The sequence below is a fragment of the Salvia hispanica genome, chromosome 1 (assembly GCF_023119035.1).
Source record: "Salvia hispanica cultivar TCC Black 2014 chromosome 1, UniMelb_Shisp_WGS_1.0, whole genome shotgun sequence".
In the NCBI taxonomy this organism is placed as follows: domain Eukaryota; kingdom Viridiplantae; phylum Streptophyta; class Magnoliopsida; order Lamiales; family Lamiaceae; genus Salvia; species Salvia hispanica.
Window position 1 is genome coordinate 3459007 of NC_062965.1, and position 72089 is coordinate 3531095.

Here is a 72089-nt window from a genome sequence, read left to right on the forward strand (position 1 = left end):
CAAAAAAGATACGAATATAATAGTAAAACTGAACATGGTAACTTAAAGTTGGTAACTCGCGTTAAATATCAAGGTAGATAAAAGTAAAGAGCCACGAGATCTAGTTGGCAACTTATTTAAAAATGATTATGTAGTGCATTTGATAAAAATTAAAATTTCTAGTGCTCATTTATGAAAGAGAGATTATGGTCATTATTTGGGTTTTATAAACGTAATTAAAATGATACGGCCCGGGGTACTCCATAATCATTAATTTCACAAAAAAAATCTACGGAAATAAATTATGGTCTGCATAATCTAATTTTTTTTCTCTTAATAGTAATTTAAAATTTTAATAATCCTTCCACCCTCAAACATAGTCTTTTTTTGCATTTTAATTCATCCCATAAAACTAATCCACTTCCAGTTCTCGCAAGTTTTTCTCTATTAGGAAGTCTCATTCTTTATTAATTAAACTCTAATCATTTATGTTTTATAACAAAATAAGTATTGAACGTGTGGGGGTTATATATTGGGAGAGTAACGGATTTTTTCTTAGCAAAGTTAATTAATGATTCGGACTTCGAGGGGATTGATATGTTTTCGACTAAGTCTTGCTAAATTTGAGAACCTTAAAATGGATTTATTTAAAAAAGAGCAAAGAAAGGAGAAATTAACAAGAGAAACGAATATAAATTTAATAAAAAGCAACATATATAACTAGGTTTGTGTTAAAATGACAACACCACTGTGACATTGTAACACCACGTATTCAGCAATATTATAAACGCTACACAGCAATCTATAGATTGTTATATAGCGTGTTGGATATTGCTGACTGAGAAAAATTTGCTGTATACAGTGTTGTATATTGCTGACTTGAGATTTTTTTTATTGCCACATGGCAGCTTATTAATCGTCCATGTGTACAAATGATTGGCTAAGAATGACGTTATGATGTTATTTTAAGAAGTGTTGTCATTTTAACGCACCCCTATATAAGTAACTTAAAGTATAAAAGTAAAGACCAAAGAGATCTTACTAGTCATCAATTTCCATTAATCTTGTCTTTATAATCATCAGGCTAGCTTTACACGTTTGTTGGTGATGATGTGATACAAAACAGTCTAGAGCTCCTTCAGCCTTTGCATGTTTGTTGGACTCCAACCACTTTGCTAAAGACTCGAAAGCATCCTCCATCCTCTTCTTATCCACTTCTGTGAGATTTGCATCAATTCCAACTCTGTATCTCAAGTTGTAGGCATAGTTCTGGCCTCAGCCTTCTTCTTGTGCTCCTCATCCTCCAACTTGTACTTCTTCGCATCCCCAATCATCCTCTCGATTTCTTCCTTAGTAAGCCTGTCTTTGTCGTTAGTGATGGTGATCTTGTTCTTCAACCCAGTTTCCATGTGCTCCGCTGACACATTCAAGATACCATTCTCATCTATGTCGAAGCACATACACACACTGCATAATTTCTTTGAATTCAACATTATATCAAAGTACTTATGACTATGTATTAGGGTTATTACTCCCTCTTGTACTCTCATATTTGAAGCGAAAGAAAATAGTAGAAAGAATAAAGTAGAAAGTGGATAAAGCAGGAAGAATAAAATAATAAAAAAGAAAGAGTTACTATATATGAAAATGACTTAACCTATGAAGGAACTTCCTGAAATGGAAAAAATGACTCAACTATGAGGGAACGAAGGGAGTAATATTTTAGATTCTTTTATCTCCCCTTAAATTGGTATTATTTTGATTAAACATGCAGGATAAAGGAAAGAAGAAACAACCAAAAGAGACAAAATAAAGTAAAGTAACAAAAATCAAAATAGTAACTTAAAGGCAATTCCCGGGAATATCATGAGAAAAAATCTAGATAGATAAAAGTAAAGACCAATCATCAATCCATTTCCATCTTAAGTCATATTGGTGATGATGGGAGTGAAAACAGTCTGGAGCTCCTTCATCTTGTTGTTAAAATCAGCAACCTCTGCATGTTTGTTGAACACTAACCAATGTGTGAAACACTGGAAAGTATACTCCATCTTCATCTTGTCTGATACTGTGATCTCGTTCGAACTTCTAATGGCATCCCTTGTGTTGTAGGCATAGTTCTCCAAAGCGTACCTCGCATCAGCCTTCTCCCTAAACCTCTCATCCTCCAACTTGTACTTCTTCGCATCCTCAATCATCCTCTCGATTTCTTCCTTAGACAGTCTGCTCTTGTCGTTGGTGATGGTGATGCTGTTCTTCGCTCCAGTCTCTGTGTGCTCTGCTGACACCCTTATGATACCATTTGCATCAATGTCGAAGCACACTATCACTTTAACAACACCTCTTGGCGCTGCTGGAATGCCATAGAGTACGAATTCACCTAGCAGATTATTGTCTGTCCCCTTGCTTCTTTCACCCTCATACACCAGAATACTCATACGGGTCTGATTGTCTTCCGCCGTGCGTATGTTATTATCATACTTGATTGTTGGGATAGTTGTATTCCTCGGAATAATTACGCGCATCTGATCTTCATTAACTCCAATGCCAAGGGACAATGGAGTAACATCGACAAGAACAAGCTTTTGCACCACGTCGTTGCCTTGACTTCTCAACTTGGCAGCCAACACTGCAGCACCATGAGCCACAGCTTCGTCGGGATTAATGGTCTTGCATACTTGTTTCCCACTGAAAGCGTCCTGCAACATACGCTGAACCTTGGGAATCCTACTCGACCCGCCAACAAGCACCACCTCATCCACGCTGCTCTTATTCATCATTGCATCACTCAGGCAATTCTCAACTAATCCCATACACTTCGTGAATAAATCCATGTTAATTTCTTCGAATTTAGCACGAGTGATAGACGAAAACAAATCAATCCCCTCAAACAACGATTCAATCTCAATTGGGGTTTCGAAAGCAGAGGAAAGGACCCTTTTGGCTCTTTCACAAGCACTCTTCAATCTTCTTATCGCTCTTTGATTCCCACTTATATCCTTACCCTGTTTTCTTTTGAACTCTTCCATGAAGTGATCCACCATCCTGTTGTCAAAATCCTGTCCTCCAAGATGAGTATCGCCATAGATAGCCTTCACTTCAATGCCATTTGCTTGAATCGTGGCCACAGACACGTCGAACGTGCCACCACCAAGGTCAAAAATCAGCACATTCTTTGCCACAGAGCTAGTAACAACATTATCAAGACCGTAAGCAATGGCTGCAGCAGTAGGCTCATTGATGATCCTTATAACGTTCAAGCCCGCAATGGTTCCTGCCTCCTTTGTGGCCTGACGTTGGGAGTCATTGAAATAAGCCGGCACAGTAACGACAGCATCTGTGACACATGATCCAAGATATGCCTCAGCAATATCCTTCATCTTGGTAAGAACCATTGAGGAGATTTCCTCAGCTGTAAACTGTTTCTCCACCCCTTTGAATGTTACCGCAAACATAGGCTTGTCGTCAGCGTCAGGAATGACATTGAATGGCCAAAACTTAATGTCCATCTGCACTGTTGGGTCACTGAACTTGCAACCGATCAACCTCTTTGCATCTGTGCAAAAAATAACTCGCTTAGTTAGAGGCTGGAGTAGATGAAACTGACACATAAAATCATAAGATTAACATTCTTATTGAATTGGCATCAACTTCAACCACACCTCTCTTTATCAACTGTCGTTAATTTTATCTTTGATAAGAAATACTATCTTCGTTGTTGGACTGTTACATACGTACCACTAGTGAATATAAATAAAACAAAACATGATAAGAATACATATTTTAAGTCATTCTAATTCAGATAACTCGAAACATAGAGGTGTTAAAAAAATCAAAATAAAACAAAACATGATAAGAATACATATTTTATGTCATTCAAATTCATATAACTCGAAGATAGAAATGTCATAGGACCTATATGCATAAAAAGCCAATTCTTGAAGGAAATAGATGAGAACAAACCGAAAACAGTGTTGATAGGATTATTTGTGACTTGGTTCTTAGCGGCATCGCCGATAAGACGATGGGAGTCGGTGAAAGCGACAGCAGACGGTGTGGTGCGGTTGCCCTGATCGTTAGGTATGATCTCAATGCGGCCGTGCTTCCATGCTGCAACACACGAATACGTCGTCCCCAAATCGATCCCTACCGCCAGCCCAGCGCCAGTTCCAGTCTTGTTTTCTTATAATATGAATGTGATACGAGAAAATCATGCAGTGGATTAGGTTGAATATTTCTAGTGCTCATTTATTTCATTGTTTGGGTTTTATAAACGTAAATGAAAATGATATGGGGTACTCCAGTATCTTTAAATTTTCACAAAAAAAATCTACGCAAATAAATTATGGTCAAAATCTAAATTTTCGCTTTTGAATAATTTAAATTTTAATATTCCTTCCATCCTCAAACATAGTGTTTTATTGCATTTCAATTCATCCCATAAAACTAATCCACTTCCCGTTTTCGCAAGTTTTTCTCTCTTAAGAGGCTAGTCACTTTCTTTGTTAATAAAACTCTAATCATTTATTTTATATAAAAATGAGTATTAAATGTGTGAGGGATATATATTGGATAGTAACGAATTTTTAAATGATTATGAAGTGTATTTGAGAAATATACTTGCTTGTTCGACATGGATTTTAATGAAAATTTGTCAAAGGAAGAGAGAGATAGAGAGATATTGTGTTAGTTGGAAATGAGGAATATTCTTGTGGGAGGAGGGAGTATTAAATTAAATAAAAAATTAACATTCCTTCTTTGCTGATAATATGAATGTTAAATACTGATAAAAAATTAAAGCATACAGTGGCTTAGCGATTTTAGGTTGAATAATTTTAGTGCTCGTTTATTTCATTATTTAGGTTTTATAAACGTAATTAAAATGATACTATCTTTAGTTTCTTTAAAAATCTACATAAGAAACAAAGTATGGTCAAAATTTAAATTTTCTGTTTTTAATAATTTTACTTTTTAATGGAGTACTTCTTTGTCCTTAAGCAATAGTCTTTTTTTCATATAATGCACCCATTACTTATTGCAGTATAAAGAGTTCCGATATCTCCATATTGCTATTTGGCACGAGCATAAAGAAAAATTAGAGCACAAATTAGTATTTGAGTAGTTTCCACATTTTAGTAATTTGATATATAGCCATAATAAAGCAACAGTCTTTTTCTGCAACAAGTTTGCAGTGTTTCATGTCGTTATTGAGTTGGTGTCGTTATCGTATTGTTATTGTGCCTTGCAGAACTAATCGTAGAGCTAACGGATTCGTGATAAATGCTGGTTTTATTCGGATTAATTAAATGTAGGAAGTCAGATTCATCTTCAGGTTGATGGTTTCCTTATCATGTTGTATCTAATTAGTTTGGCCTCAACAGTTGGTCAATTATCAAGTCCAATCTGATAAAAAAACCAAAATGTACAATGACGTCCCTAAATTAAATTAGGTTAAAGTGTTTTCAAATTGTGAAATTTCAATTTTTGGTAAACCTCTTCATCACTTTGAATTTAGCAACACCTCTGGGCGCTGCTGGAATGTCTTGGAGACTGAATATTCCTAGCAGATTGTTGTTTGTTGCCTTGCTTCTTTCGCCCTCATACACCGCAAACCTCACAATGGTTCGATTGTCACGTGACGTCCGGAGAATTATCTCCTTACTTGTTGGGACAAGTGTATTTCTCGGAATACAGACGGCCATCTCATCTATACCGATTTCAATTCCAAGCGACAGAGGAGTAACAGCTGAAAGAACCACATTCTGCACCTTATCATTGCCTTCACCACTCAACTTGGTAGCCAACACAGCAGCACCATATGCCACAGCTTTGTCTGGATTAATAGTCTTGCACACCTCCTTTCAACCGAACAACTCCTGCAACATCTGCTGGACCTTGGGTATCCTACTCGACCTGCCCACAAGTACCACCTCATCCACGCTGCTCTTCTCCACCTTTGCATCGCTCACGCTTTTCTCTACCAGTTCCATACACTTGTTGAACAAATCCATGTTGAGCTCATTAAATTTAGCACGAGTGATAGTCGAAAACAGATCAATCCCCTCAAATAAATATTCAATATCAATAGGGGTCTCGACAGCTGAGGATAAGATCCTCTTGGCTCTTTCGCAAGCACTCTTCAATCTCCTAATAGCTCTTGCATTCCCACTCATATCCTTTCCCTTCTTGCTTTTGAACTCTTTCATGAAATAATCCACCATCCTGTTATCCATATCCCGTCCTCCAAGATGAGTATTACCGGTGATAGCCTTCACTTCAATGACACCTGACTTAATTGTGGCCACAGACACATCAAACGTTCCCCCACCAAGTTCAAAAATCAGCACATTCTTTGCCACATAGCTAGTAACACCATTATCAAGACTGTATGCAATGGCTGCAACAGTAGGCTTATTGATGGTCCTTATAACATTGAGGCCGGCAATGGCTCCGGCAGCCTTGGTGGCCTGACACTGAGAGTCGCTGAAATAAGCAGGCACAGTCACCACAGCATCCTTGACGGTTGATCCAAGATATGCCTCGGTGATTTCCTTCATCTTGGTAGTACCATTGAGGAGATCTCCTCAGCATAAAAACGTTTCTCCTCCCCTTTGTAGGTTACCACAATCATAGGCTTGTCGTCAACGTCAGGAATGACCTACCTTGAATGGCCAAAATTTCATGTCATCCTTAATAGTTAGGTCACTGAATTTGCGACCGATCAACCTCTTTGCATCTGTAGATACGTATTGAATGAACAACAAAGTTAAAACCTAGAAAATAAAATTGTGGCTGGATTAGATTAATCAGTAGCATATATTCCAAGTTTCCAACCATGCACACCACATTTATATAGATAGAGAAGGCCTTCAAGTCTGCTATGAAATGGTTAGAGTAAAACAAACTTGCAAATGTTAATGCTTTTAAATATAAGTTGGAGAATCATAAGAAGATTTACGAACGCATTGAAGCCAAGACAGAGTCTTTTTTATTGTGTTTTATGTTGTAAAAATCGTTAAAATAGAATTCAGATTTTCTTTATCAGCCGTAAAGATTCTTCATAGATTTTAGATTCTTTTATCTCTTAGATTTCTCTAAAAAACTAGTAAAAGATAATTTTGATTATACTAATAAGATTGACTCCTTAAAAAGAGCAAAAAAATGAGAAACTAACAAAAAATGAGACGAATATAAACTGAACATAGTAACTTAAAGTTGGCATTTCGCAAGAATCATCACGCTAATGGTATTTTATCGTAGCTCTAAACAAAAATCAAGATAGATAAAAGTAAAGACCCACGAGATCTTGCCAGTCATCATTTTGCATTCATCTCGTCTTTACAATCTTCAGTCTTTGCACGTTTGTTGGCGATGAAGGGATTGAAAACAGTCTCGAGTTCCTTCATCTTGTTTTTAAACTCATCAGCCTCTGCATGTTTGTTGGACTCCAACCACTGTGTGAAAGACTCGAAAGCATTCTCCATCTTCATCTTGTCTGCTGCTGTGACGTTTGCTGCACTTCTAACAGCGTTCCTTGTGTTGTAGGCGTAGTTCTCCAAAGCATACCTCGCATCAGCCTTCTCCCTAAACCTCTCATCCTCCAACTTGTACTTCTCCGCATCCTCAATCATCCTCTCGATTTCTTCCTTAGACAGCCTGCCCTTGTCGTTGGTGATGGTGATGCTTGTTCTTCACTCCAGTCTCTGTGTGCTCTGCTGACACATTCAAGATACCATTCTCATCAATGTCGAAGCACACTTTGAATTTAGCAACACCTCTGGGCGCTGCTGGAATGCCTTGGAGTCTGAATACACCTAGCAGATTGTTGTCTGTTGCCTTGCTTCTTTCACCCTCGTACACCGGAAACAGCACACTGGTCTGATTGTCCACCACTGTTTCATAACCATCCCTCTGCCTCCTAGTTGGGATAGGTGTGTTCCTCGGAATAATTACACTCATCACATCTCCATCGCAGCGAATACCAAGAGACAAAGGAGTAACATCCGAAAGAACCACATTCTGCACCTTCTCATCCCCTTCACCACTCAACTTGGCAGCCAACACTGCAGCACCATATGCTACAGCTTCGTCCGGATTAATGGTCTTGCGCACCTCTTTCCCACCGAAACAACTCCTGCAACATCTCCTGCACCTTTGGAATCCTACTCGACCCGCCCACCAGCACCACCTCATCCACGCTGCTCTTCTCCATCTTTGCATCACTCACGCATTTCTCAACCAGTTCCATACACTTGTTGAACAAATCCATGTTGAGCTCATTAAATTTAGCACGAGTGATAGTCGAAAACAGATCAATCCCCTCAAACAACGATTCAATCTCAATTGGGGTCTCGAAAGCTGAGGATAAGATCCTCTTGGCTCTTTCGCAAGCACTCTTCAATCTCCTAATAGCTCTTGCATTCCCACTCATATCCTTTCCCTTCTTGCTTTTGAACTCTTTCATCAAGTAATCCACCATCCTGTTATCCATGTCCTGTCCTCCAAGATGAGTATCGCCGGTGATAGCCTTCACTTCAATGACATTTGCCTTAATTGTGGCCACAGACACATCAAACGTTCCCCCACCAAGGTCGAAAATCAGCACATTCTTTGCCACAGAGCTAGTAACACCAGTATCAAGACCGTATGCAATGGCTGCAGCAGTAGGCTCATTGATGATCCTTATAACGTTGAGGCCGGCAATGGCTCCAGCAGCCTTGGTGGCCTGACGCTGAGAGTCGTTGAAATAAGCAGGCACAGTCACCACAGCATCCTTGACGGCTGATCCAAGATATGCCTCGGCGATTTCCTTCATCTTGGTAAGTACCATTGAGGAGATCTCTTCAGCATAAAAACGTTTCTCCTCCCCTTTGTAGGTTACCACAACCATAGGCTTGTCGGCAGCATCAGGAATGACCTTGAATGGCCAAAATTTCATGTCATCCTTAATAGTTAGGTCACTGAATTTGCGACCGATCAACCTCTTTGCATCTGCAGATACAAATCGAGTTAACAACAAATAAAACCAAGAAATTAAAATTGTGGCTGGAATGGATTAGTAGCATATGTTCCAACCATACCACATATCGTCAACCGCCTATATATTGCCAGAAAACCACCAATATTTGGTCAAATACTCAGTCAATGGCTAACAAAACCACACTTTTATTAATGGTCCCATAATCTCAAATTTGAAAAGAAGTCAGAAAAAATTATTCTATGGACATAACATTCAACTACACGTTGTTAATACACTTAATTAATCAATCACAATTTATATGTTTACACATGTTCGCGCGCAATACATCATGCCGAAATTTTTCGTCACGGAACAATTAAAAAAATGTACATTAAGACAGAGGATTTACCATAAATTAGCCAAACTTGATTTTATTGGAAATCCCATAAATGTAGAACACATGACCAAATAAACTACTCCTTCCGTCTCGTTTAAAATGACATGTTTTCCTTTTTAGTTTGTCCCAACTAAGAGACACATTTCCTTGGTAACTTTCTCTCTCCAATTAATACACTCAACCACTTTTTCTCACTCCTATTAAAATATTCATCTTTCTTTATCTCTCTACTTTAATGCCTACACCTACCTTCTCTCTCTTCAATTAAACACTTTAACCAATAACTCCTAAAATCACGTGCCGGTTAAGCAATGTGTTATCTTAGCCAGGACGGAGGGAGTAGGTTATAGCCTTAAGACTATCCTTAATCTTAAGGCTATGGAAAACTCCCCATAAATGTAGAACACATGACCAAATAAACTAGGTCATAATAGGAGAATACCTTAGCTCATTATTGCTTTGTTTTGCTGATTATATTAAAATCGGATTTTAAGATGAAGTAGGTCATGTTAAAATTAAAATTTCCTATAGTGCAGTAACGACAAAGTAACAATGACCATAGGTATTTTCTTATAATGAACTACTCCCTCCGTTCCATAGTAATGGAGACGAAACTTTTCGGCACGAAGATTAAAAAAAATGTATTAGGTGAGTTAAGTAAAGGGAGAATAAAGTGGAAAATGAAAAAAAAAAAAGTAGAGAGATGAAGAGAGAGAAAAGTAAGAGAGAGTAAAGTAATGTGGAAAAATGTGTTGATTTTTACTAAAAAGGGAAATGACTCTATTACTATGGAACGTACTAAAATGGCAAAATGACTCTATTACTATGGAACGGAGGGAGTACTATTTTTTTTTTAGGTATGCGTTCAGCGTTTAAAATTAGTTTTATGTTTATCACATACCATATCCAGTAAGGCCACTATGTATGAATATATTAGAAGTTTGTTATGAATCTTTTAAATATATGCATGTTGCAGCAAACAAGGGTAAAAGAAAGACTGAAAATCATGGAAAATAGAGGAGAAAAAAGTAACCGAAAATAGTGTTGATGGGGTTATTGGCGACTTGATTCTTTGCGGCGTCACCGATGAGACGATGGGAGTCGGTGAAAGCAACGTGAGACGGCGTGGTGCGGTTGCCCTGGTCGTTTGGTATAATCTCGATGTGGTCGTGCTTCCACGCTGCCACACACGAGTAAGTCGTCCCCAAATCGATCCCTATCGCCCGGCCTTCGCCCTTTCCCGCCATCACAAAAACAAACGAGGGAATACTTTTATTGGCAACGAACTGCAGAAAAGTAACAAGTTTGTTCTGACTTCTGAAACCCTATTCTTATACAGAGAGGGAGAATTACTTGGACTCGGCCAATACAACAGAGGTACTCTTAAATCTTAATAATTAGAGCAAGGAATTTTCAATAAAATTATCAATATAAATAATTCTAGTAATTATTATTTTTATTATTGTTATAAGATACTGGTGCAATATAAAATACAGTATAATTTTATAATTTACATTAAGATTTACTTTCCTACGTTAGTATATTTGTCAATCTTTTAGCGGAGAGAGAAATACTTTCCTACAAGTGGGGATATTTTTAGTTTTTTACATTTTTGTTCTTTCTTAATATAAAGTACTAGTATTTTATAACATTTCTTTAATTACGTAATTATTTGAGATTTGTCAATTTGACATTTTACGTGATAATACGTATAATTTTCTACACTTTCTTAGAGTCACTTTTTTTCTTTTTGAAAATCTAAAATAATTGAGTCAATTCTATTTCTGATAAAAAAAAATACTTCATCCGTCCGCGAATAGAAGTCTCATTTGTTTCCGACACGGGTTTTAAGAAATGTTAAAAAAGTGGATGAAAGAAAGTTAGTGGAACATGGGTCTCACTTGTATATATTAGTTTTAAATGATATGTGAGTGAAATGAGTTAGGTGGAGGTGGGACCCTAGTACAATTTTTGGTAAAAGTGAACCGGGACTCTTATTTCGCGGACGGACATAAATGGAAAAACAGGACTCCTATTCGCGAACAGAGAGAGTAATACCCTTCCATAATATTTTATTCTCTCTTCATCTGTCTCATTTTATTCTCCTTCTATTTAACATATTAAACATTTAAATTTTTTAAAAATCTTCATGGAAAAAAAAAGTGACTCGTTTAATACTTCCTTCGTCCCACAAAAGATGTCACACTTGTGGGACGTCACGGGATTTTAGGAGATTTTATTTTGTGTGTTAAATAGATAGAAAAAATATTATTTTTATATTCATGGGAGAGAGAACTTTTTCCGAAAATGAAAATGTGAAACTTTTGTGGCCCGGAGGAAGTAAGAAATTAACAGATTACAAATTACTTGTATTTATAATTGAGTACTTTACTTATATTTTATTAATTTATTTTTTCGTTACTATTAGAATATAAAAATTCTGACGTATTTGTATTAATATAAATTCTTGGGTCGGCAGCTACCGTCGCTGTGCGCGGGTGATCCCGTCGGGCAGCTTCTAGGTTACCTCACGCATCACAAATTTTCCGGCGCCCGTGGCAGGGTCGGCGGCAACTCACAATATTCCTCTCTTTCTCTCGTAAACTCACAGATTAGGGCATAAGATAATTATTGCCATTAGTTGATTGGATGATCTCCATTATGAAAATAGTCCCACATATTTATAATGAGTAGTGATTTAGAGACATAATGTCTCTATGCCATAATACCCCTATGTCACTTTGCCATAATTATAGTTTATATTGTGACTAATTTACCCTAATATCATATTAAATGGATATCTACAATTAAGGAAAATTAAAATCAAACTAAATACATTATCTAAATGCATGTGCATTAATTCTAGATAAATTTGAATCATGCATTAAAGTTATAAATGGATTTTAAAATATTAATTCAGATTATAAATTTATCATTACAGTAGTATTAATTAACACATTATACAACTAAAGTATTATATTTAGCTATAAAATAATTCGATAGCTTAATATAGTATTACTACCATTCTTTCATAGCTTGTTCTTTTATTTAAATATTCTAAAATATACAACAATAAAATCAATTATTTTAATATATGAAAAAATTAAAAAATAAAACATTTTTCTTATTCAAATTTGAATTGTATAATAAAATAATATAGTTACTATGATTAAGCATTTTTTGCGTTATCGTATTTTTGTGTTATTTCTATAGCTTTTGTTACAAATAATATTTTTTTAATTTTAATTGACTAGTACTAGTAAGACTCTTCACTAGGGGTGCTTAAACGGTTCTCCGGTCCTCGGTTAACCGGAATCGGAACCAGAACCGACCGATTAATTGAGGAACCGGAAAATCCAGTTCCGGTACCGGTTCCAACTTTTTATAGAACACCGGTTCCGGTTCGGAATCGGAATCGACCGGTTCCTAACCGGGAACCGGATTATAATTCAATTTTTTTTTTTTTATAATTTCATATACTAAAAAATCTAATTTATTGAATTAATTTTGATTTAAAGTATTATAGTTTGAAACATTGAGTGATTTTTAGATTTAAATCTTTAATCTGTGATACTTTGAATCTACAATTATTTCCCTAATCCATTTTTTATGAACTAATACAATGAGTAGAACATCATAAGTTTGTTTTTAGTTTTCAAAATAACTTATACAAATACAATATCATTTCATATGATATATTTATTACAAATTTATGTAACAATTCATTTAACATACGATTTTAACATATTTGTGAATAATTTATTAAGTGTTCCGGTATAAACCAAATAGTCACAACAATATCAATTAGTATTGGAAATTCCAATGAATACTATGTTTAGGCAAAAAAGGGAAAATGAAATTCAATTTTAAAACTCATTTTTTTAAAAAAAATTGCTAAAGTTTAGAATTCTTATTTTTGTATTAGTAAAAAATTGCTAACATAAACTAGTCCGACCCGACCTACTACACTTGGCATCACTCTTTTCCATATATGAATATTATTGTATTGTTGGTTTGTATTTTGTGTATTTATTTTAATTTTTAGGTATTATTTGTTATAATTCTAGATGTTGGATTATTATTTTTTTAGTATTGAACTATTTAAAATTATAAATAAATTCGGATTAAAATTACACATCGGTTCCGGTTCGGAACCGGAATCGACCGGTTCTTAACCGGCCGGTTCCAAACCGGAACCGATTGGTTCCGATTCCGGTTCCGGTTCTTGAATTTATGAAAATTTAAAATCGGTTAACCGGTCAACCGGTCCGGTTAGAACCGGAACCGGCCGAATAAGCAGGCCTACTCTTCACTAACATTAAGAATCTAAAGAAATCAAAATTTTGGAACGAATAATCAAAATTTTGGAACGAATATTGAAATTTTTAATTTGTTGCTGATATAGTGAATAAATAAACAACTCTAATATTTTTTAAAGAAAAAGATAAAATATTAACTCTATATCTTTAATATATTAAATATTACATGAATTAAGTATAAATATATCATATATCAAATTCTAATTAGTTACAATATACAGTGAATTGAGTCAATAACACTAATATTTTATATAAAAATAAAAGAATATATAATTAATTATATATCTCTAAAATATTAAATAGATGACCTAGAACATGTGATTTTTTATTGAGCTTCAACTTAATGTTCCATAAGTTAATAATTAAAAGAAATAAACATTATAGAACGTAAAGAATTAAAATTGAAATTAAGAATCTCTTAAAATCAAAGCCTTAAACTTAATTAGTAAGAGTACTTTATATATCATACTATATCAAATTATAATTTGTTGCATATTAACAATATTTTTAGCTAAAACCTATAATATTCTATAAAGGAAAATATAAAATATTTATTATATATATTTCAAATATTAAATAGATGAGTTAAAGATAATGCAATTAATTTTTTATTCAAGGTACAACATAATGTTTCAAAAATTTTAAAATAAATAAATTATAATTTTGTAAAGTAAAGAATCTAAATTGAAATTATGAAATAATTAAAATCAAAATCGTCAACTCAATTAATACTAATTTTTTTAATACACCAAATATCACATTTTAATTTTCTACTTGTTATTGTGAATTTAACTGAGAACTCTAATATTGTAAGAAAAAGATAAAATATTATTCATATACCTTTAAAATGCTAAGTAGATGAACGAAGAAACATGTGATTATTTTTTTATCGAGGTTTGATGGTAATGTTTCAAAATTTTACAAATTACATAAATCAAAATTATGAAAAACAAAAAATTAAAATTATAATATTCTTAGAATCAAAACCGTATTGCTCAATTAACATCAATATATTATATATCAAATTTAATTTTCCGTATGTTATAGTGAATTGAACTAAGAATTCTAGTAAACTTTTTGCATCTATAAAAATTTTAATTTTTTATAAAGAAATTATTGTGAATAAAAAGTAGTAACAAAAAGAATAATTTCATCAATATTGAAAATTATTTCAATTTAATTGTAAATTAATTATCAATAAGTTTATCAATATTTTGATTTATTACAGCTTATTAAAATTTGACAAAAAAATTTAATACTTCATTGTGCTAATTATTTTTGAATAATTATTCGATCATCTCATCTAAAATCAATAAGGTCTAGTTTGATACGTCTTTTATTCACCTGTTAAACATACTATTAATTTAATAAAATTACAATATTTAAAATTATAAAATATGACTTTAAATAAATGTAACAAAAATTAATAAATATTATAAAAACCATGCATCACAAATGTGTAGGTCTCAAATAGTCAAAACAAAATTATACTTGCATTATTAGTTCCATATCCTTAAATAACTAAGTAAATTAATGTAAGGGTAATAAAGTATATACACAAAATATAAATTTCTCCAAAAATAAAATTCAATGCACAATTACTAATTTAACCTCATTATAGGATTATGGCTTGAAGATATTATGTCTCTAAAACATTTTCCATTTATAATATAGGTATAATATAGGAAGATAAAAAAAGATATCCTATCATCTCCTAAAATAAATGCATCAAATCTAATATAATCTTAACCAATATATATAAAGATACTAAGTAATAATAATGAGAAATAAAGAAGATATGTCTCGTATCACGTGTTAAGTTGAGATACTATATTTATAAATTTTACTCTCACCCTAAACCCTGAAATCTCTCCTCTCGAAGTACTGGAATGAAAATTTAGAAAATGATGTTTAAAGTTTAAGGACAAAGAATAGAGTTAGAAGAGAGATATTTGGGATATTATATATGAAATGAAAATATTCTGATAAGAACAATTGAATATTTTACTACTCCTATTAAACTGCTGCCCAATGAATCGCTCACTTTTATAATGAGTAGCTAGTGTTATGTCCCTCATTTACCCTCTTGCTACAACATTAAAAATCAACTCTTATAAATTACTTATATGTTCCCTCGGTCTGTAATCAATAGTCAATTTTTATATTTAGGGACGCCACAAAATTAGTCTATTTTTTCTTTTAGTTAATTTCTCTTTTTAATAAGATGACTCTTATCCTTTCTTGTACTACAAATTTTACATTAAAACGTGTCTCGTGTTTACTACCAAGACTACTGGTAGTAGACGAACGTGTTTGTATGTGTGTGTGCACGGCTGGTGGTCATTTAGTAGAGTAGGGTCTGGCCAAGTTTTGTCTTTTTTGATTGGATTTTTCAACCCAAGTTGTTAATTATGACCCAACCTCCATCCTCTCCTCAATTACAAAATTCAATTTCTTCATCTCATCTCTCTCTCTCCCTTGAAAGAAGGCGAAAGTTTTGGGGGATAAAGGTCTGAGAGGCCAGAAAGAGGGACAGGGACATATATATATCTATATATACTCACAAGACACACACTCAATGTGTGTGTAAATGATAAGAGGTGATGGATGAATCAAGTCAAAGAGGAGCTGTTGAGCTTACTTTTTGAGGAGAATGTTGTCAGGCTCGAGGAGTGATTGATCTTATATACACGTATACATATATAAGATCCGTCATTCATCGGACCAGGCTTCATTCCCCTCAATTTCAAGCTTTCTATGCGCGGATTGATTTAATCATTAAGCCGTGGATCTTCACTTTCTTGCTGCTTCTTTCATCGTTGCATTGATGTACGTTTTCGTTGCTCTTTCTTTCTCCTTTTCCTCAGATCTCATTTTTGGATCACAAACATATTTGTATATATGCATGTGAAGTAATTTGAGGTTGTGTTTATGTGTGTGGCAATATTCTATTTCTAACAAGCTCTTTTTTTTCTACAAAGTCTAGAAAGCTCTCTGTGTCTTTCATTTTGTGATTGTGAGCATGGCCACGTCTGCCATTTGAGGAATAGTTTGTGTATTAGTTTAACTTGTCTTAATGAATTATTTTTGCCATAACCTCATTGTTATTATTGGAAATATATGAATATATATTGCTCTGGTTAAGATGTCTAAATCCATAATAATTAATCAGAAATTCGAATTCATGTCGTAAAACTACCTACAAAATTACCATATGATTTTTTGGCTAGAGTTGTACTCCTTTCTCATTTAATTAGCATTGTTTGGTGAATTAAACCCCCTATGGTACTAATTACTTGAAATTTAATTTATCTTTTAGGAACAACGTTCGTTTATATCCAATCCATGTCACATTATTTACACGTCTATATACCAAAAGTAATTAAAATAAGGGACCAATTTAATAATCTACTTGTGTGCGTGCGTTCGGCCAGTAGAAAAGTGGTTCATATCCGAGTCCAAAAGTCTCAAGTTCGAGTTGATGCGACCAATGAATTTCTACTCATTTATTAATAAAAAATAAGGGATAAGTACCAAAACCACTAATAACGTTGGCTCAAAAAGCAAATAAATTACTGACATAATGTTGTAAAGCAACTTGATTCCAAACGTTTATAGAAAAAAGAAAATGAATCCCTAACGTTAACAAATTGCACTTCCTCTGTCCAACTAACATAAAAATAAATATAACATTTAAACATAATTACCTTGTTCAAAGCTCATGAATACTGCTCTAATCCAACTGAATAATAAAATTACTACTATATTGCTTTTTAATAATTAAAAAAAAAAAAAAAAAAAAAAAAAAAAAAGCCTGTGCAAAGAGAATCTCCAGTCAACACACAACACTTTTGTCAACCCAAATTCCATTCACTATATCAATACGAATAAAATCAAAATAAAAAAATAAAACAAAAGTGTATGATTCCTCTAACGTAAAATCCGGTTCCTCTACTACATTTGTACATGAAATTCTTGTCAATTTATGCCCAAAATCTCCGACCAGCAGTAATCATTTCCTTTTGAGAACTCCTAAAATAAATTATGCATAACAAAAAGAGGAGAGAAGTTAGCTAATGATGTCTCATATTTGAGCTGCGAAGGGTGAGACCATGCAAAAATTTAGTATATCCCAACAAACTAAGTTTGCCGTTGGGCTTCAACCAATCTCTCAGCATCGAATACGCGGTAGGCCCGACGTTCAGCTCCTGCATCCAACCCGATTCTATTAGCTACGAGCGAGTCAATATTAGTTAGTTCGTTAGCTAAGACAAGATATATACGTACCCGGGCTAATTCCTCTACTGATATAACACGGCTACCCTCCTCTTCGAAATGCTCGAAAGCGGTGGAAGCAATTTGCTCCCATTTCTCTAGGGCCTCCAGTTGGTATGTGCTGATGGCAGCTGCACAGAACTCATCGAACTCCATCTTTCGATAAGCTAACGGCGCCATCTGAAGTAACCCCACACGAAAAAATAAGTTAGCTTATTTAGATTAGTATAGTTATGTATGTGTGTGGTGAGAGGTGTTGATAAGGTAGCTAACCGCGTGAAGGATATCCGGGACCCTAGATGCCTTCATGGCATCGGTGGCATTACGTGCAAGAGCCTGCAAAACAGTTATACCATCTCAATACGGGACATGTGTGATTTAGACAATGAGGGCCGGGAGGTTAAGCTGCTTGACAACCTTTTTGAAGTTTTCGAGAGAAACTCGCCCATCCTCACTAGGCTCTAGAAGCATGAACTGTGCTCTGAGATAGATCAGCTCCTCCTCACTCAATGCTTTCGAGAGAGCCTACATGTAACCATCGGACGAGATTATTTATTACTATATCGCAACATTTTGATCAAACAAGGCCATTTTCAAAGGTGTAACAATTACTCATGAAAACCGTTATACAGAACTCAAACTCCGATAGCAACGTAATAAAATTAACAAAGTTCCAAAACCACGTCTCGTGAAACAGCAAACACACCTTTAGTGCTGCACGTTTAAAAGGTGTAGCGTGTAGATACGTCTTTACTAACTTATAGACCAATATGTCTAGCGGAATTGGATGGCTCTCGCTTCGCAGCCAAGGATGAGCTGTGTATGCAAAGATATGTAAGTTAGCTGCATCATTTAGCAATATATTGGCGATTTCGGTTTGGGTTTAAATGGCTTTTATGAGAAAAACATGGAACAATACTAACTCAAAGCTTGAGCGGCAGTCATTCTTTTCCGGTAATCCTTGTTCAGAAGTCGCTTCACGAAGTCCTTGGCATGTGAAGAGACAGATGGCCAAGGTGTGTCCTCAAAGTTTGGCTCGGCCCTCAAAACAGAACGGAATATTCCAGACTCCGTTCTTGCCCAAAATGGTCTACTACCACAAAGCAAAATATAGGTAATCACACCGATACTCCATATGTCGGCCTCCACGCTGTAAGATCTGTGAAGAACCTCAGGTGCTACATAATAAGCACTTCCAACAATATCATTTAGTCTTTCATCTGCCAAATCAAATGTGGAGCAGAAATTAGAAAACTAACTTCAGCAGTAAGAAAAGTGTAAAGGAAATAAGGAATGCCGGTAAAAGATGATACACCTAGTTGGTAACAACTTTTTGCTTCACTGAAACAGTGCAAAGTGCAAAAAAAAAACATTTCTACTGATATCCACGTGTTAAAACTGATAAAAGTTTGGGTTCGGGGAAGTTCGCTAGTTCACCTCCAAAAGTCAAGATGTTATGGAAGAAAGCAGGAACTAGCCATAGATTTAACTCACGAAATTCAGACAGCGGACAGAATGAAGAACTGATGAACAAATATTTATTCCAAATACTCAGAATAACCATCGAAATCAGCAACTAATTACAAATAATTTATAGGAAGAAAATCTACGAGGTTTTACAGCAAGATGAAAGGTAGCAGTTTTCAGAAAAAGGGGTGATAAAATGAATTATTACCTGTCCTGATGAAGTCAGAAAGACCGAAGTCAATGAGTTTCATATCAGCGTCTTCACTTCTGGAGGCAAATAGAAAATTCTGAGGATTGGAATTAGCATCGATGTCATGATGGAAATTTAGAAAAGTCTACTATCAAGAAGCTGATGGGAAAATGAAACATTCTGTATACCTCAGGTTTCAAGTCACGGTGGACAACACCTTGAAGATGACAAAATGCGACAACACTAAGAATCTGAACGATAATAAGTTTTGCTTCTTCTTCAGTATATCTACCACCTCTGAAATGAATAAACTGTTGTCAGTGTTCTGCTTGCAACCATCACAAAGATGGCTTAAAATTAGAACATAAACGAATATCAGTTTTCTCCGTTTCTCCTCCCTAATAGATTGCAAGCAGGACTATGAACGGAAAGCTTACTTTGCCAATATTCTGTCAAGCAGTTCTCCACCATCACACAACCTGTAAAAAGAGAGAGAGAGAGAGAGAGAGAGAGAGAGAGCTAATATCAGAATTACAAACGCTATTGGTTCGAAGACTCGTAGTACAAACTTTCAAAACTCCTGCCAGTCCCAGTTTCAATTGTTATCTATTTTTTCTCCTATATCTTTTGTTATTAAAGAAGTATTTTGAAATCGAAGACCGAAGTGTAAAGTTTGTCTGTTTAAACATGTGAGAATTTTTATATGCGAATCCATTGGGTTAAAAGGAGATCACTCATACCAGAAGACAGAATTATATACTACGTATATAACTTATAAGAGGATATTATACGAAAAACCTTGCACGAAACCATCATATAGACCAAAGTCCTAAGATAGAACAAAAGTAACACTTTAAGTTCGAAAGCTATCACTTTAATAACCAAAAATCTAACTTCAAGAAAAGTAAGACGTAGAAGAATAATATCAGTCGTATTGGGGTGGAGCCTCTGTACGACAGACAAAAATCCTTAACTAAAGATATATGTATCAAATACTAAAGGAAAATACTTCACTAAATTATTCATGGTAGAGGGACTAACAGAAAATCGTAGTATTAGCAAGCATCAACTATTGTTTCCTAGATTAAGAAACAAACAAAAATTGCCTGATCTAGGAAAAGTGTAACAAGGAAAGAGGGCAAATCAGGAAAAGTTGCAAGATTCACTCAACAAAGATTCAATTGTGTACACTACAGCACAGGGGAAAGAGAGATACGTACTCCATTATAATGTATACATTGTTGGAATCCTCGCAAGCGTCATAAAATCTAACTAGATGTCTATGACCTGAGAGAGCTTTCAAAATTTTTACTTCTCTGCGAACATCTTCAATTGATATCGCAGTCGTCATCTGCCAAACAGCTTATTCAGATACAAAATCAAGTTTCATAACATCATAATTGTTCATTCAGAAAGAAGCCATCAGTAGTATATAGCAGACTGTGTATTTGACGCATACACGGGTCTATCCATTTCATTTTACCCGCTAAAGTTGGAATTTATCTTCCCAAGCACCCTTAGTGCTTATCTTACCGTTACTCTAATCCAAAGGTTTACTCATAGTTGTCTGCTCATTATGCACTTCCACCATCTCCACAAAATAAAGCACCGATAAGGACACTAAGACAAATTATTATGTTTTGCAGCTGAAGATAGTTCAGTTTATCATTCGACAACCATTTTAAGTGGAAAGCAAAAGACATATCTTAATCACTCTTCAGCAGTCACATTAAGGCTCACACCAACCTAATCACGATTGAAGGCCATAACATCGTGATAACTCAAATTTCTTCATTTCAAACCACAACCTCCCTTCATCCCAACACTCAAGGTCCCCAACTTCCTACAGCCCTATTAATCCGGAAACGTTACTTACTCTCTAGAGTTGAATCAGTTAAGAAAACAAATTCTGCAACTCGAGATACACGTTTGATTCGTATCAATAATCCTAATCCTCTTTCCCTGATCTGCTACACATTTACCAACCTACCTAAACCAGAACTACATCATTGATCAGCTAATCAAAACTAAAAAAGATTCCTTTTTTAATTCTACACATACACCCTTCATTAGCTAACTATTGTTGTTGAATCCTTGGCTATGGAATAAACATGTTTAATTTGGCAAGAAAAGCAAAGCACATTACAAATTGATACTTGGACAGAAACGAACCTTGGATTTGGAGATGATTTTGACAGCAAGAGGCAAATCCTTGAGCTCCCCTTTTCTCCCCTTGGCAAAGCAGGTATGCCCAAAATGCCCTCTCCCGACCTCCTTCCCAAGCTCAAACTTCGCCCCAAAATTCTTATTATACCCAAAATTCTTATCCAGCGCGTGCTGCTGCTGCTGCTGCTGCGGCGCCGGCGCCGCCTCCTCCGCTGCATCCTCCGGAATCGCGCCGTGCCGCGGCGACTTCCTCCTGTTCCCCAGCTTCCTCAGCGACGCCCTGATGTGCTTCGCCGGCGACGGCGGCGGAAAGGGCTTCTTGAAGAACCTCATCGGCGTCGACCTCGCCGGCGACGGCGACACCCCGGCGCCGCCGGGGTAGGGGCTCGGCCAGGCGCTGTTCGATCTCGCCGGAGTGCCGTTGGGCGGCGGCGTCTGCGGAGGGAGATCGGCGGCTGCGTACTCATCGTTGCTTACCGTGGGGATCGTCTTACCGTAGCACTGCCCCATCAGCAGCGACTGTCAACTCTCTGTCTCTCTGTCTCTCTCTCTCTCTCTCTGCAAATAACAGAGTTTCTTCTTCTTCTTCTCCTTCTCTTCTTCTACTATTACTATACGGATAAAAAAGTATATACGTTTCTTTGTCTGTATTCGTATTTCTCCAATTTTTTGTAATAAAATTGAAATTGGAAAATTCAAATGTGACAAAATGGAACTGAGTCAAAACAAAGTTAATTGGACAACGAGACGAAAATCGCACTGATTTAAATATTTTTCTAGAATTAATTAGTTTAAAATGAAGAGTGGGATTTTCTACATGTGCAAAGATAGAAGCAAAATTAAGAGGGGTGGAAATTAGTGATTTACTAGTAATAAATGCTCTATTCTCCACCTAATGATGACACATCCACATTTTGTATTTGCAAATCAAATTTTAAACGAATTCAAACCGAATAGTCAGTGGCGGATCCAGGATTTATAAACGAAGGGGGCGAAATAATATTAGTAGGTTGGTTTAGGGCGAAAATGACAATTTTTTTCAATTTTTTGGGTGACGTTGGGGCAAACGGAGGGAGCGGACATGGCAATTTTACGTCCTGATAAGAGGAGATTAGTCGCACGTGGGGTGACCGCCCCCTCCTGCCCCCTAGATCCGCCAGTGCCGAATACTCACTCCGTCCACAAAAAATAGATGAATTGATATATGACACGAATTTTAATGTAGAATTAGTAAAGTAAGAGAGAATGACTGTTAGTGTAATAGAAAAGTTTTGATTCTAATAGCATAAGTGGTAAATAAAATGATGTGCATGATTATTATTTTATTGAAAATTTTCCATGAATGAATGTGCTCTATTTTTTGTGGACGGCCAAAAATTGCAAATGTGCTCAATTTTTTTTGGACGGAGGAAGTATTTATTTAATTGAAAGTAAAACTCAAACCTGAGCTTGAGAACATGCTGCACGCAGGATTAGGTTAACAAGAAGTCAACTAATTAGAAAATTTTATATGGGTGTGACGGTGTGTGACAGTGTGAGAGCAGCTTAACCAACATTTGAAAAAATATACGGTAATTTAGGTTGGAGGTTCGAATCAGGTAATTTAGGTTGGAGGTTCGAATCATCAGTATGAAACGATTATTAATCCTCTTGGATATAAAAAGGGAAAAAACTTGAGTATGAGAAGTTTATGGATTTGTGGGGCTTTACTGTATCTTCATTTTGGGCCAATTTATTGTATTTATTGTGAGTTGATTAAATTGCAGCGTAATAAATTAAATTCTTGTTATGGTATTTATTGCGTTGTGAATTATCTGGTGGTGTTTTTCATCAATCATAGATTCATAGTATTCAATTTAAATTATTGCTAACCTATGCATACAGTTGGTGAATGTAATAGTAGTAGTATCATTTTATCCCCAGCCTGCCACTGTTAATCAGGCCGGCCCAGACGAGTATTTGGATCAAGGCCCATTTTAGGTATGATTGTACAAAGAGATCAAATAAAATAGTACTAGTAAATTGTAATACATTAAGATAAAAGAATTCATATTTGTAATCTCATGGTCAAGCTTGTATAAATATCAATTTATAATTGGTAACCACACTACATTTGTGTGTTAAAAAATTTTTAGAGCGGGTAAATAGGTGTCAACCGAAAGAGTTGTGGTGTATACAGTTGAGATATATTAAGTAGATCGACAAAGGAAATGTATTTGAGTGTCAATCTCATCCATATCATCGATCTCATACCAAATTTTGTCAAATCGAATCACTTTACATACCAAATCTTGTCAAATTGAATCACTTTCCAAGAAATACGAGATAACGACTAAGTATACTGGTCACGGTTCGTCATTGTGTGAATCTTCTTTCGAGATTCACACTGAAGATTCACACTATAATATGGAGTAAAAAAGCTAAAATAAGGATATTAGCCTTTTCTAAAAAAATGTTCTTAAAATGAAAATATCCACTTTTGAGAATAAGATAGTAAAGTTTATGTGAGAATTAAGTGGTTGGGCTTTTTTTCAACTTATACTAGTGGGCCAAATGTCAATATAGGGCTTTCTTCGAGTAGCTTCAAAGCAAATTAACGTATAAATAATGTGTTAAATGCACTCTTCCATACCAAACAAACTTGTTCTTCAAATAGATTATGAAGAAACAGATGGAGAATATATTTCGTATACAATATTATTGTAAGTCGTGATAGTAACTTTGATATATTAATTGCTCATATTATAATATTTGGATAAAACTTGGATGCATATAAAATATATTTATTACTATAAAAAAGACAATGTTTGGATGGTATAGACAATATTACTATAAATTCAATGTTAATGTACAAGTGAATGGAGGGATCCAGTGATATGACTTGCAATAACTCACGAAGCCGTACTACCATAGCTTATTCAATTTTCTATATATAAAAATACACATCTAATTTTATTAAGTTTTTTAATAGTATTAATATTAATATTAATAAAACAACAGAATACAAAGATAGAGAAATGAATTTTCCAAATATATATAATATATAGCTTCGGCACTGAACAAATTAAATTCACATATTTAACTAATTAAATAATATAATTTCTTTAAAAGGATCATTGATATATAAATTAAAATTTTTATTTTTTTGCAATTATTTCTGATGGTCAAAATTGAAACAAATATGATTAAGTAACAAAACGATGTTGGCTATGGATAAAACGAAATCATTCAATTTTAATTAAGACAACGTCAATTTATTCAACAAAACCAAATTTTATTGTTACATCATATGGATTTTGTTACATCAGTTAAGATTTTTTATTATCGTGGTACAATTGCAAATATTTGAAAGTTATAATTTCTCTAGTTTTTTTATATTCAAAAGTTATGTTTTTGACTATAGTCAAACAAGAAATTGTAATTTAAAAGACAATTACCTAATTCTTTAAATATAAAAGTACTAAAATACTCATAAAAATTCCAAAATTTTGCCCCACCCCACCACCATCATCCCAGACAAAATACATATGCGAGGTGACTGCTCCAAATCACTTTCCTCATCTTTGATAAGATTATTACTATTACAGAGTGACCACCAAATTAATAGCCAGGGATCTTGTCTCTTGGTAATAAATAAATAAATTAATTAATCAAGGAATGAATAATTAAAATGTGGGGATGCATGGTTGTGTGGAATGGACAGACGATGAAGCTGGAAAGAACATCCCATGTGCCATCATGTGACTACGATGTGGATGTTGCATCTTCGTACCATATATCTATACATATGCGTACATACATGTGTATATATCTACAACAATATCCACATATTTATATTGAAATATTTTGGTATCTAATGTTTACACTTTCTTTGCAGGAAAAAGGCGATTCTGTCGCCTTGACAGCCCCCAAACTCCGGCCCGATATCATGTGAGGGGATAAAATCAGGATACGCAGTAGCCCGTTAAGGGGGAGGCCTTAACTCATTGGCTGTCAAAAGCCCATCTCCCAAGGCCTTATACTTGTGCCTGAGAGATGAAAGCAACTACACGACAGCAGTGGGATTTGAACTCAGACTCATGACAGTGTTCGTACCATATATCTATACATATACGTACATACATGCATGTGTATACAGTATATATCTACAACAATATCCACATATTTATATTGCAATATTTTGGTATCTAATGTTTACATTTTCTTAAGAAAATGTTCGTAGGTTTCAATTTTAGATGTGGAGTTCCACGTGAAAAATATAATAGTAGTACTAGTATAATTTTTGTCGAACTTGAATGAAGGAATCAAGAGGATACCATTCTAGCTATGATGTAAGTATGTTATTATATTATTAATTTTTTATGTGAGATTCTCCACATAAATTTTATACTAATAGACAACAATGTAAGTATCAACGCACCTCACATAAAAGCTAATGTACTTGACTAAGCAAGTAAGCATTGATGACGAAGTGTTGCTAAGACGATTATCTTTCATCCAGTAGATCAGGGGTTCGAATTATCAAAAAATAAATAATGAATTATTATACTATAAATACACTTTTTAAGAATAAAATTGTATATACACGGAAGGGATAGATTAAAAATCTCTGATAATTAAAATGTCCACGTGTCATCCAACCGTTAAAGAGCATTATTACATAGCTTAAAGATTAACGACTTACTTATTCAGTGACTATAAAAACGAACATTCCAAAATAGGCACTATTAGGTCGATTGTGAACTTTTCTTGACAATAATTGAAGCGGAAAATATTTCCATTTAAATTTAAAATAATACTCCTCCGTCCCAAGGTATTTAGGGCATTTCTTTTGCGCATGAGATTTAAGAAATTGATTTGTTAAAGGTTAAAGTAGATAGAGTAAACTAAGAGACTAAATAAAGTAAGAGAGATGAAGAGAGAGTAAAATAAAAGAGGGAATAAAGTTTTTTTTTAAAAAATGATTCAACTAACTTGGAACAAATAGAAGATCACGATTCAACTATCTTGAAACAGAACGAGTACATGACAGTTATACTAAGCATCCTTATCATGACTAGATCCATTTCCTTTGTGAAAGGAGAATTAAGAAAATCCAATTAATTGCAATCTTTTTTCAGACCTCCGAAAAAAGCATAGAAAAGGCCTGCCTCGAATTATCTCAATTGTATTGCCAAATATTTACCCAAATTGGGTGGCAAAGCAAAATAAGAGCCTAGCCAAAATAAATACAGAAAAAGGTGAAATTAATTCAGACCTCCCAATATTCATTAACAACTTCAGCTACTTTCTTTCATTTTTGGTGTAAGTACAGCTGTTATTTACACTACTTGTATAATAATACTGTGGTGTTGGTGGCTTATCAAATGCTGTTATAATCTCTCTATACATATGAATATTTGCCCAAAATATTCAAGTCCCAACTGCCCCATGCCATTATCAACTCTTTGTCTTTGTGCAATCATGGCCTCATTCCAAGGCCAACTGCTCTGCAAATTTATTGTTTATGTCGTTAAACCCTATGCATCATCACTACTTAGTAGCATACCAGAATTCTCACTTCTTTTTACTTACATATTGTCCCAATTTGCCATAGAGGATGTTTATTCAGTTATTTAACAATCAATTACTCCTTCCGTCCCACTTTAGGAGTCTCGGTTTACCATTTTTGGGCGTCCCAGTTTAAGAGTCCCGGTTGGTATATTCCATAAATGGTATTAGGCCTCGCATTCCACTAACTTTTTTCCTCTCACATTTTATTATAAAACTAATATAAAATAGTAGGACTCACATTCCACTATCTTTTTTCACCAACTTTCTTTTACATTTCTTAAAACTCGTGCCGAACTCAACCGGGAGTCTTAAAGTGGGACGGAGGGAGTAATAAAAACAACCACAAAGGTGGGACTCTCTGTACTCTATTAGTGCTCCCTTAATTGTAACTAACAGCGGATGCAGAAATTTATTTTGATATGGCAATATATTCCAAAACTCAAATTTAAACAAAATAATGAAAATTCGACAATATTATTATACTCTCTCTGTCCCATTAAAAATGAAACGTTTTTCTTTTTTGGTTTCCCATTAAAAATAAAACGTTTTCTAAAATGGAAACAACTCCATCTCTACTTTTTCATATCCCTTACTTAACTCTCTCACAAAACAATACTACATAATATCTTGTGTTTCGATTCCCAAATGTTTCATTTTAAGTGGGACTGAGGGAGTACAAAGTTCCGACACTACTTATAATATGCTCCATATATATACTTTCTTAAAACTTGTGCCGAAATCAAATAAGACATTTATAAGAGACTGGAGAGGGAGCATTGGCTGTGAGAATAATTATCAAGATTAGTTAAGTTAATGGAATATATTCTAATAAAAGTAGTTAATTTTCAGGCCTTTACAAAAAGATAAAGAGTTGTAAAGAGGCAGGTATCTCTCCATTCTTTGTAGAGAAGCATGAGAGTTGGAGAAAAATATTAATCAAACTATCTTCAAACTCCAAAAGAAATTATCTGCCACTACACATGGACGAAAACGACTGCACATAAACACAAAACACATAACCTTAATTTAATTTGGCATCTTCTACTAACTCTCTTATCTACCTTATTTAATGTCACCATAGTAATGTCAATAATCAACACACAAAATGGATAAATCCATCAAATTTACGTATTATCAAATTGACCCGAGATTAATTTTGTCGTAAGTCAAGACTAATACGAATTATACGTGGCGCGTTTCGCCACCCGTGATGACCCCCCGCAGTAACGAGAGGTGGGCGCATTGTGGATGAAGAATAACGACAACTATATAGTTGCTAGTTGTCATCATTGAGTAGTAAATTCACAAGCACATAAATGTATAATAAGAGCCTTGAATTTAAATTTATTTCGATTTCCAAATATGAGTCTGAATTTTAGGTGCCCCCATATCTCAAATCAGCCCCTCACAATCATACATTTTTGCTAGCACTACTATCATATCATATCATTAGTCATGCATTAATCAATTCAATTCGCAATGCTTCTTCATCTTCATCTTCGTCTTCAATTGAACTAAATTAATTAATGGCGCGGCTCTTCCGATCCAAGTCCTGCTCTCTCAACACAATGCCGCCGCCTCTATATGAAGACGACGAAGGCGGTTATTTTGGAGACTACAACTACAACACCGATGACGAGGAGGAGGAGGAGGAGGAAGACGACGGAGGATCGGAGAATCCGGCGACGACGCCGTTTTTGAGCCCGGGAGGAAACGGCGGCGGAAATCAGGCGCAGTTTTCGGTGCTGGGGGTTGTGGCGGCGGCGCTGAGGAAGTCGCTGGTCACGTGCTCCGTCGACGCGGACGACGTGGCGTCTGACGTGGACATAGGATGGCCAACCGACGTGCGACACGTGTCACATGTGACGTTTGACCGGTTTGATGGGTTTCTGGGCCTGCCGGTCGAGCTCCAGCCGGAAGTGCCTTCTAAACCGCCCAGCGCCAGGTTTGGTTTTACTCTTTTTTCCATTTTAATTTTCTTATGTTTAATTAATTGTTGTTAATCTCAATTATTAATTATAGACTATAATTGAAGTGAGGGAGGGAGAGACATGCATGCATATTAATTAGTGTTTTTAATGACTATTTAATGGTGAATAAATCTCTAAATCGTCTGACAATTGATTTTGTATTTTCCGTGTTTTGGGGAAAAAGAGTACTCCATCCGTCCAAAAAAAATAGATCACTTTGTGTATGACACGGATTTTAATGTAGAATTGGTAAAGTCAGAGAGACAAGGAGAAAAAGTACATAAAGTAAGAGAGATGGGGAGAAAAAGTGAGTAAAGTAGGAGAGAGGGAAGAATAAGTGGGAAAAGTATGAGAGATGAACTTTTTATTTTAAAAAATGGTGCTATTTTTTGTGGACGTCCTAAAATGACAAAAGTGATCTATTTTTTGTGGACGGGGGGAGTATTTTATTTTATGAGTCGGAGGTTGCACTGGATATTTAAGTTGTGTTTATTTAGTAGCTGTAATTAATTCTAAAAAATGTGTGTTTATTCAGATCTAGATTTGCAATCCAAGTGATCAAATTAATCCATCAATGATGTTGTTTGGTGACATAATTGGAGTGGCGGGGATTTAACGCGGAATTTATGGGTTCTATCTTAAAATTTATACAGTGATTCAAATTTTCTCTTTAGATAGAATCATATAAGTGAATATTTTTGTTTTATTTTGTCAACGCCCTCCTTCAAACTCTTTCAAAGTCGGATTATTATTCTTATCGAGTTAGACAACCCCTTCGCCTCGAACTGCACCAAATTTGAAGCTAAATTACTATTAGTCATTTTCTTGTTTTTTTAGACATGGATCAAGAGGTAGACGAAGAGATACTGTGGATATAGAGATTTTCTATGGTTTGAATGTAATTGATGGAATTAAAAAGAGAAATGCATAAATTATTTCATTATAGGAAAACTATGACTAACATTTATAATTTAATAGAGGACATATTTTTTGGTTTATTACATTAGCCATGTTAACAATTTTGGTAAGTTCACTTGTAACTCTGCAAGATTTAATTGATGTTTGTTTTTTCTTTCTTCTAACACAAATTGTTTTGCATTAAGTTGATTCATGTGCAATAGTTAAAGTGGCTGGTTGAGAATTAAATTGAACAGTTGAGATTGAATGTGATGAGCTAATATCTATATAATGATGTGGACAGTGCTAGTGTATTTGGAGTTTCTGCACAGTCAATGCAATGTAGCTTTGACCAAAGAGGAAACAGCGTACCCACAATTCTTCTTAGGATGCAAACAAGACTCTATGAAGAAGGAGGCCTTCAAGTATGCCCAATTCTATGTTATTTTAGCTTTATAGTATATTATATTTATACTATAGTAGGAGGGGTAGTGATAAAATGCAATCTCATATATTGTGCAAACTCCAAACTATGATCTGGACTGTTAAAAAATATCAACAGATGACAAAATAGTAGCAATAGAAAATGCCAACACGGTGTCAACACAGCATCAACCGTTGACACTGTGTTGAAATTTTCTGTTGCTACTATTTTGTCATCTGTTGATATTTTCTAACTGTCTAGATCATACTTTGGAGTTTGTACAATATTTAGAGTTTGCATTTGATTACATTCCATAGTAGGAGTATATGATTAATTGTGTGTGTGTTAATTTGAAGGCAGAAGGAATTTTCAGAATCAATGCTGAGAATAGCCAAGAAGAAAATGTTAGGAAACAGCTGAACAAAGGAATTGTGCCACATGGAATTGATGTCCACTGCTTATCTGGTTTGATAAAGGTAATTATAGAAGCAAATTATTAATTAGTACTACTAGTATGGTTTATATTGTCACATTGTTAATGATGAATTTGATATCACAGGCTTGGTTTAGAGAACTCCCTTCTGGAGTGCTTGACTGTTTAAGTGCAGAAGATGTGATGCATTGCAACACAGAGGAAGAGTGTAGCGAGCTCGTAAAGCAGCTTCCCCCGACCGAGGGCGCGCTGCTCGACTGGGCCATCAATCTCATGGCCGACGTCGTGCAGCACCACCACCTTAACAAGATGAACGCGAGGAACATCGCTATGGTTTTCGCTCCAAACATGACTCAGGTGCTTCACTATTCTCAAATGACTCTAATGTCCCTCATCAGATTATTGACCAAATGACTTTTCCTAACAGACTAGTCTTTTGGACGAGTTATCAGACTGTTTAATTTGAAATACTAATGTATACAAGTCCAGATGGCTGATCCACTAACGGCGCTCATCCACGCGGTCCAAGTCATGAACTTTCTCAAGACCCTCATCGGGAAGACGCTTGCTGAGAGAGAGGAGTATTCGGCGGTACTGGAGCAGAGTGGTGCTCCAGTTGACGAAGAATGCAATAATGCAGAAGTGATGAGTAGTGGAGAGACGACACCCGCTACCACCGCTATCACCACGCGCAAAAGGCGAACCTTAGGGCACAGTTTCAAAGACGAATACGAAGCAGACGACGGAATTCTCCGTCGTCTGAATCTTCGGAAAGGCATGCAAAAGCTATGCCGGCATCCGGTATTCCACTTGACCAAGACACAACCTAAGAAGCTATATAATTCTAATTAATCTCTTTTCTTTTTTTTTCTAATGCAATGTTGATTTGCTAGCTAGCTTTTTTCTTTTTTTTCATTTCACCACATAAATAGACACAATATGTAGGCAGGCTTGTGGGTTGATTGGTTCTTAAAAGTTGGGCCTTCACTTGGAAATTAGGACTTTCTATGTATCAAATTCTCTTATCCCTTTCCATCTTATTTATCCATTCCAACAAGGCCCAAATATATCATTCTAACAATCTTCTTTTCAAAGAAATGAATCCATTTTTTTCAACTTGAACCTAATCTCTCTTTTCTCCAAACATCTATAGAGACACTTTACCTATATCTATACCAATACAAAATACCAACACGTGGGATTAACTTTTTTAAATTCAATTCAAGAAATTCAAGAACAAGTGAAGAAAAGTAATGATATTATAAAGAGTCGATAACTTTTTTATATTCAATTCAAGAAATTCAAGAACAAGTGAAGAAAAGTAATGATATTATAAAGAGTCGATATAAGTGAAGAAAAGTAATGATATTATAAAGAGTCGATATAATAATTTATGTTCCTAGATGTGGTGTCTCGTCTCAATTATTTTGTTCACTTTAAATTAATATGAATCTCTTTTTTTATTTTTGTTTTTAGTTTTGGTTTGGGTGGTTCATTTTCTGCAGTCGCTATTTATACAGTATTTAATTTATTATAGTTTATTATCCAGCAGCTAGAGTGGTCCTCCCTTTCCCCACCATCACATGATATAATGGTGCATTATATTTTTTTTATTTTCTTAACTTTATCTAATCTTCACCACTTAATTACATAATTGTACCAAAACTACATATCATAATTAAAAAATAGTATCTTATATACTTTTTTTTATATTTTAAGATTTTTCACAAAATTTCAAGTTGCATTATTAATTAATACTCCCCCGTCCCTAAAAGTTTGCCTCATTTTTCCATTTCCGTCCGTCCCACAAAATTTGTCTCATTTCACTTTTTACCATTTTTTGTAGTGAAACTCATATTCCACTAACTCATTCCTACTCATATTTTATTATAAAACTAATATATAAAGTAGGACTCACATTTTACTAACTTTTTCAATCCACTTTTCATTAAGTATATTTTTTAAAGCACATGTCAGGTCAAAGTGGAACAATATTTGGGGACGGAGGGAGTAAAATATTCATAAAATATATTTTTATTAGTAATAAAATTTTTAAACCGGAAATTTTACTAAGTTTGGGTTTTGGAACATCTGATTTTGATTTGGATTACGCGTGGGCCGTTGTTAATTTGGATTTTGCAACATCAATTCAACATTTTTTGTTTTTTTATATAATATGTTTATGTCAGTGTGGTACCCAAAAATTGATAGGTTCCAACATATTAGAATAAATATTTTTGTAAGAAATAATTATCGTGGATTGCATTTTAAGTTAGCGTGAAATATGCATATTCCTATCAATTTATACTTTATTTTAGGTCATTCAAAAAGAAAAGGCAAAACACATTCTTAGGTCCTTATACTTTAATCAAAATGTTCATTAGGTCATCGTACAATTTTTTGGTTTTAATAGGTCCTTATACCTTTCTCATAAATTTCATCACATCCTCGTACAATTTTTTCGTTTTAGTAAGTCCTTATACTTTGATTATAACTTTTATTAGGTCCTTATACAATTTTTTATTTTAAAATATCTTTTACTTTTATCTTTATAGACTATGCTAAGTTAAATAATGGAATATTAAAAAGTTCATTAAGTTTAATTAAATTTAGATTATTATCCAAGATAAATGTAAAAAAGTCCCTAAAATAAAAGATTGTACAAGGACCTAATGAAAGTAATGATAAAAGTATAAGGACCTACTAAAACGAAAAATTGTACGAGGACCTGATAAAAATATTGTGAAAAGTATAAGGACTTATTGAAACGAAAAAATTGTACAAGGACCTAATGAACATTTTGACTAAAGTATAAGGACCTAAGAATGTGTTTTGCCAAAAGAAAATTACGAGATATATATCAAGTTGATGATGGTGATGAGTGTGAAACTGACTAGTACTATTAATTTATTTTAAAACGATTTTGCGATATCATTTATGGGGGTTATAAACACGTGAATCACGTGGAATTTTGTTGATAATTACAGAGGGTGCGTGGAGTGTTTAATGCTAATCAGATGTTTAGCTTTCTTTATATGATAATCAGATGTTTAACTTTCTTTATATGATAATCAGATGTTTAACTTTCTTTATATGATAATCAGATGTTTAACTTTCTTTATATGATAAAATACTCGTCTTGACAATCTACCAACCTCATGGGGTTATATTCTTTATTTTATTCCCCCTACATAAATTAAACAAAAGTCAAAAAGATTTAGATGTACCAACAAAAAGAGAGGGCAAAATAAATTCAAGGATGCAGTGGAATGGTACGAGATTCGTCCAACCTTAACCAAACAGTCAAGAGATTGAGCTCTGCTTTTGGGTATAGAGCAACTTTAAATCCTTGGCCAGCTATCCCATATATTGAGGTATCTACAAATCAGCGCGGGAATTGAACTCGGCGATGAAGACGTTTCTCTTCCATCTAAGAAATTGGGAGTTCAATCATGGAGTAAATTGAGAACCTCTTACTGAACTAGCACATATTCCACATTCCCACAGACTTGGTTCTAGAACCTTAACTGACGGCTAATCTGATTTTGGTCCAAAATTGAGATCAATGTTAAAATTGCTGAAAATTCATTGAAATTGAATCGTTGGGTATAGGTTAAAAAATGGAACCTTGAATATATTCGTGTTGGGTTACAAACTCATCCCACATCGGATCGGATGAGTGAGGGAAGTTGGAAGGTGTATATAATTCATGTTCATTCCTAATCAGTTTGAGATCTTTTGGGAGTGACCCAAAAACAAATCTGTGCAAGCTTGACCCAAAGCGGACAATATCAAACTGATGTTGCAGTCGACTGTCCTAACAAGTGGTATGAAGGTGTATATAATTTATGTCCCGATGGTTGGAAGGTGTCAATTTGTCGGACTAGTTACGATTCCACTTCCATTAGAATTACCATCGGTTCCGAGCATCCCTAGAGAAGGGCAGTCCATTTTTATAAACACATGCTTTTACAAATATATCCAATCATCATTATTCATTTACCTATATCAATTTGGATGATTGGCTTGAATAGCTGCAACTGAACTGTTACTATTAACATAAGTAGAATTGATATAGGAGAATGTATATAATAGTAGGAATCTTGCAATGATTTGATCCAAATTTTGACTAAATTGATAACTAAAGTTCCTTTTCTATATTTGCAAAATAATGCTAACTTTTTATACTATAATAATATTTTTATTTTGATCACGTTCTTTTATAAGCAACAATAACAAGGCCGCTTCTTTATATGAGAAAAACTACAGATCAAAAAGAATTTTTCTTCCTTAACATGATATATTAATTTATTTGAATTGGAATTTTCACATGACTTTAATGTTACAGCTAAAAAACAATATACTTTTTCACGTACTCTCTTACTTTACCAATTATACATTAAAACTCGTGTCAACCTCAAATAGCTTATTTCTGTGGAACGGAGGGAGTATATATCTTTTAACTTATTACAGTTGCCGCATCCATTTGTTCTGATCGAATTTCACCAATATGACCGGTTTTTTAATTTCTAATTGATGTTTTGTATAAATAGTGTAGATCGATGTACGTTAATTGAAATCGAACATCATTGATAGTATATTAAATATTACTCCCTCCGTCTCTTAAATATTATCACAGTTTGATCGGGCATGAGTTTTAAGAAATATAATGAGAAATGAGTAGAAAAAATTAGTAGGATGTGAGTCCTACTTTTAAAGTATTAGTTTTATAATAAAATGTGAGTGACAATGAGTTAGTGGAATGTGAAATCCACTACTAAAAATAGTAAAAAGTGAAATGTGACAAATTTTGTGGAATGGACGGAAATGAAGTAGAAAAAGTTAGTAGGATGTGAGTCCTACTTTTAAAGTATTAGTTTTATAATAAAATGTGAGTGACAATGAGTTAGTGGAATGTGAGATCCACTATTAAAAATAGTAAAAAGTTAAATGTGACAAATTTTGAAGGATGGACGGAAATAAAAAAATGTGACAAAATTTTAGGGACGGGGAAGTACTACTCTAATGTAAGCTAATTGCATTCAAATGAATGTATTAATAGAAACATATAATCCAAAAAAATATTGTTAGAAGTCCACCCCTACAAAAAAAAATAGTAGTAGTACTAATAATATTAGAAGACCTTTATAATAAGGAATTGTATATACAAACATAAATATTATCGTCCTTTAATTACCTTTGCTTTAATATGGTCCCTCCTAATTTCCCTAGCTACATGCAGACGTCCTCCTTTAATTACACTACTAAAATTTGTTAACAGACCAAGATTTCATTAATTTTTCACCACATTAATTTCATTTGACTTTTGAGCTGTAAATGGTCAGAAGTTTGGAATATAGCTAATTGATTTTGGTTACCCATTAAAGCACTATTCGTATTATTATATTAATAAAATATATCATTAAAACATCATAAAACAATTATATATATAATCTTAGCATCAGGTATTCTTGCATTAATGTGTAAGAGCATCTCCAACGGGAAAAGGTATATTGAGAAGGTATATTTCTCATTTACCTTCTCAAAAAGGTTATTATACCTTCTTAAAAGTAATGGACTCCAAGGAGCAAATAAAATAATTAACTTTATACCTTTTCTATCAAGAAGAGGTAAAGATACCTCCTCAAAATAAAAGAAGGTATAATACCTCCTTAAATACCCTTTCCCTTGGAGCATGAAATTTTATGAAGAAGAGGTAAAAATGGTAGTTATTTTTCTTTACCTCTCCATTTACCCTCTCCCTTGGAGTTGCTCTAAGAAACTATTTTTACACTTGGAACAATTTGGTGTACACTGTATATGATCTTTGTTCAAGAACACATGAGTTAAGGGATCCGCATAGCTTTTATTCAATTTATTTATTTTCATACATTCTCTGCATCTTAATCTTATAAATGAGTACAACTATTGATGTAGCTAGTACTATTGATTACTGAGGTTCAAATCGAAACTTTGCCTCGATGATATACACCATCCGTTCCATAGTAATAGAGTTATTTGTCATTTTGGTACGTTCCATAGTAATAGAGTCATTTCTCTATTTAGTAAAAGTTAACACATTTTTCCATACCTATTCTACTTTCTCTTACTCTATCCTATCTTCGTCTCTCTACCTTTTTCATTTTTCACTTTATTCTCTTTTTACTTAACTCACATATCATAATTGTTCTTAATCTCCGTGCCGAAAAGAAACGTCTTCATTACTATGGAACGAAGGGAGTAATTAATATGAGATTTATTATTAAAACTTAGAAGTTTTAAAAGATCCATACTGCCGGTCTATTATGATATAATCGATCGATCCTTTTAATCTTATACTAAGTACTTTATTCGTCTCAAGATAAGCAACTCACATTCCTTTTTGGGATGTCCCAAGATAAATGAGTTATTTCCTTTTTTGGTATTCTCTTTCTTACTTTTTCTCTCTACTTTACTAACTCTTACTTTATTCACTTTCAACTTTACTAACAAAACCTCATTTCCTTAAATCTCGTGCCGAAAAGTTTTTGCTCACTTATCTTGGCACGAGGGAGTATTACTTAAAAAATTCATGAATTGAATGTTAAAAAGTAGTTATAAACCATAGTTGGATAATCTATACAATCTATAAAATGGGAGTTTAGGGGTATTTAGGCAAATAAGAGGAATTTTGAGGGTATTTAGGGAATAGCCCTTTTGTTTGTAAATTTAAAATTCAAAATTTGTGACCAAATTTTAAAGAACGGTATTTTCTTTAAATTTAAAATTTAACACAAATTTGAATTCCAATGGATAGAATTTAACTAATTTATTTTAAAGAATCGTAATTGTAATTATTTTTAAATAATCATTTTTTATTTTCCCTATAATTAATCCATGAATATGATTTTACTATAATTCAATTGTGATCATTTTAAAGAATCGTTTTAATTTGTGCCCAAATTTTAAAGAACTGTATTTTGTTTGTAAATTTAAAATTTACCAAAAATTTGAATTCCATAATTGTAGGGATAGAATTTAACTAATTTATTTTGTTTCCCTATAATTAATCTATGAATATGGTGTTAAATTTAATTAATTACTACTATAATCTATTCTAAATAAAAGTAATCACACGATTATGCAATTTTAATTAAAAGCTATTTATTGATTAAAATTACTATTAATAATACATTTTTTTAATCTATAAGACATTTATAATGATTTAATTTAGTAGGGTCCGTGCATAATATTTTAGCCTATAAAATTGTCATTACCTACTTACCTTATAGAAGCCAAGCATGCCATTTTTGCTCTTACCATAGGAGGAAAGCTTGACGCCATGGAACTAGAAAGGAGACAATGGAGCGAAGGCAGCAATGTCGGTACGGAGAAGACCCCAGTAGTGTGTCACGGCTACAAGGAGGCTACAAGGAGAGAGCAGACGAGGTACGGAGGCAACGATTGGGCGACAATTTAGCAACAACTAACGAGATTTTTTCTAAGGGCCGAGAGTGAGAAGTGAAGGAGCATCACAATATTTATGTTTGCAAATTGAAAGGAGAAGAGAGATATGATGAGACTTGAAGAGGAGCCGCCACAGAGTATGAAGTATGAACCCTATATTCAATTTTTATTGTATTGTTCAGAATGAGGTTAAAATTGAGTGATTATAGGGCCATCTTATTTTGAATGGACCTTTTGTATAATTATTCATGCTTCTAAAATTAATATTGTAATTAGTCTACCAGCATGTTTTGCTCTCTCCATCCCCCCTCTTTCTCCTTTAATTTATTTACTGTATAAGTTTAATTTTATTTTAGCACTTTCTTTTTTTTCCAATATAGTAATTTTATTTTAATAATTTATTTCTATTCATTTCTAAATTTCATATAATTGTATTATTTCTCATTTTAGTTACTAAAAAAAATGTCGTCCAACACACTTGGATGATACCAATGAATATAATACTTTTTGAAAATATATATTCTATACATCTCGTCGCAAAATTTTGGGAGGCCATCAGGCTTCATAATAGCTCTTGTCTCTTGTCTTGAGATATACATACGACAATACTAATCTCAAGCAATCTTACAACAATTTTTTATTTTAGATGTAATTTAATATTGAGATTCAAAACAAACACTATTAGTCGTAGGGCATAGAGATATCCCAATCCTAGTACGTGGTGGGATCCTATATCTGTGGCCCAAATACTCACACCGGAGGATGGGGATTGGGAAGAGAACTTCTTCACTCGCTACTTAATAAAACTCCATTACTTCACTACACTATAGCTAAACCCAATCAATCCCCCCTCTCTCTCTCTCCCCTTAAAACTTAAAACCACCTCTCTTCCTCTGATCAATTACCTCCACCACCGGCCATGGATCACGACCTAATCCTCTCCTCCTCCACCGCCTCCTCCACCACCAGCTCCGCCGCCGCGGCCTCCCTCTCATCATCCGAGCCGCCCTCCTCCGGCCTCCTCCAGAAGAAGCTCCAGCACATCCTCCAAACCCAGCCCGACTGGTGGGCCTACGCCATTCTCTGGCAGACCACCAAGGACGACTCCGGCCGCATCGTCCTCACGTGGGCCGACGGCCACTTCCAAGGCACCAAGGAGAAGTCCGCCCCCGCGGGCTCCCTCCAGCCGGAGAGAAAAAAGGTCATGCGAGGCATCCAAGCCCTCATCGGCGACGGCGCCTCCGACCCCCTCGACGGCGACGTCACCGACTCCGAGTGGTTCTACGTCATGTCCCTCGCCCAGTCCATCTCCCTCGGCGACGGCGTCGTCGGCAAGGCCTTCAACTCCGGCTCCCTCGTCTGGCTCTCCGGCGCCAACCAGCTCCGCTTCTACAACTGCCACCGCGCCAAGGAGGCGCAGATCCACGGGATGCAGACCATGGTCTGCATCCCGTGCTACGACGGCGTCCTGGAGCTCGGCTCCGACGCCGTCGTCACCGAGAACTGGAACCTCGTGCAGACGGTGAAGTCGCTGTTCGACCCCGCCCTGCACGATCCCGCCCTGCACCTCCCCTTCAGGGAGATGCAGAAGCCGGACGTCCTGTCCTACCTCGACTCGCCAGAGCAGTCGGATTCGGACTTCTTTGCAGGGGCCGCTGAGGCGGCGGCCCCTGCAAAGAAAAAGAGGGGCAGGAAGCCCATTCAGGGGCGCGATGCGCCCCTGAACCACGTGGAGGCAGAGCGGCAGCGGCGCGAGAAGCTCAACCACCGCTTCTACGCCCTCCGCTCTGTCGTCCCCAATGTGTCCCGGATGGACAAGGCCTCCTTGCTGTCCGACGCAGTGTCGTACATCAAGGAGCTGAAGGCGAAAGTCGACGACCTCGAGCAGGCGCAGCAGCCGCGGAATAATAACAAGGCCGTCAAGACGGAGACGGCCGACAACCACAGCACGACGACGACAGTTGACCAGGTGGTCCTGTCGTCGTCGGTGGTGGAAGTGGAGGTGAAGATCGTCGGCGGCGACGGAATGATCCGGGTGCAGTCTGACAAGTCAAACTACCCGGCCGCGCGGCTGATGAACGCCATCCGGGACCTCGAGCTCCCGTTGCACCACGCGAGCATGTCGTGCGTCAACGAGCTGATGCTGCAGGACGTCGTGATTCGGGTCCCGGAGAGGCTCCAATGCGAGAAGACGTTGAGAAACGCCATCCTCGCAAGATTAGAGCAGTGAGAATTAGGGTCAGGGTCGGTCGATCTCACCGTCGGTCTTTTAGTTGTGGTTGACTATTCAGTCCCCACGAATTCTGTTTTTTGGATACGATTGTATGTATGATCACCATGATTTGAATAACCAATTATGATATTAGCGATTAATTAGTTAGCTTTTTGTATATACTAATTCGTTGCAAATTCTGTCTCCTCGCTAAATAGATACGGACATTTTAGGATTGTTGGAATGAACACCAAAACCGGATATTACACATTCCTCGTAGTAAGAATCAATAATTCATATGACTAAATATCCATGTGAAATTTTTTCCCTACTTTATATGTGTGGTTGAAATGAGGAAACTGTTTGGTGGGACCCGCTTAATTGACCAATGAAGACTGTATTTCCCTGTATCACAAAACGTTCACTCCTTTCTCAACTATATTTGGGGATGCATGTTTGCCCTATTCCACACAAAGAGTTTTAAAATCTCATCAAAATTAGTACTTGTATGTATAATGCTTGCTAGCTATGTTGGTGTTTGTAGAAGCATGTTTGTTTATTACTCTTGTATGAGTTGGTGCCCGGCTTCCGGACAAATGCTCAAACTTCAAGACTCTAAGTCACTGTAATTATTTATCGCACTCTAAATCGAAAATCGTTAATCCGGCCCTGTAACTGCCTCCGTTTTTTCCAATGCTTAATTACTTGCTTCCACCATAATTGTACTTCTACACTTATCCATTTTTTCTCTTTCTCTCCTACTTTATCTATTTTTTCACTCTTTCTCTTAGTTATTCTTCAAGATTGGTATAGGACTCAAATTATTTCACTAGGTAAACTAGGCTTCCTTTCTAATAAAATATGCATATTTGGAGACATATTAGTGAGCTGGTTTGGAGTGATAGGCAAAAATAATCACTATGTCGCATAAAAATAGACTTTTATAAGAATAATTACTCTTCTACCACATGATTCATCATTTTCTTCACCCAAAACACATTTTCACCGTTGCCAACACCAACTTTAAGATAGAGATCAATTTTTCATTCAAAATAAACAAATAATTTATGAATATTCGTGTCAAATCCATTAATCCTATGAAGTGAGTAATTAATAATGTTGCATATGAGCATATCATGATGCAACAGCGAGAATCTCTCTATGGCATTGGGAGAAGAAACATAGAATTATAAAGTAATGTGAACATGAGAATAATTATTTGGTTGAGATATTATACTCATATGAAACATGAGGCAAAACCAATAAGGTCCACAACTGCATATCAATTTAAAATGTTTTAATACAGGTGAGTTGGCTGAAGAAAAGGACAAATTTATGGTGATGCCCAATGAAAACGATTTCCCACGTGTCATGCTCTAATTGCTGGTGACAAAAGTAGTACGACAAAAAATATTTAATTTTATTTATTTTTGTGTACTCACTTAGATGAAGGCGTGTCAATGCTGCTGCTGCTGTTGTTTTTATTGTTTTAAACAATTTATTTGACTCAACCACACAAACCTGTGACGAGGGGCCATTTGTGTTTCGAAATGTGGACATGGAAAATTAAGAAATAGACTATCTAAAACTCTAAATCACATGAATTTAAAAATTACTAACCACTGGCTTGTGTGGCGATTTTTATGGATTATTATAATGTCCGATTTATAAATAAATACCGATAATTTGATTGCGTAATCATTTTATTACTATTATATTAGAAAGATACAATAAACTAGTGAGACTATCGTATTTTACTCCCTCTGACTCTAAAAAATAGATAAATCTTAAATAGTAGTATAAGTTTTAATTTATAATTGGTAAACATAATGATAGGGGCATGTTATGGTGCCACCACCCCTTAAAATAATACTATACCTCCATTTCTAGTCAATCATTTGTACACGTGGACGAATAATAAGCTACCACGTGGCAAAAAAATCTGGAAAAAGATGGGCAGCAATGTGTTGGTCTTTAAACAACAATTTTTCTTGAACAGCAATATCCGACACACTATACAGCAATCTATAGATTGCTGTGTAGTGTTTGTAATATTGTTGTGTAGCGTTTATAATATTATTGTATAAGCAGTGTCACGTTGTCATTTTAAGAGGGGTTGTCATTTTAACACAAACCCATAATGATATACTCCATATATAAAAATTGGATTGCACTCTATTGATGGTTTTGGGTGTGAATTATAGAAAATTTGGATTGAGATAATGTTGTACCGTGAATTTTGTACGTAGGCAAGCATGAATAAACTTTAGAGTGATGAATCTAAAAACGTGCGTATTTGTTTAGTATAAGTAAACTTATTCACGATTAATCATAATATCATATTCTGTCTTCTAAATCTGCCGTAATGTTAGTACTATTACTCTTGGCAAAATAATGATTTAATTTTTGACTTTCCTTGAGTAATGATGATGGCATGCTTCAGAAATTATATTCAAAATTGGTAAATCTTGGATATCAATTTGATACTTCCTTCGTTTCTTGTTAATCGAAACACTTTTTTTTTACAGAAATTAAGAATAATGTGTTAAGACCATCTCCAACCATATTACCAAATATGAGTTTTGGTGTAAAAATCTTCTCCAACCATACACCACTCAAACCCATTTTTAGTGTTTTTTTGTTAAACAACACCATATTTGGTGTTTATGCAAAAGTTTTGTGAGACAAAATCTCAAAAATGGTGTAAATCTTAAATTTGGTGTAAATGATTGGAGTATAATTAATTTTTGGTGTGACATATACTCAAAAATGGATTTGAGTTTGGTGTGAATGATTGGAGATGGCCTAAGTGAATGACAAAGAAAGTATAAGAAAAAGTAGGAGAGCATTTTATTTTTGGCAAAAAATTGAAATGACTCAATTATATTGAAACTTTTCAAATTTATAAAACGACTCAATTAACATGGAACGGATGAAGTATTATCGAGCTTCTAACTATATAATTTAATTTGTTGCTAAAGATTGAGCATTTCATTGTTTAACATCTAACTCTAGCTTGGTCAATGGAATTTATGGGGTCATTTTAATTTGATTGGTTATTTCGATTGGAGTTCCCACGTATAACAGTGCAAATTTGAAACTCGTAGCATATTTTGATTTGTGACAAAATTCAAGAAAAGTAATAATGAGGCTTGAAGAAATAAAATGGCAGTGGGGATGAGTAGCTAAATAAGGCAAATAACCTTCTAGAAAACTAGATCATAGGCTTAATTGTGCATGTTTAAATCATGATGTAGGTTCTGACTAAGATTACATAAATTTCATCTCTCTAATTCATTAACATTAGTCTCTCCCCATTTAATTATTTATATAGTATAAATAAAGATTGAAATTCAATGGTGGAGTTGGAGTCGACCGACCGGCCTCACTTATGGCTCGTGAGGCCGAAAAACTCCACCATGTGTTGCCAATGGAGCTGACGTCGATTTCATATATGGTGCGACAGTTCCTTCCCAAATTCGCTTTCATTCTGCCTATCATTCGTTGGTAGCAACAACCTGCTTAGCGGCTCTAACTTTTGACTATCTTTTTCATTGTGTTTAACCCCACGAGTTATGTTTCTCGAATTCACACAGAAACAGGACATTGGACTTGGACACGAAAGCAAGGATTGCATATTTGTGTGACTAAAAAGTAATGCGATGTTAGTGGGAAAGTGTGAAGTTGTGTGTGTAAATACATGGTAGTAATAAAAGAAGACGTAAAAGATTTTTTTTTTCAATTAAAAAATCAAGTTACATGTTTTATAAGTGGAAAACAAGATTTTGACTTATCATAAAGCAAGAATGCAAGTGGGAGTGTTAAATCAATTGTTCTTAATTGATTGTCCACGTGAAAGAGAAGCATGTCACTGTTGCTGTCGTCACCCCAAATTTAGTCACAGGCCCAGGTGGATTATACACCAATTTGGGCGGCCCGATTACTTAAATGGGCCCTTAAATATTTCAACAAAAGTCGTTACTTTTTTTTAATAAATGGGCTATTACAAAACAATCTACTCTATATATAAGAAAACACTTTACTTAAATGTTGGGCCATATCTTTTTAACTTTTCTTTATTTTCTCTGTTCATTTCGTGGAGTTGGTTTAATTTACAAGGACCACAACCCTATACACAATTCGAATCTAGTGGGCTTAGACACAGATGCACATTTTCTTTTATCACATCCCCCTTTTATTAAAAAAAAAAAAAAAAACATCACTTCACTTCACACATGTTCTAATACATACATTCTCAGTCACTTAAAATATGAATTTTTTTTAAAAGATACAAATTTTAATACACAATTAATAAATTAAGAAAGAGATAGAAAGAGCAATGAGTTACAACATAATTGGCAGCGCAAAGTTGTGGTGACCTTGAGGTCACAAGTTCAAACTCTGCGATCCGCTAGAAGACTTTCGGCCTTAATCTGCAAACCCGATCGAGCATAATAAGTCGGCTTCTGCCAATGGTCGGTACATAATACTTGTGGTCAAACCAAAAAAAAATAGAAAGAGATAGAAGGAAATATTGTTAATGGAGAATAGGTGCATTCTAATTCTATATTTCGATAAATAGATAATTCAAAGTTTTAAGGGATAAACTAAATGTAAATAGTTCATATTTTTAAGGGATAGTGCATTCTAATTCTATATTTCGATAAATGGTTCATGTCATACAATATCTATTACAGTTGCACGAAATGAACAAAGCCAAAATTACATATTGTCCGAAATGTAATTCAAGTGGAAGTAAACTCCACATCCGAAAGACAAATTATGTTGCGATTAATGCTCTCTAAGTCCACAAAAATAAAACAACTTAATCATAGCACATAGAATCACCTCAAACCAACCCCGGATATACCTTAGGGTTAGGTGGGACTGCCCCTCCTCATATTTTTGAACGCACATATATATTATCCATTATAAATTTTATTTCTTTTAATCTCTTATTAAATGTCTCTTCACAAATTCTAAAAATTCTTTCATATATAAATTTGTTCCCTCCCAATAAATTTCTGGCTCTGCCCCTGCCTCAAACTTGCTAGGCTCCATCAAACTTGATGTAGTTTTGACGATCGAGCAAACAATACTCATAAAGGGAATAAGGGGTGTATGTATCATGTATGCATATGATATAAATGCCCATGAGCTTTGTGAGAGAATGCATTGGTCGTTCAGTCTGTTATGATCTCTCAAAACACATATCAATATGAAGTATTTCCTCAGTCTCATTAGAAATGAAACGTTTCTTTTATAAGTTATCCTATTAAAAATGATTTTCCCTTTTTATAAAGCAGCAATACATAAACTTTCATCTCGAAAAACAAATGTTTCATTTTTAGACGAGGGAGTATAAGAGCATCCGTAGTGGTGAAGAGCCGCTGCTCGTCCGTCCGTGCCGCTGAGCACCGGCTCGTCCGTCCGTGCCAGCGGCACGGCGCTGCTCTTAGCTAAGAGCACGTCCGTGCCGCTGAGCAGCACACGTGGCGTCGCCTTATTCGCCAACGACATAGCCGTTGGCTTATTAAAACTTTTTTTTAAAAATGCGAAATTAATTAAAAAAAATGTTTTTAAATAAAAAAATATATATTTTCCCACTTCCCAAAAAAATATATCCGTTTTCTCCCCACTTTTAATTTATTTTTCAATTTTTTCCCCCCCAAAATTCACATTTTCATTTATAAATACCCTCACTTCAATACAAAAAAATCGCATTATCATCTATTCTATCATCATCTACATTCTCTCATCTTTTATCCTCATACTCTCTCATCTAAATTCCCACTACACTACACAATGTCCGGCTCTGGCGATCACCATCCGGCAGTCGCGGTTGGAATCACGATTGGTTCGACTCCGAGGCCGGATTTAGTCCAGAAACGCAATTTACGGTCCCTCCTCAAATCCAAGGTTCGCAAGCTCCGGGTGGCTACCGTCCTACCCGGTGCACGACCTAACGCCTCCGGGTTCGGGTGGGCACCCGAACCCGGATCGGGAGGGAGCAACAGCCTCTACTCCTACTCCTACTTCTACTACTCGTTCCTACTCCTACTCCTCCTGTTCGTGGCACCCGCACCCCATACACTCCGAGTGAGATGATGGCGATGTTCAAAGCCTACTTGGCAGTCTCCGAAGATCCGGACGTCGGCACGAACCAAACTGGGGATACGTATTCGCCTCTACAATGAAACCCGGCCGGGGGGAACCATCTATCGCAATGATAGTATGGTGCGCAATTGCCTCTTCATATGCAACGAGGCAATCGGTAGGTATTACCTCCAGGAAGAGCGGACGGCGGGGAGCGGCACGAGCGAGCTCGACATCATCACTACCGCCTTGGCGACCTACCAACACATGGAGTTCAAAGCGTTCAAGTACCTCGATTGTTGGCAGGAGGGGCGCCTACCTCCGAAGTATAGGGACGGATTAGTAGCATCCTCCTCCAACTACTCTAGCAAACGGTCGAGGTCGGTAGCCCTATCCGACGGCGCCTCCGATGATGTGGCTACCCAACTTGCCGGAACTAACTTGGGTAGCCCCGACGCTGGCCCGAGCAGTTCCCGCCGACCGCAAGGAAGGAAGAAGGCGACGACCATCCGCCGTCGCGCCCCGACTCCAGCCGCCCCCGCCCCCGCTCCGGCTCCCTTTGTGCCTCCTCCACCCCCGAACAACACGTTGTGGACACTCTTGGATCAACTTTATTTGAACGATACATCTAAGATGACTCCGGAGCAACTTGCAACACATGAGCAAATGATCCGGGGTCTCAAGAGGCAATTGGGGTTAGAGGACTAGTCTTCCACGTGTGTAATTTTTATTTTCTAGTATTTTAATTATGTATTTTTATTTTTTAGAATTTTAATTATGTAATTTTTATTGTTTTATGTATTTTTATAATGTAGAAATGTTTTTAATAATTGGAGTATTTAAATTGAATAATGGAATGGTGGGACTCTTGAGCTTGTCCTTAGCTAAGGTACGGATGTGGATGGTGTACTCTTAGCTAAGGACAAGGAGTAAAAGTGGATCCGGGCCCACTGCTCTTAACTAAAAGCACGGATGGGAATGCTTTAAAGCTAAAATACCACAAAAGACCTAATCATCGAGATACGAACAGTCAACACACCATTCATCCAACCGAAAAGCTAAAAATCTAGCCAAGCAAAGGTCAAAAGTCATGCCATTAATTTCATTAGGCGATAGGCCAAAAGCCGTACCACTCTAATATCTGCAATAATTATGAATTAAGTGTATTATGAATTAAGTGTTGCTGTAATTAAAAAAATATTAACTGATTCCCTCCAAATAAAAAAAGATATTGACATCTAATATCACGAAACCTTCGTCAAAATTGAATTTTTTCCACAAACTTTAAAATTGACAAATAATATCAGGAACTTTACTCCTGGTTTGTTTTTTCCACCAATGAAAAAATTCCCACAAATAATATTATGATACCGATTTTTTTTCGTAATTTCTCGACAACAATTTTGAGAGCTTCAAGTTTTTTCAATCTTTGAAGATAGTTTTTCTTGAAGCACATTCTCCAAAATTGTTCTTCAATCTATTAAAATAACATGAATTTTTTCATTCATGGAAAAAAACAAATCCGGGATAAAATTCATGATATTATTTGTCAATTTTAAAGTTCGTGAAAAAAATCCACGTTTTGAAAGTTTCGTGATATTACATGCCAATATCTCGTAAAAAAAAAAAAGCAACTTGCAAAGAAAAAAAACACAAACAGAGAAGGAGGAAACTAGCATTAGGCATTGACCAACTCCACCTTAAAATTGAAATGGAGATTGGAGACAGACAGAGAGAGAGATAAGTATAATAAATCATAAAATCAATAATACAAACAGTGAATCCCAGAAATTCACTAACATTTTATCCCAAAAAATAAACAAAAAAAAATCATCAATAGAGAATCCAGTGCTCCCCATCCAGCTTGATCTGAAACCCATGGAGCCTCGCAAAGATATGCACCGCCTTCCTGACCCCATCCCACGCGTAGTCATGCCCAAACAGCACCCCGCCCGGCCTCAGCACCTTAAACGCGTGGTTTATATCCACCCACGCGGAGTGGAAATCATGCGCTGCATCCACCTCCACCAGATCCCCGTACACCCCCCAATCGCACAGCCCCCCCAGCGCCGTCCCCGCCGAGAACGGCATCATGATGATCTCCTCCGTCGCGTTCGCCCTCGCCACGTTCTGCATAAATTGGTACATTAACAGAGAGTCTCCGTTCACCATCTTCACGCTCTTCCTCTCCTCGTCGAAGTACCCCGGCCAGCCGCGGAAATCGTCGATGCACACGATCTGCGTCTCCAGCCCTAGTTTTTTTGCAATTGAAGCCATGTGAGTCGCGGAGGCGCCGAGGAAGGTGCCGACCTCGACGATCGTGCGGGGGCGGACCTGCTCGATGAGGTGCTCGAACACCGGCATCTGAGATCCCCAGCCTTTGGTCCACTCGGTGAGCAATAGGGGGCGGGCGTGGGGAGGGGGGAAGGAGTGCCAGGGGGAGGTGTTGTTGAAGACGCGGGAGAGGATGGTGCGGCGGACGTCGGAGGAGGGGACGGGGGCGGCGCACTGCTTGGGGAAGCTGTTGTGCTCGTACACGTCGCTCGCGGTCTGGGAGAGGAGGGGGTGGGAGTGGGAGAGGTAGCCGAGGACGAAGGCGAGGATGAGGAGGATGATGTATGCCCGGGGCCTGGACACGGGGGCCTCCATGGATGGGGCGGTGATGGAGATGGCGCGGGTGGTGGTGGTGGTGCTGCGGGGGGAGGGGGAGGGATTGCTGCTCGCGGTCGTCCAAATTCATTTCCGGTTAATCGTGATTGGGAGAGGGAGAGGGGGAGAGATCTGAAATGGGGGAGGAGGGGAGCGAGGAGAGTGGAGAGACGGTTGAATTGAATCTGTTTTTTTTTTTTTTTTTTTTTTTTTATAGAGAGAGAGAGAGATGTGTCATGTGTGTGTTGACTTGGTCTTATTTTATTACCACTACCTATCAATTATCATCATCATCCCCATTCTATTTCTGTATTAATTCTTTTTCATTAATTGCATATTACTGTGTGTGGAGCATTAATTAATTGTCATTATGAGTTAATCAAAGTGGAGTTAAACGAAGAGAAAATATAGAGATAATAAAGCGGATAATTGAAAGTAGAATAAAATATACTCCCTCCGTCCATAAACAATAGATCTATTGTTGTTTGGCACGGATTTTAATGTAGAATTGGTAAAGTAAGAGAGAGGAGGGGAAAAAGTAGGTAAAGTAAGAGAGATAGAGAGAAAATGTGAGTAAAGTACGAGAGAAGGAAGAAAAAGTGGGAAAAGTATGAGAGATAAACTTTTCATTTTTAGAAAGTGATCTATTTTTTGTGGACGTCCCAAAATGACAAAAGTGGTCTATTGTTTTTGGACGGAGAGAGTATAACAGTAATAATCAATAAGTGTGTTATTTTGTCATTTGGAAATGTTTGTCATTTTTATTTTTACTATATTCAGTAAGTAGGTCTTTATCTTGTTAAACTCGAATTCTATAGTATAATTAATTCATAGTAAAAGTAGATTTATATACTACTAACCTATAAAATTGTATTCTTTTACTAGTACTAATATATTTTAGATTTCGTGTCGATCCAAATTAATTTAATTGATGACGGACGGATTGAGTAAATAGATTAAAATGGTCGTTTTTGTGAAAATAAGAAAATGATTCATATAATTCGGGAGAACTCAAATAAAAATATGATACAAATCATCTAGGACAAAAGGAGTAGTGGAATGTGAACAACTATATCTGTCCCTCAAATATTGACACATTTTAACTCGCTATGGGTTTTAAGAAATGTAATGAAAAGTGAATTAGAAAAGTTGGTGGGATATGGGTCTTACTTTTAAAGTATTAATTTTATAATAAAATGTGAGTAGAAATGAGTTAGTGGAATATGAGATCCACAACTAAAAATGGTAAAAAGTGAAGTGTGTCGAACTTTCACAGACAGACCGAAATGATAAATTATGTCAAATTTTTAGGGACAGAGGTAATATGAATTAGGAGTATGCAGTGTAAGTACGAAGTAGTATGAATTAGGACAAAGGACTTGATACGATATCAACTAAGACAAATAATTATTGGTATTGTAATTTGTAGTATCTTTTACTCGTTAATTTTTGTTTAATCACAAACGAATGATGTTGCACACTATTATCGTACACTTCTTAATTTAGCTTAGATACAACAAACTAATGTTAGCATAAAAATAATGGGTTGACATCAACTCAGACAACTCTTATCGATCGAATTTGTGTCAACATGATAAGAACACAATAATTTCATATAAGATATATATAACCCATTATCATTTTTATTAATTATCAAGTGTAGTTTACTTTAAAAACTTTGAGAAATTAGAATTCGTATGATTTATCGCGTAATGAATTTAGTTTTTGTTGCCAACACAAAATAAATTATACTAGTGATACTCTTTACTAATCAAATCTAGATATTTGTCTTGTGTTCGTGTCTGTATGAGTTCCTATGTCACATTTTTTTTTGTGTATAATTTTCCTATAATGTCGAGTTTGAGTTTGGGTTTGAGTTTGGTTTCATAGTATCAATTCGATAATAATCCAATATACAAAAATTTCCAGGTCTAAATCTAGATATTTTACCACCCCACCGGCACCAGCAATGCATTATAATATTCCATGTGATGAAATAGTATTAACGTATTTCACCTCTGCACATGAAAATTATAAAAATTACAATATGAAATTTTGAGGTGGTGATGGTGATTTTATTTAATGCACTGTTTATTATAGGAGTATTTATTTTGACCAATTATGGGATAACATGTATACGTATAATCGATCAATAACACCCACTTGTGTGCAGCCGACTTTGATTTGTTCTCGTATACGCCAATTATGAATTTTCTGCTCAGTGCTAATTCAACCACGCCAAATTCATAACCAATTTTCTACGAAATTAATCACCTGTCCACCTCCAAATAAAATTCACAATTAAATATCTAAATCTACTCCTTTTCTGACATCTGACATACTATAAATCTCATGTAATTAGTATACTCTTATCTTAGTCCTAGAATTCAATTTTTATTCTATCATTTGTAAAATAAATTGTTATTGTCATTTGTATATATGTAAGTTTAGAATTTGACATAAATGTATTGTTTCTCAATTGATAAATATAAATTCACAATTTCAAATTAGTATGACACTATAAACATGTGATTATACCCTTACCAAACTTGGTGTTAATTAGCAATATTTCCTGCCAAACCTATGCAGATGCGTAACCATCATTTATTTTACATCATATTCATAATTATATTTACAACTAAATTGTGTAATAATGGTTTGGAAGCCTAATTTGGATTTGGAACATTGTAAACACCGATATTAATGGATTATCAAAAAATAAACAACGATATTAATTATTCGATAAAGATTTCTCGTTGATTGGATTTAGGGTTAGTTATTGTTTATAGCTTGTACTTTCATGACTATATTTCAATTTATAACTTTTTAATGTGTTTTTTACAGTCTTGATTTTGATAAATTATTTAATTGTAGTCTCAAATTATTTTAGGCATTTACTCAATAAAAATGGAAATGATAGACATGTAATCCATCGTTATTCTTTTGGGATATAAGCGATTGACACGTCGTCTAATTAATTGAATTAAAATAGTAATTTGTTGATAAAATTGCCATAAATTATTAAATGGAAATTTTTTGGATATGTGATAAGTGTTTTTTTTTTATTACCAAGGGTATCCACTAGCGAACCCAGTGATTATTCCTCGTGCTAATTTGTAGGCACCTCAATGGGTGAAACAGCTGACCCAAGGATTTAAAGCTGCTCCATACCCAAAGGCAGGGATCGATCCCCTGACCATTTGGTTAAGGATGGACGAGTCCCATGCCACTCGAAATTTGTTTTAATTTCATATTGTGTTTACATCTAAAAATGCTCTAGAAAGTGTTGATAACTAATTAATATAGACAAGGCCCAATGAGAGAGGGTGAATATTCTCTTAAATGTCCTTCAATTGGAATCATGTTGGTGTATTTGGTTATACAGTCCAAATATCAAACTCATCTATTCCTTTAGTATGCTGCGAAAAGTGTAACAAAGTATCAAAAAAATTGCACTCCTTATCTTTTATTGATGTCCCAATTAAAATTAAACATCAATATTCTAATAATAATTCATCACTTTACAAATACTCCCTATTTACACAAGTCACAAGTTCCCAACACGTGAGATTCACAAGAGCATAGCTTTTGTCAAGCTAAATCATCCCCCTCTAACACGGCTTGTTTTAATCACACATGCGGAAACAGGACATGATATCCTAATTGTGCATGTCCTAAATTGCTAAATGAAATAATTATATAGGATAATAGGAACATGACACAATGCCCTCATTGTAGATGTCCTAGAGTGCTAAATGAAATTATTCGTTAGCGAGCTTATTGTCTACTATCTAGATAGTAAATCTATTTCTTTGCATAAATGGCTTAGCTTAGAATCTCATATACTCCCCCGTCTCGTAGAAATAGGTCATATTTCATTTTTCGTCCGTCCCATAGAAATAGTCCATATCCATTTATAGAAACTTTTTTTTTTCCTTTTTTCTTTATCATTTAATATACATTAAAATTCGTATCAATCTCAAATGACTTATTTTTATGGGACGGCGGAAGTATGTGCTACAAGATTAGATGAAATAGAATCATTAGATTATGTTGTACAAAAGTTTTAACTACTACTATATTTCATCTTTTCTTCTTTTGTAACTATTGCCGTTAATTATGAACATATTTCAATTAACCATTTTGATTCGTCCACTCGCAATGCATTTATTCCCCTCTCTCAATATTACCTCTGCCTCTTATTTATGAATATTGTCATTATTTGCTTTAAAATATACTAATATTACTAATTCAAATACTCCATCCGTTCCATAGTAATAAAGGCATTTCATTTTGCACACTCGTTTTGAAAAAATAATTATAAATAGTTAAAATAGAGAAAAAGTAAAGTAAGAGAGATGATATTGTAGATAAGACTTTTCTCTACATTATTCTTTCTCTTACTTTACTCTCTCTCCACTTTAATTATTTATTATAATTCTTTTAAAACGAGTGCAGAAAATTAAATGCATCTATTACTGTGGAACGGAGGGAGCAAAATTAATATCCTTATTTCAGCAAATTAATTAATTGTTAATTATTAATCAATTTAAAAGTTCACACAAAAATGGATCCCTCGTTTTTGGTCTAATCGTCGTCGTCACCTTGGGGCCCACATCCTCCATGGTGGATTCACTTCATTCTCCTCTGTCCCTCTTCTGATGAGAATTTTGACTGGCAGCTTGTATTATTGATTCCTCCGAATCGGAAATTGTTGCCAGAACAGGACACTGCCGATGCTTTATCTTCAGTGGAATTGAATGCAACAGCAGCTCCTCAATTTTGCAATCGTTGCTCTGTTTGTAAGCTCTTCCCTAAAACCTAAAAATTCATCTGTCTGCCTAGTTTAATCGTCTGCTAATTGACTGTGGAGTGTGGACTAGAATTGCAATCTAAATTCCTTTTGTTTGTATGGCTGTATTTGTCTTGCTTGCCTTTGCTAACCTTCTAACCCCAATTTCCCTATCATACTTCGAGCTTACCTTGCTGTTTGCAGTAACACATTGCACACATTTGAATAGATTCTCAACATGTTGCTATAGTCATTATTTGGCCCTACAGATACTTTACTTTGAAAATGCTTGTATTTGCTCAACCATAAGCATATTCTTCCTCATATTTGTGGTGAGAATCAATTAAACCCTGAAATTTCTATTGGGAGCTTATGCTGTATATATATGTATGTAACATTTGTGAGGTTTTAAGTGAATTTGAACTTAAGGTTGTTTTAACTTTTAACTAGTTAAGTCTATTATAATGGCACAGTGCTTTAGTATCTCTTCCAAACCATTTTCCTTTTTATGCACTAGGAAGCTGTATATTCTTTCGCATCTAATTTTCAGTTGTCTATTGTTAAAATGACTTCTTACTTTACTATGTCTCAAAACCTGAGAGATTTTGGTGATTGAAATTTCTGCATGAGCTTTTGGAATCGTTAATCGCTATTAAATATGAAGATCGTATTATATTAGTATATCTTTCCTTTGTATCATTGACTCATTGTTGTTCTGTAGCTTTACACTTAACTGGAAAAGATGCTGGATACTCTTGTGCTGCTTTCTGGTTTCATAAGTTTTTTCAGACAAGCTGAGCCTCATTCCAATTTCCAGCTCACCATGAAAATTTGCGAATCCGTCCTTCTAGTAAGTTTCCTTGCAACTTTTATCATTGCATCTCCTCTTCCCCATTCCATTGCTGCATCCCTATTCCATCCCTTAATGCAGTTCTCTAGCTTCTATGCCGAGCCTGCTCTGTTTCGTTGTCTTGCATATATCCCGCTCTTGAGCAATACAACCTCAGTGGAGGTAAACACAATCATTTGTCATCATCTACAATTTTACTTGATATTTACTACTACTATAATTACTAATTACAAATGAAGTTACTATATTAACTTGTGTCATGTTACATCAGAATGGCCTGGTTTTGTTTAATCTGCATCCCAATTGCACTATGCTGAAGAAAAAAGGTATGCCATGGAAGTATGACTTAGCTTGGGTGGAGGAAGAGCACTGAGCATGTTAAATATTCTTATAGAAATCTAGTAAGTATTATCTTTGATTAACAGAATCAGAACTGAGTGAAGAATGAGAGATCTGCCATATATTCATTTCCACATAGTAATAATCTAACATTCATTGAGTATTGGAAATAATAATTCTACAATATCATGACTAAAGCTCATGTTTGTATAATACAAGTCCTATTTTCCAATCTCTACTTTCCGACGCAGTATGAACAAAAGAGAGAAAACAACCTATATCTGGTGTGGTTAACTCAAAGCTTCTGAGATAAACTCTGTGTGAACTAGATAGAAGCAGAAGCACCAGAGTTCAAATTATACAATATACACTATATATTCATCACTATCTGAGTAATTATTGTAGCATACATGTCTGTAGATGGAAAATTACATATGATATGGTTACGATGATAGGAAATCGGAGAAGAAGAGAGAGAAGCAAACTAAGATAGGCGTGACAAAGAGAATTAGCCCCAGCGGCACCATCCACTCCTGCCGGTTGGTGGCATGGAAGCACCGCTCCCACCAAACCAACATCACACCACCAGCCAAGCATACCGCCGACCATCCCAAGTATTCAATCCTTCTCCGTTTTACATCTTCTTTGTATGAATATGACACCATCAGAAATCTGCGTTGGAGAAAAAAGCGTGAGATGAGATTTATATGATCTGCATATAGCAAACTTAATCATCTCATATCTGATGTAGGAAAACTACAAATCAGTGGTGAATCTCCCCTCCCATCAGAGTGCCTTTTCATCAAATTAGTTGTTAACTGCTAGAAGAAAAACACATGATGTTGTTTGGCGTGTAGCTTTATAGGCAGATTATATGTTCATGTAGTTACTACCTACATGGTTTGAGTTCATATTTGATAATAATAGTATTTAATATAGTTAGAGTTGACTAGTGGCCTTTAGGTTTGCATAGACATACTAGTTGGCAGGTTAGGATGGATGATATAACATATAGAGGATTTTAAATATTACATCAGATTGCCTAGATTGAGAGTTTAGAGTTGAATTTTGGGAATAGCATTAACCACACCATACACACACGCTTGAACCACAATTATATCAAAATATGTTACACCCAAAAAAAAAGGTAGTGTTTGCCTATGTCTTACTCCATCAAATCCCATTTATAATGAATATTTTAAGATAGCAATACTAGTCAAATGTGTAGCCAGTGAAGTGAGGTGAAGGGCAGGTTTATCTTAGGAGGTATGTTTATGCTTGTTGGGAGGGTTTATCTTCTCAACTACTAGTATTTATGTAGTACCTATAATTGATATGATTTTTCTGGTCTACATTTAGTTATTTCATCTTTATAAAACAACATTGGATTGGATTTGAGTACAAATGAAAAACGAGGAGAAATACTCCCTTCGTCCGCGATTGCACGTCCAACTTTTTGGCGGCTAGAGTTTTAATGCCAACTCCGGTAATCTAGTTAATAAATCGATTGGTCTAGCTTTGGTTATTTTATCTTAATTATAAATAAACATTGGATTGGATTTAAGGAAAAATGAAAAACGTAGATAGATACTCCCTCCTTCCGCAATTACACATCCTACTCTTTGGTTGCACCGGTTTTAATAAATGCGGATGAAAAATCAGTGAAGTAGTACATGATTTTCACTTTTATTTATTAAGTTTTATAATGATTAGTTAAAGAATGTGGTCTACTTATGTTATAGTCATACTCTAATAAACTCCCTCTGTGTAGAGGAGTTATTTTGCTATTTTAGTACGTTTTATTATAGTGGAGTAATTTCCTTTTCTAGCAAAAGTAACAGATTACTTTATTCTTTTTTATTTTATTCTCTCTTCATCTCTCAACTTTTTCATTTTTTACTTTATTCTTCATTTATTTAGTCCATTGTATTTCTCAATGTGGATGGGCTTGGTTATTTAGTCCATTGTATTTCTCAATGTGGATGGGCTTGGTTGATGAGACCGATTATAATTAGGCTAATCAATGAAGGCCAAAGACCCACCTCAATATGAGCCCATAATACTTGGTAAGATATTAATTCGTGTAAGTTGGAACTAGCCAACTCAATAGAGAAAAATAAGACATTCTAAAAAGAGAGAGAACAAAATATGCATGTTCAAAATACTCGGTTTGTTAGTGTAAATTTGTAATAACGAAAGATGGCCATTGAGATTATACAAATAGTTATATTTGGATTAAGGTATTGAAAAGTTTTGTGATCAAATGCAAAATATGGTTAAGAAGCATATACTCATGAATCATAGGCAAAGGCAAGTTAAGTCATTCTACGATTAAAATGTTTTGTGATGGTGAATTATAATTATAAGAGTGAAATTATAATAATGTCTATTTCTTCTGTTTAAATTATTACAATAGCTGAAAAATCTTTTTATCTAAAATCCAAGTAAAAAAGAAGATATTTTTCTAAATTTAATGTAACAAAAGTCAAAGATATAAATGGATGGATGAGACGGTTTACGTATCAATTATTCTAACTCATGGATCAGAAAGGCATCTTGCCCATAATGGAAAGAATCCAACTCGCATACGTCAAATTGTGGATAATAATATAAGAATAATAATTATCAATCGACATGCGTGGACGACAGAAATAATGTTCCCCGAAATTGGAATTTCCTAGATCAAAATATAATATAATACTCCCTCCGTCCGGCTTTAGCAGTCCCATTGACTTTTCTGCACTCGTTTTGTGAAAATGATAATAAATAGTTAGAGTGGAGAAATAATAAAGTAAAAAATAAAATAAGGTAAATAAGACTCTTCTCTATATTATTCTCTTTTTTACTTTATTATTTATCCACTTTAATTATTTATTATCATTTTTACAAAATGAGTGCAGAAAAGTCAATGGGACTGCTAAAGCGGGACGGAGGGAGTACTCCCTCCGTCTCACATAATTTAGGACACTTTGATCTGGCACGGATTTTAAGAAATATAATGGAAAGTGAGTTGAAAAAGTTGGTGGGATGTGAATCCTATTTTTAAAGTATTGGTTTTATAATAAAATGTGAGTAGAAATGAGTTAGTGGAATATGAGATTCACTACCAAAAATGATTAAAATAAAGTGTGTCAAATTATATGGAATGATCCAAAATAGAATAGTGAGTCAAATTATGTGGGAGGGAGTAGTACTTTGTCATAGTACATAGGAGAAAAATACCAATGGTAGGAAAATATCATTTTATTATCATTTCATTAGAGAGATTTATTATACCAAATTAATGTATATAGGGAGTATTTCTTTTACATAAAATTTAAGGAAGTATATTTAATAAAGTGAAAAGAAAAAAGGTGAAAAAAACATTAAATAGATAAGTAAAGATAATAAAATCAGAGAAAAATAAATACTCTCCTAATAAATTAAAATGATGGATTTTTGAACACTTAATATAGTTTTAGTTGTTCAAGATTAACTTATTCTGAAATTGTTCAGAATTGAATTGAACTAGACCGAATTAGTCATGCTCAAAATTCATAAGCTAATACTACTACTATATGACATTGGTGTATGGTTCAATTAAAAACTATCTTAAAATAAAATTATCACTTGAAATCACAAAAGGTACTATTCCTATTTAACAGCACCAACCACGAACTGAATCAGATTAATTTTGTGTTGCATATGTTTTTTTTTTATATGTTTTGTGTACATTTTTTTTGCATTAAACTCTCAATTTTTTATTTTAAAATAGTTCTTAATTAAGTCATCAACTATAATAATGTAGGAGAGGTTAGGGTGTCACTACCTCTTAAAGTAACATCATACCACAATTCCTAGCCAATCATTTATACACGTGGACGAATAATCAGCTGACATGTGACAATAAAAAAAATGTTTAAGGATAGAAAAAGGCCAACAATATTTTATACACTATACAATAATTTTTCTCGGACAACAATACATGCTAGATTACTGTCTAGCGTATTAAATATTATTATGTAACATTTATAATATTACTGTATATGTGGTGTGGTGTAACTTTAAGAAGTATTGCCATTTTACTACGAACATAATAATGTATTTATAAGTATAAAAATATCTAATTAACTGAACAACATTAAAAAAAAGTTAAAATTTTATCTTATCAGTCAAACCGAAATGGGGATATATTATTGGGAATAGGAAAGGAATGAAAGTGGATAGGAAAAGAATTCAGTTGGTAAATAGCGAAGCCACGTCATCATCTCTTCTGCAACTCTCCTGCAAAATTTGCCTTTGCATCAAAGAGAAAGGCGAGTAATCACAGAGTCGACGGAAAATGAGCAGCACATCCACATCATCATCATCATCATCATCAACGCCGCGGCCGAGAACGCGCGTCGGTAAGTATCAGCTCGGGAGGACACTGGGACGAGGCTCCTTCGCCAAGGTCAAGTTCGCCACCAACACCGAGACCGGCGATCGAGTCGCCATTAAAATCATCCAGCGCGACCAAATCCTCCATCACAGGATGGTCGAGCAGATTAAGAGAGAAATTTCCACGATGAAGCTCATCAAACATCCCAATGTCGTCAATTTGGTTGAGGTGCTTTTGATTTTGAATTCCCCCTTTCGCGCTATTTCCTTAGTGATTTCATCATGCCTATAATTTAGGGATTTCACAGTCGTAATTTACTTCAATTCGTTTAAATTGGTGAGCATATGTATAATTGAATTCTACTTGCATCTTCAACAGGTTATGGCTAGTAAAACTAAGATTTACATTGTTCTCGAATATGTTGACGGAGGTGAACTCTTTGATGAAATTGTAAGTTGTCACTGTTTAGAATTTCGAGATATTATACCGTTTGAAGAATTGCTTGCATTTATAAATGCCATTCCCATATTTTTGTAGGCTAAATATGGAAAACTTGACGAGAATAGTGCTAGGAGATACTTTCAACAGCTCATTAATGCTGTGGACTACTGCCACAGTAGAGGTGTATACCATAGAGATCTCAAGGTTAGATGCATCTTCATCACATGAATATATGCATTTTGCTTTGATAAGAAGTTCAGTTTCTTCCATGTATTTTAGTAAAGCGTTGTGCATTTCCTTTTAAATTTTGCAGCCGGAGAATCTCTTGCGGGATTCCTATGGTACTCTTAAAGTTTCAGACTTCGGATTGAGTGCAATTTCAAAACAAGTTCGGGTTAGCTCTTCGTATCTTATGTTATTTGAGTTTGTCTAACCTGATATTTCTGTCTATCGTATAGTTGAAGTCTTTACATTATTTCTATTTCCATTTAAACCTCAACAGAACATGTTTCTTCAATCCGTCTTTTGTGTTGCCTGGTTTTGTCATTTTGGCCCCCAGTCGTAGTTTTAACTTCAATTTTGTTGTGTTGACAACCTTGTTTGTGCCACAAAATGCTGCTCTACTTTGGCATCAATATCTATAAGTAGATTTTCATATACGTGTCTGATTGTTTTTAATCTGTTGCTTGGTTTTGCTCTAGTCCCTATTTGAAGGAACATTTGTGACCTTATTTTACTTCCTCTTTTAGATATCTTGCCTCATTTGCCTGTTCCTTTTTTTTCTTTTCCCCTCCTTCATTTAGAGTATCCCTGAGTATTTTGTTGATAACTACTTTCTTTACAAGATAATGTTCATTTTGTGGCTTTGGACACTGTCATGGGAAGTATTAAATGGCCGTTTGCTGTTTGAGGGGAGTTTCTAAAGAAGAAGTGCTAACTGAAGATCTCATGGTGATATTTATGTAGGATGATGGACTGCTTCACACAGCCTGCGGCACACCAAATTATGTGGCACCCGAGGTGCTTGTCTCATAGTTTAAGAAGAGTCGAGTTTGATTTTCAGTTTAAAGCATGTGAGATATGTTTTCCCCTTCAGGTGCTCACGGATAAAGGCTATGATGGCACTTCAGCAGATGTATGGTCTTGTGGGGTTATTCTTTTCGTCCTGATGGCTGGATACCTACCTTTTGATGAGCCCAACCTAATGGCTTTATATAGGAAAGTGAGTTTCTGTTGCTTTATGATAGTCAGTTGTTTTCAAATGTGTTCAAGTGAGTAATGGTTCTTTTCCAGATTCAAAGGGCAATATTCTTTCTCCCTTCATGGTTTTCATCAGGTGCAAAAGACGTGATCAAGCGTATCCTGGATCCAAATCCAGTAACTGTGAGTTCTTAAATACTGATAGTCACTGGTCTGTGCATCATTTAGTTGAATGTTTTTGAGTAAATATGTGTCATTTGCAGCGAATGACTATTCCTGAAATTCTAGAACATGAGTGGTTCAGAGTAGATTACAAGGCACCTCATTTTGAACAGGATGAGGATGTAAGCCTTGATGACGTTGATGCTGTCTTCAGTAACAATCAAGTAAGAATAAGTTCGAAGAAAAAAATAATTTTTTTTTGTTAACTTGAGTATTGACTCGGTTGAGATTGGTTATATCAGGATCTTCTTGTCACAGAAAGGATAGAGAAGCCAGTATCGATGAATGCCTTTGAGCTGATATCTCGGTCCGAAGGTTTCAGTCTTGAGAATCTGTTCAATAAGCAGACGGTATAAATATTAGATGGTTTGTGTGTCTGTGTGTGTGATTAGCTAAGTAGATGAGCAGTTGTAGTTGGTTCTGCAGGGGCTAGTAAAGAGGGAAACTTGCTTTACATCAAAACGACCCCCGAATGAGATAATGACGAAAATTGAGGAAGCGGCCAAGCCTATGGGTTTCAATGTTAACAAAAGAAACTATAAGGTACTACTTCCATTCTTTGTGAATAAAGTAAGAAAGATGAAGAGGAGATTACTTTTTGCCAAAAATAGAAATGACCCAATTATGTTGGAACTTTTCAAAATAGAAAAATGACTCAATTAACATGGAAAAAGAGAGTTTTAATTAGGTGAATATTAACTATTAGGTTCACATTAATGGTGTTTAATGTATTTATATGGTGTGGCAGATGAAATTGAAAGGTGATAGGACAGGAAGAAAGGGGCAGCTAGCTGTAGTTACAGAGGTATTTGAGGTGGCTCCTTCATTGCACATGGTGGAGCTTCGTAAAACCGGAGGCGACACCCTCGAGTTCCACAAGGCAAGGCATCTCACCATCATACATTTTTTTTAAGAGATTAATAATTGTTCTCATTTATCCTGTGATTGTCGTGACTCGGATCACACCTAATTAAGTTGTGTTTCATCGTCTGTTAACGTGTTGCAGTTTTACAAGAACTTCTCGTCGGGTTTAAAAGACATTGTCTGGACTGGTGAATCAAATTTAAATGATGACCAAGCCACAGCCACCTGAACACCAATACCAAATTATGCATACATAGTTACCCATTTCTCTACTCAAACCTTTACTCTTTTATGTTACTCTCCGGTTTCATTTAAGGAGTCTTAGTTTGACTCGACACGAATTTTAGTAATTTGTTGATTGTGTAATGGGTGGAAATATGTAAATGAAAAAACGTTAGCAGAATATGAATGGACTACGTTAATAAAATGTGCATATATCAATATATTAAAAATAGATTGATATTTTTTAAGTGGGGACAGATTAAAATGACGGATGGATCGGGTATGGAGCAGCATTAAATCCTTGGACCAGCTCTCCCATCCATTGAGATGCCTATAAATCAGTGCGGAAAATAGTCACTCGGTCTGCCGATAGATACTCTTAGTAATTATAAAAAAAAAATGGTGGGTGGATCAAAATGATAAACAGAGACTTTTAAATTGGGACGAATGGAGCTATATTTGATCGTCTCAATCAAGGTGGGTTATTTTTGGGCTAAAAGTCTTCAACTATGTCTTCCACTCCTAACACTAAATAATGCGACATCATGATGATTGATGGATGGCAAATGATAATTCATTGAACACAAGAAAGTTTTTTTTGGTGTAGTTCCTTTCTGAGTGGGGAAGGAGCAATATGACAATGGTTGAAAAACAATTTGTCACGAGTTTATTAATAAGATTGGATATAAAAAAATTTGGTGATCATGTCTATGCATGCCTTAAATTTGAAAATTTCACCATCAATGCACATTGCATGTCAAAAATGAATGAAGGGTGTGTGACAGCCAACTGCCTAAGATATACTCCCTCCCTAAAAATAATTAAAACTAAATTATAACACTACTTCATATAAATACTGAATAATCGATCTTAACAAAAATTAGTATCTAAGAAAGTAAATATTAAAGATACAAAAAAACTCTAATCACACAAATATATTTTGTAGTGTATTTTATTTAGTAGTAGTATTTAGAAGCATATAAAGGCGTAATAGGAGTAATTTATATGCATTTATTTAGATGTTTACGTTGTTAAGTTTGGAGGTAATTAATTATTTGGTTCTATTGAACATAGACATATCGTTAGTAATATTTTTATTTTGAATTGAATTATGATTGGTAGTTGGTACTATAACTCTAGACACTATATACTAGTAATCTAGTAGGAGTACTATTGATTACTATATTAATTAATTATAAGCATGTTTGGACCAATACGGTATTGAATTTCTCTCTATTTACCAATAGTCAAAGTAATCTTTTTTAGAGTTTTCTCCACGTCTTTACAAGGATAATAACCAAACTAATCACGGTTAAATTCTGATAAAGCCTTATACCTTTGAAAACCGAATATATTAAATCACAAAATTATACTCCATATTTAAAATTATTTTATTCATTTATAAAATAATATTATTTAATTAAAATAAAATAAAAAAGAAATAATTTCCTGAAACAATATCATTTTGATTTAGTATAAGACATCATGGTAAGTGATCAATTGCTAACTAATTAGCAATCTCAAACTAAGACTAAATCTTAGCCATTGAATTAGAAGATTTAGTGGTTGAAATAATGTCACATGGATTATATTTTTAATTAAGAAAATTAATAAATAAAATTAGAGGGTATTAATGTCAATTCCCTCTCATTAAAATCATCTTAAAACTTTAAATTTACGTAACTCTCTTGATTTAAATTATTTTTTCACAAAAATTATATCAAATTAAAGATAATTTTATAAGGAATCCAACGAGATCTCAATTGCATATGTTCCGACAACGTTCGGATGATGAAATTTGATATTTTTTATTTTAGTTTTCGTAAATGTTGATAACCAGATTTTTATCAACAAATTCATCAAAAAATCTTAATAAAATCATGTAAAAATCTCAATAAATATGTGTTGATATTTTTTTTGTACTAGTGTTGATATTCTTATGTCATATTGTTGATATTTGTAATACACTATGTTGATATAAAAAACATTCACGAAAATTATCATATGATAACATAACGACAATATTACCCTTTTGTTGATATTTTGTCTACTATTTATTGAGATTCGTAAGATTTAATCTCATCCACTCATTTTAAAATATAAGGGTGGAGATTTGGTCTTAATTTTGGATTAGATGCTATAAGCATTAGAATATGACCTAAGACATCATTTCTTGTATATAAATGAAAATATAAAAATTTAATTTAATAATTCAATATTCCGATTTCAAATATTATAAGACTAACCAATTTTTTTTATCAAACTTTGTCATTAAATTGGCTATAATCACTTCTATAAACCGAACATGTTTTGTGTTGAATTAAAACAAGTAAACGTCTGAGTAACCAAACAACAATTGTTCTCACTCAACCATTTCACCTCACATAAATAGATAAATATCCAATTTAGACAACAACACGTAGAGAAGTGTTATTTCCAATTATATTCGTAAAAGTAATTAAAGAAACTTTGAATCTAAACACATGATGTTTTGACTAAATATACACTTAATGCTTAGGTTAGGCTGCTATATTCCCTAAAAAGTAGTCGACTTTTGAAGCATTTTATATACTCTATTTTAAGTAATTCGAAATTTATAGCTATATATACATAAGTAGAATGAGGCGTGACAATCTGATCAGAGTCGTCGTATCAAATTTAATTAATATTTTAAAGATTGATTGAATAATATTCTTTCCCAAATCATAGCCATTACCGCAACAAGCTGTATTACTTATTAATCAGAAAAAATTATTACTAATATTATCTCTTAAAGAAGTTTTGTGAAATTTATAAATGAAACAACAGTAGATGATTTCTTGAACGATATCGACGCATCAAAGTCAATTTCTTCCACCGCACAAAGAAAAAATAAGACTTCAAGCAAAATATTAAATTTGCAAAATATGACTAAAATTCATGATTTTTCCAGCTGTATTTTTCCAAAATAAAAATGGGAAAAAACTTTGGTGACCATACGCATCATGACCCCTAATAATAATGGTTTTTTTTCCCTTTGTTTATAGAGGATCGATAACAGTTTTCCATCTATCATATGTAACTCGAACTTCTGACCTACCAGATAGAGGAAAAAAGTGTCTTACCAATGTATTTATTGCATTGATATGATAAGATAAGATAAATAAATAGTAAAATATATACACATTTTAAATTATTCTAATCATATAACTCCAAGATAGATGAATTATCTATTCTACTAGTATCATATTTTTCGGATACGCCCACCATTGGGTAACGCGCACAAGAAATCACCCCTAAAATTGGTGTTTCAATGAAGGTGGGAACTAATATTTTAGTACTAAGATTTATGGGTCTTATAAAGAGTGAAGCTTGATGGATGGATGTTAGAAGTTGGGCAACTTAAATGCCAAATGTGGAACCATTGATGCTAGACAGCAGCTAACAGCTAGCAGCACACATCTATCAAACCTAAGATAATTAGCATTAATCACGCCAATATTTACCAACTAATTAACCAAACCCCAACTTATAGTACTCCCTCCGTCCCGCTTTAACAGTCCCATTGACTTTTATGCCCTCTTTTTGTAAAAATGATAAAAAATAGTTAAAGTCGAGAAATGGTAAAGTAAAAGAGACAATAATGTAGATAAGACTCTTCTCTATATTATTGTCTCTCTTACTTTACCATTTCTCGACTTTAACTATTTTTTATCATTTTTACAAAAAGAGGGCAGAAAAGTCAATGAGACTGCTAAAGCGGGATAGAGGAAGTATATATCATGAGAGCCATATACTCCCTCCGTCCCAATAAATATGAAACATTTGGTTTCCGGCACGGGATTTTATGCAAGTGTTGTTTTGTGAGTTAATGAAGAGAGAGTAAAGTAAGAGAGAGAGAAAAGTAGAGAGAGTGATGTTTCCATTTTAGGAAATATTTCATTTTTAGTGGGACAACTCAAAAAGGAAAACGTTGCATTTCTAATGGGACAGGGGGAGTATAAAATTATGAATTTTACTAGTTCACCATTTCATATATAAATCATATTCGTTGGGTTCGATAGACAAAATAATAGTGAACAAACAATATCGGATTAGACATAGTTTTTACTTTTTAATCACATGTAAATATGGTAATAGACGGACTCTATACAAACTAAATTCTATATGGATATGGTACAAATATTTATGTATTTAAAAGGTAAAGTAGGGTCATATATATTTAGTTTTGTTGGTTGAGGATAGCCAACTGTCTCCCCACTTTTTAATACTACTATACTCTTTGCCAAAGGTCTACATGTACTCTCCCATTAATATTTTATTGAATAACATGCCACCACCATTACACGTGGTTCAAAGTGTGTGGGCTCCAAATATGGAAATGGAGTGGAATCAATGGGAATAATAGTCATATACACAAAAATATCAATACGTCTCGATTAATTATGAATGAAATGGGAATAATAGTCATGCAAAAAAAATATCAAAACGTCCGAGAAATAGTACAAAATATCAAATTTAAACGTCTTTATTAATAATGGGCACTCGCAACGCACCCCCTTTTTTCAAGGGACCTAAGGCGCGGCCTTGACACATGCGTTGCGGGAGAGCAAGGCAGGGCGCAAATTACAAAAAAATGAAGAAAAATTACTGCAAAAAGTTCATTTAAGAAAGAAAGAAAGAAAGAAGAAAGAAAATATTAAAATTAAAAGCAAAAAATAAAAGAAAATATGTATATATATATTCAAAAATAAAAAATAGGCATAATAAAATTCATATCAATATTATGTAGATAGTATAGGTCTAACTTATTTATAGCCTGACTATTATGAATACGCTAATGAACGAGAGCTCGCTTAAACATGAATAGTATAGATCTGACTCATTTATGATCCTTCTATAATTAATTATATAATGAATGAGAACTCTTTTTTTTCTCACATGGCCACTTGGTCAAATATATAATCCCACATGGATCAACTACGTTACCTATAATAGGTAGCCCCCATTTTCTTGCACAAGTAATCAAATCCCATCTATTTCATCTTGGTTGTTGAACTATCTTCCTCTACACCATTTCTCCCAATCATTCATATCATAACTTATATACACACCCAAATTGCTCCTCATTTCTTCCATCCTTTCTGAATTAATTTCATTCTCCCTCACCCCAAACCAACTAACCACCAACAACCAACCAACCTCGTGCTACCATGGAACCCATCGACATGAACGAGGAGCGGCTCCTAGCCGAAGTCGACTTCAAGGACTCGTCCCCCATCGTCATCAAGATCCGTCGCAAGCTCCCGGACTTTCTCCACTCGGTGAAGCTCAAGTACGTAAAGCTAGGCTACGGATACTCGCGCAACCCGGCCACCGTGCTCCTTTTCTTGGCCGTGGTGCCTCTGCTCGTCCAGGCCTGGACGAGCAGGACACTCCTCCTTGACACGGCCACCATTTTATTGGGCGCGGCCGCCCTGACCCTGCCCCTAGGCATTTACTGGGCCAAGCGGCCGCGCCCAATCTACCTCGTCGACTTTGCGTGCTACAAGCCGCAGGACGAGAGGAAGCTATCCGTGGAGTCATTCTTAAAAATGTCCGCGGATAGCGGAGCCTTCGGGGAGGAATCGATCAACTTCCAAAACAAGATTTCGCACCGGTCGGGGCTGGGAGATGAGACCTACTTTCCGAGAGGGATCACCTCCCATCCCCCGAACCTCTCCATGGCCGAGGCGAGGCTCGAGGCCGAAAACGTGATGTTCGGTGCTCTCGATTCGCTCTTCAGCAGCACCGGGATCAGCCCGAGCCAGATCGGGATCGTGATCGTGAACTGCAGCTTGTTTAACCCCACGCCTTCTCTCTCCTCCATGATCGTTAATCATTACAAGATGAGGACAGATATCAAGAGCTTCAACCTCGGCGGGATGGGCTGCAGCGCGGGGCTGATTTCCATCGACCTCGCAAAGCACCTCCTCCAGGCCAACCCCGACACCTACGCCGTCGTCGTCAGCACTGAGAACATAACCCTCAACTGGTAATGATTGAATTTATATAATAATTTCAGTTCTCTTTTTACCTGGACCGTATATTTATTTGCTGACATAAGTCAGCAAAGACCCAAGCCCATGCCTATTTTGTTAAATTTTTCCTTTAACTAAAAGTACTTTTTCTGGCATTCATTAATTTCTTTTTCTGCGTCCGTCCCCGTCCCCGACTATATTTATTTTTGTTTTATTTGCCAACAGGTACTTCGGCAACGACCGGTCCATGCTTTTATGCAACTGCATCTTCCGGATGGGGGGCGCGGCGGTCCTCCTCTCGAACAAGGGCCGGGACAGGCGCCGGTCCAAGTACGAGCTCGTCCACACAGTGCGGACGCACAAGGGCGCGGACGACAAGAGCTACAACTGCGTCTACCAGAGGGAGGACGACAAGGGGACGGTTGGCGTTTCGCTGGCGCGGGAGCTGATGGCGGTGGCAGGGGACGCGCTGAAGACGAACATCACGACGCTAGGACCGCTGGTGCTGCCGCTGTCGGAGCAGGTGATGTTCCTGATTCGGCTGGTGAAGAGGAAGGTGCTCGGGGCCCGGGTGAGGCCGTACATACCGGACTTCAAGCTGGCATTCGAGCACTTCTGCATCCACGCGGGCGGGCGGGCCGTGCTCGACGCGATCGAGAAGAACCTCCAGCTGAGCGAGTGGCACATGGAGCCGTCCAGGATGACTCTGCATAGGTTCGGGAACACATCGAGCAGCTCGCTGTGGTATGAGCTGGCGTACACGGAGGCGAAGGGCCGGGTTTCGAGGGGGGACCGGGTGTGGCAGATTGCGTTCGGGTCGGGTTTTAAGTGCAATAGTGCGGTGTGGAAGGCTTTGAGGGAAATATCTGTTGAAGAATGCCTAAAAAGTAATAATCCGTGGTTGGATTGTATACATAAGTACCCTGTTGAAATTCCGGTTTCCACTGCCGCCGCCTCTGCCTCCGCCACAGCCAGTTAATTCTGGCTATATATATACATACATACACATGAGATTGTTGATGATTAACTTGTCATGCAAAATCTTTTTTTTTTTATTTTAGATGTGGAATTGTGCATTAATATACTTCACAGGAATACGATTCATGTGTTTTAAAAATTGGATCGGAACGATTCAACCGGGGCGTTGCTCGGTCTGGTTTGGACATAAAATCCACTGGGATATTGAACTATTATGAAAAGGAAAAACTGGATTGGTTTGTTATTAATTCATGAAATATTTATCCATTTTGCTTACTCTTTTTCTTGCAAAAATTATTTTATCGTTTTATATTTGAACTTATTTGTAAACTTTATTGATTGGTTTATCATTTTAACCGATAAATATGTGAATTCGTTTACATGTTCGACTTTGAAAACATAGAGTTATATGGAAGAGAAAGTAAAACCACAACAGCTGTGCTAGTCCTTGCATATTAATTGCAACCTATAATGCAAACAAAAACCACTAATTTCCTACTTTCTCTTTGTAGTAAGTTTGACTAAAATGACATGTCCATGTCGTTGAGACTATTGGTGTTTCATATGAGAGGGATTTAAGAAAAATAGGAGCGTATCAAAGTCACTAACTTTCTACTTTCTCTCTAGTAAGTTTGACTAAAATGAGTATTGATATATCATATGATAGGGATTTAAGAAATATAGCAGCGTGATCATGTGTGCCTAACTAAATACTGTACTAGTCTAATTCCCATCAGTCGCACACCAACCTAACCTACTAGGAAGCTACTCAATTGCTCGTATCTAAACCTATGGAGTACTAGTAGTATTTTTCAATTCAAATAGAATCATACATATATTTATTTAGTTCTTAAAAGTAGTACCCCATTCTATCCCATTACAAATGAAACGTTTTCTATTTTGGACCGTCCCATTAAAAATGAAGCGTCTTCTAAAATAGAAACAATACTATCTCTACATTTTCCTCTCTCTTCATTAACTTACAAACAACATTGTATAAAATCACGTGCCAGAAACCAAATGTTTCATATTTATTAGGACGGAGGGAGTATTACAGAAAAAATATAGTAAAACGCAATACACTACCTTTCTAGGTAACTCGACATACCAACAAACTGCATACTAGTATCTAGCGCTGGTAATTTTTGGCACGACACGAACCCGCACGAAATTAATGGGTACGTGTCAAGGCTTATTGGTTGGTGTCCTTATCGTGTCGACACGATAATGACACGAAAACTTCGTGTCGTATTCGCGTTACACGTTAAGAAATAATATTATATTATTATTTTTATTTATTTTAAAATTTTAAAATTTAATATAAGAAATAATATTTATATATTACTCCCTCCGTCCCGGATAATTCAGGTCACTTTGACCGGGCGCGGGTTTTAAAAATTGTAATGGAAAGTGGGTTGAAAAAGTTAGTGGAATGTGGGTCCTACTTTTATATATTGGTTTTATAATAAAATGTGAGTAGGAATGAGTCAGTGGAATATGAGGTCCACTACCAAAAATGGTAAAAGTGAAGTGGGACAAATTATATGGGACGGACCGAAATGGAAAACTGAGACGAATTATCTCGGACGGAGGGAGTATAATATTATTATTATTATAGTGTCCTTATTGTGTCGTGTCATATATTTGTTGTTAACGTGTCGTGTTGACCCGAAGTGGTTCGTGTTATGTTCGTGTCTGAGGGTAGCGGGTCGTGTTCATGTTCGTGTTTGGAGTTTTCTTAACGGATCGTGTTCGTGTTTGTTGTTATCGTGCCGTGTCGTTATCGTGTCGACACGATAACGACACAACACGCACGATTTACCACCCCTACTCGTATCGATAATAATCATATACTTCATCCATTCACAATTAACAGTTCTAAAAAATTAATATCCTCATAATTTTTTCTAAGTACTTATTCACTTTCAATTAATAATACATTTGATGAAGAGTTTTATAAACACATTCCATTAATGAAAAGTCTATTGTGACCCGACACAGCCCAAAATGAGCTTATTTGTTGGGCTTTGAGCCCAACTGGAAATGAATCCGTTAATAACAATACAAAATTTAATTGTGTATATCTCTGAAGAAAAATAGAAGCATGTGGAGCGCGCTACCCTTACCCGGCGGCATCTCCTCCGCCCCAAAGCGCCGTCAATTGGTGGCCGCCGCCAGAAATCAGGCGAGCAAGCAAAAAGGCGGTGAGGCGGAGCCGCGGCTGAGTGGCTCCGATGTATTGATGGCGCTCAACAGAGCCGCAGCCAACAAATACAAGGAGAAAGCGGTTAAAATCGTTAATGATGCATCAGCGCCACGGCCAGCGGCGACGGCGAAAGTGAAGGAGCAGGCACCTACGGTTAAGCCGCTTCGCATCAATTCGCAATGGC

At 35.4% G+C, this 72089-nt stretch overlaps 6 protein-coding genes, 2 long non-coding RNA genes and 1 pseudogene across 10 annotated transcripts; 5 read left to right on the forward strand and 4 right to left on the reverse strand.

The window, feature by feature from the left end:
• Positions 1-1885: 1885 nt before the first annotated feature.
• Positions 1886-10582, reverse strand: LOC125222418 (annotated as a pseudogene).
• Positions 10583-17484: 6902 nt separating this feature from the next.
• On the reverse strand, positions 17485-22405 carry LOC125202563 (CDPK-related kinase 3-like). The gene is made up of 11 exons (XM_048100984.1): positions 21759-22405; positions 20807-20937; positions 20024-20065; positions 19775-19883; positions 19605-19683; positions 18853-19149; positions 18636-18745; positions 18347-18454; positions 18203-18265; positions 17942-18109; positions 17485-17862 (listed from the first exon to the last, which is right to left on the reverse strand). Exons 1-11 carry the CDS (start codon positions 22260-22262, stop codon positions 17728-17730), a joined length of 1746 nt encoding a protein of 581 aa, XP_047956941.1. The 5' UTR covers positions 22263-22405; the 3' UTR covers positions 17485-17727.
• Positions 22406-28622: 6217 nt separating this feature from the next.
• Positions 28623-32062, forward strand: LOC125206513 (rho GTPase-activating protein 3-like). 2 transcript variants are annotated; one of them, XM_048105769.1, is made up of 5 exons: positions 28623-29250; positions 30477-30597; positions 30953-31072; positions 31156-31386; positions 31457-31587. In XM_048105769.1, exons 1-5 carry the CDS (start codon positions 28832-28834, stop codon positions 31493-31495), a joined length of 930 nt encoding a protein of 309 aa, XP_047961726.1. In that variant the 5' UTR covers positions 28623-28831; the 3' UTR covers positions 31496-31587. The 2 variants fall into 2 exon arrangements, with proteins under 2 accessions (XP_047961726.1, XP_047961721.1); XM_048105764.1 differs by having other exon boundaries at positions 28631-29250; positions 31519-32062.
• A 7179-nt stretch (positions 32063-39241) lies between these two features.
• On the forward strand, positions 39242-40855 carry LOC125200867 (transcription factor MYC2-like). Its single transcript, XM_048098716.1, has one exon. It carries the CDS (start codon positions 39395-39397, stop codon positions 40703-40705), a length of 1311 nt encoding a protein of 436 aa, XP_047954673.1. The 5' UTR covers positions 39242-39394; the 3' UTR covers positions 40706-40855.
• A 7583-nt stretch (positions 40856-48438) lies between these two features.
• LOC125224567 lies at positions 48439-49432 on the reverse strand. Its single transcript, XM_048127989.1, has one exon. It carries the CDS (start codon positions 49430-49432, stop codon positions 48617-48619), a length of 816 nt encoding a protein of 271 aa, XP_047983946.1. The 3' UTR covers positions 48439-48616.
• A 4591-nt stretch (positions 49433-54023) lies between these two features.
• Positions 54024-56355, forward strand: LOC125214284. 2 transcript variants are annotated; one of them, XR_007175094.1, is made up of 5 exons: positions 54024-54234; positions 54946-55074; positions 55156-55236; positions 55346-55475; positions 55869-56355. It is a non-coding gene; the product is annotated as an uncharacterized LOC125214284 (long non-coding RNA). The 2 variants fall into 2 exon arrangements; XR_007175095.1 differs by having other exon boundaries at positions 55346-55400.
• On the reverse strand, positions 55575-56301 carry LOC125214292. Its single transcript, XR_007175096.1, has 2 exons — positions 56174-56301; positions 55575-56085 (listed from the first exon to the last, which is right to left on the reverse strand). It is a non-coding gene; the product is annotated as an uncharacterized LOC125214292 (long non-coding RNA).
• A 3256-nt stretch (positions 56356-59611) lies between the features above and the next one.
• Positions 59612-62927, forward strand: LOC125209179 (CBL-interacting serine/threonine-protein kinase 9). Its single transcript, XM_048108794.1, has 12 exons — positions 59612-60001; positions 60152-60223; positions 60311-60418; positions 60528-60608; positions 61181-61234; positions 61311-61436; positions 61508-61597; positions 61678-61800; positions 61879-61986; positions 62063-62179; positions 62385-62516; positions 62643-62927. Exons 1-12 carry the CDS (start codon positions 59735-59737, stop codon positions 62727-62729), a joined length of 1365 nt encoding a protein of 454 aa, XP_047964751.1. The 5' UTR covers positions 59612-59734; the 3' UTR covers positions 62730-62927.
• A 4773-nt stretch (positions 62928-67700) lies between these two features.
• LOC125209147 (3-ketoacyl-CoA synthase 1-like) lies at positions 67701-69947 on the forward strand. Its single transcript, XM_048108759.1, has 2 exons — positions 67701-68735; positions 68947-69947. Exons 1-2 carry the CDS (start codon positions 67915-67917, stop codon positions 69698-69700), a joined length of 1575 nt encoding a protein of 524 aa, XP_047964716.1. The 5' UTR covers positions 67701-67914; the 3' UTR covers positions 69701-69947.
• The last annotated feature ends 2142 nt before the right edge of the window (positions 69948-72089 follow it).

Excerpts from the sequence above, each read along its gene's own strand:
- LOC125202563 (XM_048100984.1), bottom strand. The coding sequence starts at position 22,262 with ATGGGGCAGTGCTACGGTAAGACGATCCCCACGGTAAGCAACGATGAG. Across the intron at positions 20,938-21,758 it reads AAATCATCTCCAAATCCAAG|ATGACGACTGCGATATCAAT; the intron begins GTTCGTTTCTGT and ends GCTGTTTGGCAG. Across the intron at positions 19,884-20,023 it reads CTTGACAGAATATTGGCAAA|AGGTGGTAGATATACTGAAG; the intron begins GTAAGCTTTCCG and ends TATTCATTTCAG.
- LOC125206513 (XM_048105764.1), top strand. The coding sequence starts at position 28,832 with ATGGCGCGGCTCTTCCGATCCAAGTCCTGCTCTCTCAACACAATGCCG. Across the intron at positions 30,598-30,952 it reads ATGAAGAAGGAGGCCTTCAA|GCAGAAGGAATTTTCAGAAT; the intron begins GTATGCCCAATT and ends GTTAATTTGAAG. Across the intron at positions 31,387-31,518 it reads TCGCTCCAAACATGACTCAG|ATGGCTGATCCACTAACGGC; the intron begins GTGCTTCACTAT and ends ATACAAGTCCAG.
- LOC125200867 (XM_048098716.1), top strand. The coding sequence starts at position 39,395 with ATGGATCACGACCTAATCCTCTCCTCCTCCACCGCCTCCTCCACCACC.
- LOC125224567 (XM_048127989.1), bottom strand. The coding sequence starts at position 49,432 with ATGGAGGCCCCCGTGTCCAGGCCCCGGGCATACATCATCCTCCTCATC.
- LOC125209179 (XM_048108794.1), top strand. The coding sequence starts at position 59,735 with ATGAGCAGCACATCCACATCATCATCATCATCATCATCAACGCCGCGG. Across the intron at positions 60,609-61,180 it reads CAATTTCAAAACAAGTTCGG|GATGATGGACTGCTTCACAC; the intron begins GTTAGCTCTTCG and ends ATATTTATGTAG. Across the intron at positions 61,235-61,310 it reads CAAATTATGTGGCACCCGAG|GTGCTCACGGATAAAGGCTA; the intron begins GTGCTTGTCTCA and ends TTTCCCCTTCAG.
- LOC125209147 (XM_048108759.1), top strand. The coding sequence starts at position 67,915 with ATGGAACCCATCGACATGAACGAGGAGCGGCTCCTAGCCGAAGTCGAC. Across the intron at positions 68,736-68,946 it reads GAGAACATAACCCTCAACTG|GTACTTCGGCAACGACCGGT; the intron begins GTAATGATTGAA and ends ATTTGCCAACAG.